This window comes from Coregonus clupeaformis, chromosome 13, assembly GCF_020615455.1.
Source record: "Coregonus clupeaformis isolate EN_2021a chromosome 13, ASM2061545v1, whole genome shotgun sequence".
Lineage (NCBI taxonomy): Eukaryota > Metazoa > Chordata > Actinopteri > Salmoniformes > Salmonidae > Coregonus > Coregonus clupeaformis.
The window spans coordinates 29,781,300-29,853,388 of record NC_059204.1 but is presented as its reverse complement, the minus strand read 5'-3'; the positions used below and the strand labels follow the sequence as shown (position 1 = coordinate 29,853,388).

General features: G+C 44.0%; 1 protein-coding gene across 1 annotated transcript; it reads right to left on the bottom strand.

Moving 5' to 3' along the window:
• Positions 1-16,848: 16,848 nt before the first annotated feature.
• Positions 16,849-65,488, bottom strand: LOC121579224 (PDZ and LIM domain protein 4). Its single transcript, XM_041893625.2, has 7 exons — positions 65,169-65,488; positions 54,681-54,832; positions 44,835-44,922; positions 35,551-35,813; positions 35,008-35,183; positions 19,272-19,425; positions 16,849-18,308 (listed from the first exon to the last, which is right to left on the bottom strand). The coding sequence occupies exons 1-7, from the start codon at positions 65,259-65,261 to the stop codon at positions 18,104-18,106; spliced, it is 1,131 nt and encodes a 376-aa protein (XP_041749559.1). The 5' UTR covers positions 65,262-65,488; the 3' UTR covers positions 16,849-18,103.
• Positions 65,489-72,089: the final 6,601 nt, after the last annotated feature.

Here is a 72,089-nt window from a genome sequence, read left to right as displayed (position 1 = left end):
GTCATTCTTCTGGGCCGTCTGTGTTGTCTTCATTATGGGAGCAGTCTGTCTCCTGATGGAAGACATACAGTGGGGAAAAAAAGTATTTAGTCAGCCACCAATTGTGCAAGTTCTCCCACTTAAAAAGATGAGAGAGGCCTGTAATTTTCATCATAGGTACATGTCAACTATGACAGACAAAATGAGAAAAAAAATCCAGAAAATCACATTGTAGGATTTTTTATGAATTTATTTGCAAATTATGGTGGAAAATAAGTATTTGGTCAATAACAAAAGGTTCTCAATACTTTGTTATATACCCCTTGTTGGCAATGACACAGGTCAAACGTTTTCTGTAAGTCTTCACAAGGTTTTCACACACTGTTGCTGGTATTTTGGCCCATTCCTCCATGCAGATCTCCTCTAGAGCAGTGATGTTTTGGGGCTGTCGCTGGGCAACACAGACTTTCAACTCCCTCCAAAGATTTTCTATGGGGTTGAGATCTGGAGACTGGCTAGGCCACTCCAGGACCTTGAAATGCTTCTTACGAAGCCACTCCTTCGTTGCCCGGGAGGTGTGTTTGGGATCATTGTCATGCTAAAAGACCCAGCCACGTTTCATCTTCAATGCCCTTGCTGATGGAAGGAGGTTTTCACTCAAAATCTCACGATACATGGCCCCATTCATTCTTTCCTTTACACGGATCAGTCGTCCTGGTCCCTTTGCAGAAAAACAGCCCCAAAGCATGATGTTTCCACCCCCATGCTTCACAGTAGGTATGGTGTTCTTTGGATGCAACTCAGCATTCTTTGTCCTCCAAACACGATGAGTTGAGTTTTTACCAAAAAGTTATATTTTGGTTTCATCTGACCATATGACATTCTCCCAATCCTCTTCTGGATCATCCAAATGCACTCTAGCAAACTTCAGACGGGCCTGGACATGTACTGGCTTAAGCAGGGGGACACGTCTGGCAATGCAGGATTTGAGTCCCTGGGCGGAGTAGTGTGTTACTGATGGTAGGCTTTGTTACTTTGGTCCCAGCTCTCTGCAGGTCATTCACTAGGTCCCCCGTGTGGTTCTGGGATTTTTGCTCACCGTTCTTGTGATCATTTTGACCCCACGGGGTGAGATCTTGCGTGGAGCCCCAGATCGAGGGAGATTATCAGTGGTCTTGTATGTCTTCCATTTCCTAATAATTGCTCCCACAGTTGATTTCTTCAAACCAAGCTGCTTACCTATTGCAGATTCAGTCTTCCCAGCCTGGTGCAGGTCTACAATTTTGTTTCTGGTGTCCTTTGACAGCTCTTTGGTCTTGGCCATAGTGGAGTTTGGAGTGTGACTGTTTGAGGTTGTGGACAGGTGTCTTTTATACTGATAACAAGTTCAAACAGGTGCCATTAATACAGGTAACGAGTGGAGGACAGAGGAGCCTCTTAAAGAAGTTACAGGTCTGTGAGAGCCAGAAATCTTGCTTGTTTGTAGGTGACCAAATACTTATTTTCCACCATATTTTGCAAATAAATTCATAAAAAATCCTACAATGTGATTTTCTGGATTTTTTTCCCTCAATTTGTCTGTCATAGTTGACGTGTACCAATGATGAAAATGACAGGCCTCTCTCATCTTTTTAAGTGGGAGAACTTGCACAATTGGTGGCTGACTAAATACTTTTTTTCCCCACTGTATTGACCTCAGTGTCAATATGTCCAATCCTGTCCACTCATCGTTGGTCAACAATGCTTGTGTTCCATTCCAAGGACACGCCAAGAGCTCCTTCCTGTCATATGTCTTCCTTATCACAATCTCCTCCACCAATTTAAACAGGCCTGCTGCCCCTCCCTCGCCCTTCCCACTGGACATATTATTTGTTTGGAGTCTGTCTCCTTAGCTGTAAGTAGATAGTGGGAACAAGGTCCAGAGGTATTGTAATGGACGTGGCCTTGCACATACAGTGCCTTGCAAAAGTATACATCCCCCTTGGCGTTTTTCCTATTTTGTTGCATTACAACCTGTAATTTAAATTGATTTTTATTTGGATTTCATGTAATGGACATACACAAAACACTCCAAATTGGTGAAGTGAAATGAAAAAAATAACTTGTTTCAAAAAATTCTGAAAAATTAATAATGGAAAAGTGGTGCGTGCATATGTATTCTCCCCCTTTGCTATGAAGCCCCTAAATAAGATCTGGTGCAACCAATTACCTTCAGATGTCACATAATTAGTTAAATAAAGTCCACCTGTGTGCAACCTAAGTGTCACATGATCTGTCACATGATCTCAGTATATATACATCTGTCCTGAAAGGCCCCAGAGTCTGCAATACCACTAAGCAAGTGGAACCATGAAGACCAAGGAGCTCTCCAAACAGGTCAGGGACAAAGTTGTGGAGAAGGACAGATCAGGGTTGGGTTGTAAAAAAATATCAGAAACTTTGAACATCCCACAGAGCACCATTAAATCCATTATTACAAAATTTAAAGAATATGGCACCACAACAAACCTGACAAGAGAGGGCCGCTTAAAGAAAAAAATAAGCAAACACGTTTGGTGTTCGCCAAAAAGCATGTGGGAGACTCCCCAAACATATGGAAGAAGGTACTCTGGTCAGATGAGACTAAAATTGAGCTTTTTGGCCATCAAGGAAAATGCTATGTCTGGCGCAAACCCAACACCTCTCATCACCCCGAGAACACCATCCCCACAGTGAAGCATGGTGGTGGCAGCATCATGCTGTGGGGATGTTTTTTATCGGCAGGGACTGGGAAACTGGTCAGAATTGAAGGAATGATGGATGGCGCTAAATACAGGGAAATTCTTGAGGGAAACCTGTTTGTCTTCCATAGATTTGAGACTGGGACGGAGGTTCACCTTCCAGCAGGACAATGACCCTAAGCATACTGCTAAAGCAACACTTGAGTGGTTTAAGGGAAACATTTAAATGTCTTGGAATGGCTTAGTCAAAGCCCAGACCACAATCCAATTGAGAATCTGTGGTATGACTTAAAGATTGCTGTACACCAGCGGAACCCATCCAATTTGAAGGAGCTGGAGTAGTTTTGCCTTGAAGAATGGGCAGAAATCCCAGTGGCTAGATGTGCTAAGCTTATAGAGACATACCCCAAGAGACTTGCAGATGTAATTGCTGCAAAAGGTTGCTCTACAAAGTATTCACTATGCACGCTCAAGTTTTCTGTTTTTTTGTGTTATTCCTTGTTTGTTTCACCCCCAAATTTTTTTTTGCATCTTCATAGTGGTAGGCATGTTGTGTAAATCAAATTATACAAACCCCCCCAAAAATCCATTTTAATTCCAGGTTGTAAGGCAACAAAATAGGAAAAATGCCAAGGGGGGTTAATACTTTCGCAAGCCACTTTATTGAAGTAAGTTGCCAGTGGCCAGACTAACTCACCACTTCTCAGGGCCATTGAGATAACGAGGCCTCTTATCACCAACAAAGGGGAATTGATCACTGAAGTCTTTACAGTTTCACCACCATCCATCCATCCATGGAGAGCAGGAGAGGCTTGGGGAAAAGCATGTGGGAAAAAAGCAAAAAATAAAATAAACAGAATTACAACCTTGAAAATGTTGTTTTAAAATGAGGTCAGAAGGTTGACTTCACCAGACTGCCACATATAGTACAAGCAGCAGAACAACCTTACTTTACCTTTGAGTTAGTCTGCCTCCTAAATGGCACCCTATTCCATTGAAAGTGCACTAATTTTGACCTGAGCCCATAGGGCCTTGGTCAAAAGTTGTGCAATATATAGGGAAAAGTGTTCCATTTGAGATGCAGTATTAGGCTCCTGACATCATGTCATGCTCATTAATTTCACCACGGCCAGCCATGTGTTTCAAGTCACGTTTCCAAACGTGTCCCAGTCAATAACTAATTAACACAGCCGTGTCTGGGAAAACAGAGGAGCCACCCAAATTGACCCCTTCAACGCACAATTAGATCTTAGAAGCAGTGGCATTACGTCACTAAGGCTAAGTCCCAAATGGCACCCTATTCCTTATATATTGCACTACTTTTGACCAGGGCTCATAGGGCTCTGTTCAAAAGTAGTGAACTATGTAGAGAATAGGGTGCCATTTGGGACACAGACTTTGTAGGAAAGGCCTCTGACTGAATCAACATCTAAATGGTCTTGTGTCACCGTGGATACAGAGCTAACAGCCAACTGGCAGAGAGCAGTGGAGCTGCCTCTCTCCTCTGAAACCATGGAGCTGACTAGAAAACAAGTAGTGGCCACATTGGCAGGTTTCTTGTCTCTGGCACAGCCTCTATGGTCTGCTGCTGTGTCAGTGTTCATGGTGAAAACACCACAGTAACTTCAAACCGTTCATTAGAGCACAAAGTTCAGATGACCAAAGACAAGTCAGTTATTAGACATTGATGGATTCCTTTTTGGCCCACGGATGGTTATATGTTGAGGTAGGGAACTTCAATCAACCATGGTTAAAGTGGGTGTGGAAGGGAGGTAGATAGGGTGTGGATGTTGGTTACACACACACGCTTTATGAAACACACACACACACACACACACACAAGGCTGAAATGCTTAGCACAGCTCTATGCCTTGTACTGTCATACAGTATTTCATGGTGTAATAGTGTAATGAATCCCCCAGAATCTCGATCTATAAACCCTGTTCTGCTGTTCATTAACTATGCATTGTATGATTGCAATATTTGCCATGTCCTCCAACCATGATACAGTATGTTCAATTTGTGAAAGCATTCCGTTCACTGCTTAGAGCCTCAGACCAGGCATCCCCTTAAAGCACTTGTGTAGTATATGGGTTTGGCTGCAGCAGCAGCTGCTCTGGACTGTGAGTTCTACCACAGTTTAGATGGCTACAGCTCTCCTCTCCTCTCCTCTCCTCTCCTCTCCTCACTGCAGGAGCAGACCCCAGAGTCAAACCATACTGCTGGGTTGTCTGCCAGACAGGCCCAGGCGAGGCAGGCTCACTGTTGGGAGATTGATGGGAAAGATAGCTTCACCTGGCTTTTTTATATACAAACAAATATATATTTTTAGATGTCCCCACCACATCAAGTCTCTCTCTCTCTCTCTCTCTCTCTTCAAAATAGGATGTGTCCTGTGATCCCTGCTGCTAGAGATGTCTGACTCAGCACAGTGGAAGTGGGGGCTTTTCATAACGTGGTCCATGAAAGAGAAGAGAAATGTATTCTGAATTCAGATGAATTCATCTAAATACTTGTGTATAGAGCTGAGTAGCAGCTGTCTTTAGTGCAGATAGCACTGTGTGATAACTAGTTATTACTTTTTGCATTCTTGAAGATCTACAAGCTAATTTTAGATACCTAGCTAACACAATGCTTGACCATCCAAAGGGGAAACATAGACAGGCCCTGATGTTGTTTTCATTTCATTGCACAGGACAAAATTACAGAGGTGAATGAGGTTTATTGATTTATGAACCATATCTTTATTTGGCTCTTTAAAGGGGCAATCTGCAGTTGCTACACCAATTTTTGGACTTATAAATGAATGATAAACCCATTGATTCTTGAAGAATGTAACTTAGAAATACTGCGTGACTTAGTTTAACTGTAACACTTCATCAGAACCCAAAGCTTGTCTTACTTCAATGTTTGTAAACATTGGCAATGTAAACAAACACTGTATAGCCTCAAAACATGGTTAATATGATAATTTTGATATAATGGATGGTTAGTCTTTCCATCCATAACTATGTCTATGAATTTGAGAGTGGTTACATTTCTCTAGGCCCATCCCTCAGCTTTCCACCTAAACAGAGGCAGGGTGCATACTTTCTTATTGTTTCAATAGAAGCATAGCGGAATATCTTTACCATCGTAAACAGCAAGGCTACACAAACATCACTGGGAGGAGATGAGGTTGGAGGGGGGTGATGGTATCAGTAGCATATCATCATGTCTCTCAGCAATGCCCTTCCTGGACAGGAAGTTGATTTGTAGCAGATATGAACATATGGCACCAGGATCATTGGCGTACCACACAGCCCCGCACCCACGGGCTCTGGGGGCCCCAACCCAAAAAATAAATACTTTTTATTAGCTGTAAATCTGCAACATTTGCAGGAACTTAGCATTTAAAAATTCCAAATTCTCTCAGCCTCATCTCAAAATGTGTCAAATGTGAGGTTAGCAATAAAACAGCCAATTTTTCTCTCTGCCCCATGGCAATATGTGTAGAATTGCAGGAAAATAGCTTTAAAACAGCAACATTTTCACTCATCCTAATGGCAAAATATGTTAAGTTAGCTGTTTTCCCCCAACAAAACATGAAAAAAAAGCCCTTGCTTAGACCTTGCGGGGGCCCCATAAAACTGCAGTACGCCACTGACCAGGATCTGTCGAATTATTAAAGAAGTAAAGGAAAAAACATCTAGGGCTATGAGAACCGCCAGTGTGTGGAACACCTGCAGTAACAGGTGGAGCTGGGCTGGGCGCTCCTCAAGGGTCTGTATTGGGTCCCATGCCAGGAGTGTGGAGCGGTAAGCACCTCATGGACATCAATCAGCAGAGATTGTCTGTGTCTGGATCCCAGCAGCATGTCTTGATCACTGCCTCTATTCTCTGGTTCTGGTTCTATTCATCCAGCCACCTCATAATTAACCCTCAGGGGATCATGGCATCCTCTCAACTGGCGTGCCATGATTTGTGCATCTTCACAGTAACAGCTCATTGTTTTAACACACTCTCCCTCAATGTTCAAACTTTCAGCTTCCTAGGACTGAGAGTCTCATTTTGCCATTGGCTGGTAATGAGTTCATGCTTTCTAACGACATAATATACCGACTTGGTTTAACTCATGCTGTCTTTAGGAAACCCCAGCACATCTGCGGATGGCTCGGCCATTATGTCATATTAACACAGCTATAATTACACCACACATGTAATTTCAGAGAGTAGCACACTGGATGAGACGTATCGAGGGTTTTTGGTGTTCTGGATGTACGTCCAGGAGGTTATTTTCTTTTCATGTACTTCATATTGTGGTCAGAGTTTTAGTGGCTGCCAAAGGGGGAAGAGAAAGAAAAGAACTAATAATGTTGCGTGCAAAATCTTATGGATGCTGTATACATTCCACATAAAAACACTATGCTCATTCTTACCAGTAGTGTGCAGAAGAAAATATGCTTGGAAATCTCATGAAAAGACATTTTTAGCAAGGCTAAAATATATGCCTGATAAGTTGGAATTTGTCCAATTGTTTGATGCTCAGAGGAACAACGTCACCTGGGGCTGAATGACAAAGGCAGACGTTCTCTTTTTTATCTTCCCTATTTCTTCAAGATCGAAAGCTGCAGTCATCCCTGCAGTATTTAGCCCAGACGATTGTACCAAGGCTATCTAATATCTGCCATTTAGCAGACGCTTTTATACAAAGCAACTTACAGTCATGCGTGCAAACATTATTCCGTATGGTTGGCCCCAGCAGGAATCGAACCCACAACCCTTGGAGTTGCAAGCGCCATGCTCTACTGACTGAGCCACACAGGACCATTTTATGAAGCTGAGGCCAAGTTGTTGAGGAAAAGGAAGCCTTGTCTCTTTTCTCACAGTGGCAGAGGAGCCAAGGTGGCACTCCCACGGCTGGCCTGTTTGTCTCAGTGCCTGCTGGTGTGGCACTTTTCATGCAGTTGCTATGGACACTACTAAAACATGTTGCCAGCTGCTCTGAGAGAGAAAGGGAGAGGGAAAGAGAGAGGGGAGGGGTAGGGGCAGAGTGTAACATAAACAGAAAGAGGGGGGAGAAGCAAGCAAGGAGAGAGAGAGAGAGAGAGAGAGAGAGAGAGAGAGAGAGAGAGAGAGAGAGAGAGAGAGAGCAGCTCCTGCAAGCAGCTCCTATTGTTCATGAGTGGGGATCTCCGGCCATACAGCCTGCTCTGGCCTGATGTTTGGGACAGCTGAGCTGGTCTTTCCTGTTTCCTGTCTGCATCAGTCAATTATCCTCAGACACTCTGCAGGAATTTGAGGAAAACATCCTTGAACAATAATGACCAAAAAATACCAATGGAAAGTCTGCCCTGATAGCTGTGTTTTTGTTTTTCAGAGGTTAGTGGAAGTATGTATGCTCTACTTTAATGTGCATGTTAAACCCGGGAATAAGGTTGCAGAGTCACTGATAATGTACAACTTTGATATCAAAATATTACATTACTCTAATTACAGTGAATATATACAGTACCAGTCAAAAGTTTGGACACACCTACTCATTCAAGGGTTTTTCTTTATTTCTACATTGTAGAATAATAGTGAAGACATCAAAACTATGAAATAACACATATGGGATCATGTGGTAACCAAAAAAGTGTTAAACAAATCAAAATATATTGTATATTTGAGTTTCTTCAAATAGCCACCCTTTGCCTTGATGACAGCTTTGCACACTCTTGGCATTCTCTCAACCAGCTTCACCTGGAATGCTTTTCAAACAGTCTTGAAGGAGTTCCCACATATGCATAGCATTTGTTGGCTGCTTTTCCTTTACTCTGTCGTCCGACTCATCCCAAACCATCTCAATTGGGTTGAGTTCGGGTGATTGTGGAGGCCAGGTCATCTGATGCAGCACTCCATCACTCTCCTTCTTGGTCAAATAGCCCTTACACAGCCTGGAGGTGTGTTGGGTCATTGTCCTGTTGAAAAATAAATGATAGTCCCACTAAGCCCAAACCAGATGGGATGGCGTATCGCCGCAGAATGCTGTGGGAGCCATGCTGGTTAAGTGTGCCTTGAGTTCTAAATAAATCACAGACAGTGTCAACAGCAAAGCTCCCCCACACCATAACACCACCTCCTCCATGCTTCACGGTGGGAACTACACATGCGGAGATCATCCGTTCACTCACACCGCGTCTCACAAAGACACGCCGATTGGAACCAAAAATCTCCAATTTGGACTCCAGACCAAGGGACACATATCCACCGGTCTAATGTCCATTGCTTGTGTTTCTTGGCCCAAGCAGGTCTCTTCTTCTTATTGGTGTCCTTTAGTAGTGGTTTCTTTGCAGCAATTCTACCATGAAGGCCTGATTCACACAGTCCCCGTTGAACAGTTGATGTTGAGATGTGTCTGTCACTTGAACTCTGTGAAGCATTTATTTGGGCTGCAATTTCTGAGGCTGGTAACTCTAATGAACTTATCCTCTGCAGCAGAGGTAAGTCTAGGTCTTCCATTCCTGTGGTGGTCCTCATGAGAGCCAGTTTTATCATAGCGCTTAATGTTTTTTGCGACTGCACTTGAAGAAACTTTCAAAGTTCTTGAAATGTTCCGTATTAACTGACCTTCAGGTCTTTTACCAAATAGGGCTATCTTCTGTATACCCCCCCCACCTTGTCACAACACAACTGATTGGCTCAAACGCATTAAGAAGGAAAGAAATTCCACAAATTAACTTTTAAGAAGGCACACCTGTTCTTTGAAATGCAATTCAGGTGACTACCTCATGAAGCTGGTTGAGAGAATGCCAAGAGTGTGCAAAGCTGTCATCAAGGCAAAGGGTGGCTATTTGAACAATCTCAAATATAAAATGTATTTTGATTTGTTTAACACTTTTTTGGTTACTACATGATCCCATATGTGTTATTTCATAGTTTTGATGTCTTCACTATTACTCTACAATGTAGAAAATAGTAAAAAAAATGTGAAAAACCCTTGAATGAGTAGGTATGTCCAAACTTTTGACTGGTACTGTATATATATGGTATGTGTGAATATTTTGGATATACTGTATGTTTGAGGGCTCTTGGCTGATGTTTTACTTAATCTAATAAATCAAATCACAGATAGGAAATGGAGGAGTGGAATGAACTATTAGAATGGGATTTTTTGGTGAAAGGTACTCCACGGGAGAGGTTGTGTCCGGTGTCTTCCCATTTGACTAATTTCCTCATATTTTAGCCAAGTTTGGTGGGGCTGACATGTTTCTCAAACCTAAAGCCATCTGTTTGGTTTTCATATCCAGTTTTATGTACAAAACTCTAAGAAGGTAGAGATTTAGTGAATTGCATGGGTCTATAAACACATATCTCAAAGATGGATCTCAGCCACTATCAGACCTTGGCTGCTCACACTGGACGTAAACAAACTCCTAAGGATAGATTCCCTCTGTGTCATATTAACCACAGGGCAATGGACGCTAAATGTGTCCACAACAATGCCAAAATAACATAAGCATTCGTGCTTTTTCCACTGATGGATAGCCTTTCTTTATATTCTTCTTCACTAGTAATGTAGTTTCCTTTCCCAAGAGTTGGGGGGAGGTCAAGGTCACTCTTTATTCTCAATCCCATTTTGATGAGTCTAAGAGCACAGCTTCTCACAACAAGGACTAGCTAAACATTTGGAGGATCATCAAGGCTTTCTTTCCCAGAATCCTCACAAAGCCTCACAAACAACACTGCTTCCAACTGTCAGGGCACAAATCTCTGTAATACAGGGGATTGAATAAACATGGTAACAAAATGCCCAAGATGGGGCATGATGCTCCTCTAGCCTTGCTATTCTTGTTTTCTCGCATTGCACAATAATGCAATCTAAACTTAAGTCTTCTTTGCAAACGCTGCAAGTTTCAAATAAGCACCTTCTCAAGTGTTGTCGTAGTGACAGGCATATTGGAATGGAATTTGGTTGCATCTCAGAAATGTCCTCTGATACTGAAAATAGAAAGAGAGACAGAGAGAAAGAGAGTTTCTCTATAACCTCTCTTTTTAATTCGAACTATGCTTACACACAATTACATTATGTATTTCCCCAGACGTTTTGGAGATGGAACTATTTCAAAGAAAGATCATACATTAAGATAATTCAAGCTAATTAGAAAGTATTTTTCATCTTTCAAGCTGCATTGTTCCAAAGGTGGATGGGGAATAACTGACACTCCACTTTTTAGTACCCTAGTATGTAGAGTGCCTAACCCCAGGTTTTACAGGCACTCATCCAATAAGACACTACAAATCACAGCTGTCAGAAACAACAGGTTGGTACCGTATGGAAGGGGAGGAGAGGAATGCACTGAAGAAAGGAGAGATGGAGTGAGTGAGTGAACGATTGAGTGAGGCCTGGTTTCAGAAACTAATTGGAACCAAGCCCAAATGACAGTGGGCTCCATAAGCCCAATGGAGTGACAGGCATCCTCCACATCAAGTGAATGAGTTGCATTCCTATTTGATCTTGTTGATGAATTACACCAAGGGAACGTGCATGTGGAGGGAGAGGAACCACACAGCCAATGCTTTCCAGATACAGCAATTTTACCTTCCTCTGAGCTTTAAAAGGAAAGATTAATTTGTTTAGACCTTATAAGTTAGAACTCTCAAGCTGAATGGATCTAAAGCCAATATGCATCACAGAAGCTGGGCGTTTTTGTCATGTTTTGGGGGGTTTGAAGCTCTCCCAACAGACTCCTCACATCATGTTTATTCTGATGGACAGTTAGCTAGCTGATGCCGCAGTAGGGACATTGGCCACATTACACAAGACAGACGGTTACGGAGACATGAAGTGTTTATCTTCAGCACAGCTCAGTGTTTACAGTAGAACCAAAATTAGTTGAAACACTGGAGCTCAAAATTCTTTCCATGGAGTTTCCAAGTGCTCTCTTTGCGTCTCTCTCTCGCTCTGTCACGTCGAGTCACTTCAGTACTACATATAGTGTTTGTGTCTCTGGTATCTACTGTATTATTAAACTAGATTCCATTTTAATGTATAGGGCCCTCCTGAATTATTGGCAACCTAGGTAAATATGAACAAAAAAGGATGTTACACTCAAAATATCATATAAATCTAACCACTAAACATCATCAATACAATTCTTTTTTTTTTCTTTTTTTTTTTACATGCGTGTCAATTATTGGCACCCCTAGAAATTCTTAGGAACAAAATCTAATTGATGTACAGTACCAGTCAAAAGTTTGGACACCTACTCATTCAAGGGTTTTTCTTTATTTTTACTATTTTCTACATTGTAGAATAATAGTGAAGACATCAAAACTATGAAATAACCCATATGGAATCATGTAGTAACCAAAAAAGTGTTAAACAAATCAAAATATATTTTATATTTGAGTTTCTTCAAATAGCCACACTTTGCCTTGATGACAGCACTCTTGGCATTCTCTCAACCAGCTTCACCTGGAATGCTTGAAGTCTTGAAGGAGTTCCCACACATGCTTAGCACTTGTTGGCTGCTTTTGTGGAGGCCAGGTCATCTGATGCAGCACTCCATCACTCTCCTTCTTGGTCAAATAGCCATTACACAGCCTGGAGGTGTGTTGGGTCATTGTCCTGTTGAAAAACAAATGATAGTCCCACTAAGCCCAAACCAGATGGGATGGCGTATCGCTGCTTAATGCTGTGGTAGCCATGCTGGTTAAGTGTGCCTTGAATTCTAAATAAATCACAGTGTCACCAGCAAAGCACCCCCACACCATAACCCTCCTCCTCCATGCTTTACGGTGGGAACTACACATGCAGAGATCATCCGTTCACCCACATCGTGTCTCACCAAGACACGGCGGTTGGAACCAAAACTCTCAAATTTGGACTCCAGACCAAAGGGCAGCTTTCCACCGTTCTAATGTCCATTGCTCGTGTTTCTTGGCCCAAGTAGGTCTCTTCTTATTATTGGTGTCCTTTAGTAGTGGTCACTTTTCAGCAATTCGACCATGAAGGCCTGATTCACACAGATCCCCTCTGAACAGTTGATGTTGAGATGTGTCTGTGACTTGAACTCTGAAGCATTTATTTGGGCTGCAATTTCTGAGGATGGTAACTCTAATGAACTTATCCTCTGCAGTAGAGGTAACTCTGGGTCTTCCATTCCTGTGGCGGTCCTCATGAGAGCCAGTTTCATCATAGCGCTTGATGGTTTTTGTGACTGCACTTGAAGAAACTTTCAAAGTTCTTGAAATGTTCCGGATTGACTGACCTTCATGTCTTGAAGTAATGATGGACTGTCATTTCTCTTTGCTTATTTGAGCTGTTCTTGCCATAATATGGACTTGGTCTTTTACCAAATAGGGCTATCTTCTGTATACCTTGTCACAACACAACTGATTGTCTCAAACGCATTAAGAATGAAAGAAATTCCACAAATTAACTTTTAAGAAGGAACACCTGTTAACTGAAATGCATTCCAGGTGACTACCTCATGAAGCTGGTTGAGAGAATGCCAAGAGTGTGCAAAGCTGTCATCAAAGCAAAGGGTGGCTATTTGAAGAATCTCAAATATAAAATATACACTACCGTTCAAAAGTTTGGGGTCACTTAAATGTCCTTGTTTTCCATGAAAACATACATGAAATTAGTTTGATAAGGAAATATAGCAAAATGCATAGGAAATTTAGTAATTGACAAGGTTAGAAATAATGATTTTTAATTGAAATAATAATTGTGTCCTTCAAACTTTGCTTCCGTCAAAGAATCCTCCATTTGCAGCAATTACAGCCTTGCAGACCTTTGGCATTCTAGTTGCCAATTTGTTGATGTAATCTGAAGAGATTTCACCCCATGCTTCCTGAAGCACCTCCCACAAGTTTTATTGGCTTGATGGGCACTTCTTACGTACCATACGGTCAAGCTGCTCCCACAACAGCTCAATATGGTTGAGATCCGGTGACTGTGCTTGCCACTCCATTATAGACAGAATACCAGCTGACTGCTTTTTCCCTAAAAATAGTTATTGCATAGTTTGGAGCTGTGCTTTGGGTCATTGTCCTGTTGTAGGAGGAAATTGGCTCCAATCAAGCGCCGTCCACAGGGTATGGCATGGCGTTGCAAAATGGAGTGATAGCCTTCCTTCTTCAAGATCCCTTTTACCCTGTACACTTTACCACCACCAAAGCACCCCCAGACCATCACATTGCCTCCACCATGCTTGACAGATGGCATCAAGCACTCCTCCAGCATCTTTTCATTTGGTCTGCGTCTCGCAAATGTTCTTCTTTGTGATTCGAACACCTCAAACTTCGATTAGTCTGTCCATAACATTTTTTTCCAATCTTTCCAGTGTCTGTGTTCTTTTGCCCATCTTTGCCAGTCTGAGATATGGCTTTTTCTTTGCAACTCTGCCTAGAAGGTCAGCATCCCGGAGTCGCCTCTTCACTGTTGACATTGAGACTGGTGTTTTGCGGGTACTATTTAATGAAGCTGCCAGTTGAGGACCTGTGAGGCGCCTGTTTCTCAAACTAGACACTAATGGATTTGTCCTCTTGCTCAGTTGTGCACCGGGGCCTCCCACTCTTTCTATTCTGGTTAGAGCCAGTTTGCGCTGTTCTGTGAAGGCAGTAGTACGCAGCATTGTACGAGATCTTCAGTTTCTTGGCAATTTCTCGCATGGAATAGTTCAAGTGGTAAAACAAAATCTCCAAGGATCACAGTTGGAGAATTGCAGAAGTTGGTTACATCTTGGGTCACCAAGTCTCCAAAACTACAATTAGACACCACCTCCATGCCAACAAGTTATTTGGAAGGGTTGCCAGAAGAAAGCCTCTGCTGTCACCAAACCACAAGCTTAAATCGCCTGGAGTTTTGGAACTTTGATTGGAACCAGGTTCTATGGTCTGATGACTAAAATATAGCTTTTTGGCAACGAACACCAGAGACGGGTTTGGCGTAAAAACCGCCATGGTCATGCAGAAAATAACCTAATCCCCACTGTGAAGTATGGTGGTGGATCTGTGATGTGGGTCTGTTTTACTTCCAAAGGCCCTGGGAACCTTGTCAGGATATGGCATCATGGACTCCATCAAGTACCAGGAGATTTTAGGCCAAAACCTGTCTGCCTCTGATAGGAGGCTAAAACTGGGTCGTCGTTAGATCTTCCAGCAGACAACAATCCATAGCATACCCCCAAATCCACATAAATGGTTCACTGACCATAGAATCAAGCTTTTGCAATGGCCGTCCCAGTCCCCTGACCTAAACCCCATTAAAAACCTGTGGGGTGAGTTGAAGAATTGAGTCCACAAGCGAGGACCAAGGACTCTGAAGGATCTGGAGAGTTTTTGTATGGAGGAATTGTCCTTCCTTCCTATGTGTTCTCCCACCTCATCAAACATTATAGGAGAAGACTCAGAGCTGTTATCTTGGCAAAGGGAGGGTGTGTTCTCCCACCTCATCAAACATTATAGGAGAAGACTCAGAGCTGTTATCTTGGCAAAGGGAGGGTGTGTTCTCCTACTTCATCAAACATTATAGGAGAAGACTCAGAGCTGTTATCTTGGCAAAGGGAGGGTGTGCTCTCCCACATCAAACATTATAGGAAACAACAGAGCTGTTATCTTGGCAAAGGGAGGGTGCACAAAGTACTAAATGCAGGAGTGCCAATAATTGTGACATGCATGTTTTTGAATAAAATAATTTATTGACAATTTTATTTTCTTTGAACAATTTTAACTCAATTAAAAAGGTTAGATTCATACAGTATGATATTTAGTGTAAGATCATGCTGATAAAATGACATTTTTCACAGCATTTTCTTCATATTTACCTGGGGTGCCAATAATTCAGTAGGGCACTGTACATGCAAATATATGAATGAAAATAATAATGCATTCTAACCTAATGGTGAGCTATTTCAGCTGCTGTGAAAGCTCCCTCTTATACAAAGTCTGAAGTCTTTATCGTGTTCTCCATGCATGATGAAAGTATGAGAGACTAGCTTCCTAGACGCCATGTTCCTTGCTGCTGCTGTTTGGGGATTGACGTGTGACTAACAGCTTAACAATATGCCACCAATATGGAAAACATTACACTGTGCCTATTAAGAGGAGTGTTCAAAGCCTTGGAATCAAGTCACTAACTGTTGGCCATGTTGTTAAACCACATCACTGTTCTATTAACGGACTTCTTAATTAAAAACAGACCAATTCTTCCCCCGCTCTCTGCACCCATTGTGGTTGACATATTTAATGGGGTATGAAGGGCTCCCCCATCTTCTGTTACGGATTATAGTAAACCACTGAATCTCAGCCATACATCACACTGTACGGTAAAACTTGACATTCGTTCTTAAACAACCCACAAGCTTCTCATGTTACCCAAAATGTCCTCAAACATTGTGGGAGGAAAATGTGAAGAAAAATCAAAACATTCACCATACAATAAATGATTACTATAAAAGTGTGTAGGTTTTTGATCCCACCGTTAGAACATAATTCAAAAAGGCAGTTGTGTTTTAAAAATCTATCACTAAAGTCTGCTTGTGACAAATTAAAACATGTTCTCACAGCCCATTAACATGTCGTAAGAGGCAATGCTGTGAAAACATGAAACCCATTTTGTGGCACCGGAATTTCAAACAAATAAGGTCTCTAGGAAGTAGATGTCTCTGGGTTTGGATCAGTCAACTTCTGTGCGTCCAAATGGCACCAAAGCAGTGCACTACGTAGGCAATAGTGTGCCATTTGAGACCCAAGCCTTGACTCCAAGCTGGAGGTCTGAGGACATGCTGTTGGTAACGTGTCGTGCTGGCGGTCTGAGGACATGCTGTTGGTAACGTGTCGTGCTGGCGGTCTGAGGACATGCTGTTGGTAACGTGTCGTGCTGGCGGTCTGAGGACATGCTGTTGGTAACGTATCGTGCTTGCGGTCTGAGGACATGCTGTTGGTAACGTGTCGTGCTGGCGGTCTGAGGACATGCTGTTGGTAACGTGTCGTGCTGGCGGTCTGAGGACATGCTGTTGGTAACGTGTCTTGTCATGGACAGGATATAAAACTCCACATATTGGAACCCCTTGCTATTTTTACGCCGGTGTCCACAGGCAAGTTAAACTACTATTTCAAAACATTCCACAATAAATTAATTATGCCTGTAAAAAATAAATAAATGCTGAATCATGAGTATGATTACTTATTTTTCACTTTATTATATCTTAAAAAACAAATCGAAGAAACCAGAGTGAAATGTGTCTGCAAAACAATAAGTTAAACACGAGAGGATTCTGTGACTACACACAGTAAGCACTTAAAACCACACAGACGTGTGAAGGCAGAGTGACTAGTTATGTTTGTTAAACAGACATGAAACAAATATGTACAATTACAACTAAAAACACACAAATAATTTACAAACTACTGTCCTAGTTGGCATTCCAGTAGCTAAACGTTAGGGTTATGGTGGATATCGAATAACAAGCACTATGAGATGGAGAAAAAAAAAAAAAAAAACTTGTTTTTTTTTTTAAAGAATCAAATATTTTACAAATAGCACTTTTCATCCAACTATTGTTCATCCTACAATTTCAGGGGAAGAGACTTTGTTCCCAGCGTGAATATTTTTGTCATTTCCTAAAGCACATAAATGCCATCCCTCCCTGGAAATGTAGAAGTCTGATTAATTCAGTGGACTTGGCTATGACTATACATGTCAAACAAGAAGAAAACAATATACTCTTTCAAATACCGTCCCTCAGCCAACAAGCACTGTCTGTCTGTTTCTACAAAATGTGCCACAGAACCTAAATAGATTGATTATTCCCGCATGTTCCTAGATTCACGGGCTGGATTTCATTGTTTTCCATGTCCTTGCGTCTCTGCTCCCCACAGCTTTTTAAAAGCTGCTACAGTGGGAGAGACAAACGGCTTTCTCGTGTGGCACTGGAATGTACTTCACCAGATGTAATGAAGCTGGAGTTCTTTAACTGTAGAAACCGTGAGAAGCAGTGAAAGTTAAATTCCAGTCACAGTCAGGTGCTTGACCCTAATTCCATTCCACTAACTGCATTTTAGTCAGCAGGGTTAAAAATAGAAAACCACCCCCAGATGTGAGATGTCATTCGGTTGCATATTGCTTATGTTTCAACAAGATCTAAAGGTGCTATTGACACAAAGAAAAGCCCTCACATTGTTTTTTTACTCAGCAGGGGTAAAAATGTAAAGTCTGTCAGAAATAGTAATAGTATGCTGTACAGTATGTGGGAAAGAGCTAAAGAGAGACTAGAAACCTCTGCACACCTCTCTCCAGTATCCCACTCTCAACTGACATCTTTTCCGGCGACAGCTTAGACATGTAGTGTATTGGATTGGAAATAGAAGACCTTGCTACCTGCTGGGAGCTGTGGTTAAGACAGAAGGGTTGTGTTTAAAGTCTGTCCAGCTCAGACCAGTTCAACCTTGGAGTTGGGGTAGACTGCAACCACATCATATCCCTCAGGAGGCTGGACACGGGCCATGGCGTGGGTCTCACAGTACAGGTTCTCCTCAATGAAGAAGTAGCCCTTCTGCTTGAGGTTCAGGCCGCAGTCGTCACACATGAAGCACTCTGTGTGGTACAGTTTGTCTCTGGCCTTCACGATGGTGCCCCTATACAGACCATGTTATTAGTCAATCAAATGCATTTCATAAAGCCCTTTTTACATCAGCAGTTGTCACAAAGTGCCTACGTTAGTGAAATGTTAAAGATAATTTATTTAATTATTGAGAAGCAATTAAGAGCTATTTGAATATCATTAATTTGCATATTTAAGTATGTCACTGTGTATTTAAGTTACAAGTATGCCATTCATGGATGTGAGTATTTGCATAACCAATAAGGATTAAATAGCTTCAAAAACAGCCATAACTCTTTGAATTTGAATGTCCCCTGTATCCAGCCCTTTATCCTACCCACTACTGCTTTAACAGTAGGTACATTCTTTAGTGCCCTGCCTAAAACCCAGTGTAAACACTACACAACAGATCCATTGAGCTAAGCCTCCACAACAGTCATGTTCAAATTACATCACTGTTTATCCATGGTGCTAGAGCAGTGTGGGGATTACCAGCACGTCTGGGTTCCTGAGGAGGATAGGGCGTGGCGCAGAGGTTGAATTATTTAAAGTGATATATGGGACATCGTTTTCCCTCTTATTAGCTTAGACCTGTTGGAGCGGGACTAAACTGCATCCCAAATAGCACCCTATCCCCTATGTAGTCTCTGGTCAAAAGTAGCACACTAGAGGGAAAAGGGTGCTATTTGGGACGCACACCTAGTCTGCAGCATCGTTGTTATCCTCTTGGTTCTATCTTGCATTACTCATCTCATATGTATTTACTGCATTCTATACTATTCTACTGTATCTTAGTCCATGCCGCTCTGTCATTGCTTGTCCATACATGTATATTTTTCTTAAATTCCATTCCTTACTAGTTTTGTGTGTATATGTTGGAAAATGGTTAGATATTACTGCACTGTCGGAGCTAGAAGCACAAGCATTTCGCTAGACCCGCTATAACATCTGCTAAACACGTGTATGTGACAAATAAAATTTGATTTGAATGACTCACACTATGCCGTTGCCACAGCGCGTGCACTGGGGGAGTTTCTGTAGGCCAGGCATCGGGCCCATGGGGCCGGGAATGGGGCTGCCCAATTTAGGGACTGGGGATTGAACTGGGGACCTTAGGCCTCTCACTCCTGACCTGTCAGTGGGGGACACACCTGTGGACAAAGAAAACACCTCAGTTAAGACCAGCAGAGTTCCAGGTACTGTATGAGGCTAAGGGGTGAAGGTAATTAAGGTAATGTCCCAGGTACTGTATGAGGCTAAGGGGTGAAGGTAATTAAGGTAATGTTCCAGGTAATGTATGAGGCTAAGGGGTGAAGGTAATTAAGGTAATGTTCCAGGTACTGTATGAGGCTACGGGGTGAAGTTAATTAAGGTAATGTTCCAGGTACTGTATGAGGCTACGGGGTGAAGGTAATTAAGGTAATGTTCCAGGTACTGTATGAGGCTACGGGGTGAAGTTAATTAAGGTAATGTTCCAGGTAATGTATGAGGCTACGGGGTGAAGGTAATTAAGGTAATGTTCCAGGTACTGCATGAGGCTACGGGGTGAAGGTAATTAAGGTAATGTTCCAGGTACTGTATGAGGCTACGGGGTGAAGGTAATTAAGGTCATGTTCCAGGTACTGTATGAGGCTACGGGGTGAAGGTAATTAAGGTAATGTTCCAGGTAATGTATGAGGCTACGGGGTGAAGGTAATTAAGGTAATGTTCCAGGTAATGTATGAGGCTACGGGGTGAAGGTAATTAAGGTCATGTTCCAGGTACTGTATGAGGCTACGGGGTGAAGGTAATTAAGGTAATGTTCCAGGTAATGTATGAGGCTACGGGGTGAAGGTAATTAAGGTCATGTTCCAGGTAATGTATGAGGCTACGGGGTGAAGGTAATTAAGGTCATGTTCCAGGTACTGTATGAGGCTACGGGGTGAAGGTAATTAAGGTAATGTTCCAGGTACTGTATGAGGCTACGGGGTGAAGTTTCGCCTAGGTACAGATCTAGGATCAGCTTCCCCTCCCCCGATCCTAGACTATTAGTTGGGGAAGATGACACATTTACCCAAGATCAGAGTCTAGGGGCAACTTCACCCTACACCAGTATATGACAGCTCAGAAGGCAGTGGTCAGCCATGAGTTAAAGGATGGCGATGGAAGAATTAAGGGTGTTCACACTTGGTTCAGGGAGGCACCAAGGTCAGCTCCCGTCCACCACAGAGACATCACTCCTCAGCTACCACTTCCCTCCCTTTGTGTTACCCTCGGAGGGTATGGAAGGGATACAGACAGAAGGCCAGAGTGGCACTCACACCGCCAGCCTCTACCTCTTTCTTCCCCATCTCTTCATTCACTCTCCCCCTCTATACCCCTCTCTCCACCCATCTCTACCTCTCACACACCCCCCACCCCCTCATCGCTCACCCTCCGTTCACATATCAGGGATGCCAGGGCCGATGCCAGGACCTGACACACAGCAGGAACACATCAATTAGGAGATGAAAGCGGCAGCTGCCTGGCAGAGCAAACATTCCATATTAAGGAGCAGACCATCACACCAGAGTGCTACAATCACACTCTCTCTGAACCACGGAGTGATGAGGTGCCAACAGGCCCCATTAACCCAGCATGCCACTGCCCCTGGCTCTGGCATGGCCTACCCACCATACTGGTGAAGTACCTGGTACTTGACAAAGAAGTTTCCATCACTTCACTAATGCTCTGTGACTTTAAGAGGTTTGACTAACAACAGGGTCTGTTTTTGCCATAATAATTGGTCTATTACGCCTTTAGTCATCATTGCACTCGTCATGGGATGCTCACAAGTGGGAGGGAGGTTTAATCATAAGACTTGTACAGTGTACAGAGCCACTAAGCAGTGCTAGCGTCATTTGACAGATACGCTTCATGTCTCAGACAACCGTCTTATCAAGCAGACATGGAGAGCTGCCCCCTGTGAAACTCACATCCATAAGCTTCATAGGAGAGGGGAAGTAACATACAGATGTAGGATCTTCATTTGATCACTATTTTGTTACTGAGAATGTTCCTGCACCGCAGGAAATGAAGATGAGCGTTGTGATTTACATAAATTCACTGAAAACCCACACTAACACACGGTTATAGTAACAGCATTGCACTTTACATAGCCTACTTTTGGCCAGCTAATAGCCTAACCACCGATCAAGCAACATTATGTTGCTGCAGGATTATTTTGCTATGACAATATAGGTCATATTAGGATCCTATATCTGTAGGAATGATGTCTACTAAGAAGTCTTAATGAATAGAGTTCATAGCCTGTGATCTCCCCAAGTTGTAGATCCGGTGCCCTGTCCACTAAAAAAAGTGACTTTCCAACTATTCATCTTAGTTATTAGAGCAGCTTTTAATAATCCAGATAGTGGCTACCTGCAGTGGCTAATGGGAGTCACATTTCTGGATAAACAGAAACAAAATCAACATGATGTAACCCGGTCTATATTTCTTATTTTTAACAACTTCAAAAAGGTTACACTCCTACACAGGGGGTTGGCGGAGACTTCAGAGTTGACTTGTTTATTTTTGAACTACAGGCGGTACAACGTGTGTCACATCTGCATCCTCAAAAGTAAAGTAAAGTAAAGTAAATATATGATGGCTTCCCTCCTATGTCTGTCTGACTATTATACAGTATGTCACTATAAGTGCCGGATTCCTCAGTGATTGTGTTTATTATTAGAGTGAACTCCCTGGCTATACCAATCTGTCACGCCATCGTCTCCTCTCCACCCGGTCTGACACCACAGATGGTGACATCAGAGACTGTGGGGCTCAAACATACCAACTCGTTTGGTCTCCCTGGAAATCCCAGGGATGCCAAAATTTTCAAAACAGGAACGTATTATTTTTTTTAAAGGATGAAAATATCACACACAGTCAAAATGCTCCTCTCTGTCTAAACGTCAACTCTGAGCTGGAAAAACATCGTAGAAACTCCTTCAGCAGAACATAAAGCAATGATTTCCAGACCGAGAGCAACAAGCACAGACAGAGATTCAGTGAAGAGTCTAGAGTAAACCCCAAGGTGTGTCAGCAGCTTAACCCAGTGTCAATGACGCCTTTTGTGGTCGTGAAAAAAATAACTGTGCAGCAGGTGAATCGTCCTGGTGCCATTTAATCTAATTATGTTGAAACCATTATTGAGTTCTCTCTTCCTTAATCCCCTGTAACACCTGCAAGTGATTAGCGCCAAATTCAAAGAAAAACATGGCCTGGAGTTAATCCAAAACCTTCTCAGGGCGCTCTGACAGACAGCATGTCTGGTTCCTATGGATTATCTAGTCTGTTTGGGTTCTCCGTGAGGAGCTAGGGCCTGGCCATGAGGTAAGAGGCTGATCCTAAAATATCACATGACTCCTAAGGACTTCAGAGAGCCTAGGCCTACTTTTTGGAATGTGAAAACAGTTCAAAATACACACCAGGAAGTAATTTCTCAGGTTGTTTTGCCACACACACACACTCCTGTGTCTGGAATTAATCACACGCTCCACTTCCAGAGGAAACTATTTAGCTCAAATATACAAACATATCTAGCGTACATAAACAAACATGAGTACATACAGTACCAGTCAAAAGTATGAACATACCTACTCATTCAAGGGTTTTTATTTTTACTATTTTCTACATTGTAGAATAATAGTGAAGACATAAAAACTATGAAATAACACATATGGAATCATGTAGTAACCAAAAAAAGTGTTAAACAAATCAAAATAATTTATATTTGAGATTCTTCAAATAGCCACTCTTTGCCTTGATGACAGCTTTGCACACTCTTGGCATTCTCTCAACCAGCTTCATGAGGTAGTCACCTGGAATGCGTTTCAATTAACAGGTGTGCCTTGTTAAAAGTTAATTAGTGGAATTTCTTTCCTTCTTAATGCGTTTGAGCCAATCAGTTGTGTCGTGACAAGGTGGTGGTGGGTGGTGGGTGGGGGGTACACAGAAGATAGCCCTATTATGGCAAGAACAGCTCAATTAAGCAAAGAGAAATGACAGTCCATAATTACTTTAAGACATTTTTTATTTAACCAGGTAAGCCAGTTGAGAACAAGTTCTCATTTACAACTGCGACCTGGCCAAGATAAAGCAAAGCAGTGCGCTAAAAACAACAGAGTTACATATGGGGTAAAACAAAACATAAAGTCAAAAATACAACAGAAAATATATATATATATACAGTGTGTGCAAATATAGCAAGTTATGGAGGTAAGGCAATAAATAGGCCATAGTGCAAAATAATTACAATTAGTATTAACCCTGGCATGTTGGATGTGCAAGAGATGATGTGCAAAAAGAGATACTGGGGTGCAAATGAGCAAAATAAATAACATGGGGATGAGGTAGTTGGGTGGGCTAATTTCAGATGGGCTGTGTACAGGTGCAGTGATCGGTAAGCTGCTCTGACAACTGATGCTTAAAGTTAGTGAGGGAGATAAGAGTCTCCAGCTTCAGAGATTTTTGCAGTTCGTTCCAGTCATTGGCAGCAGAGAACTGGAAGGAATGGCGGCCAAAGGAGGTGTTGGCTTTGGGGATGACCAGTGAGATATACCTGCTGGAGCGCATACTACGGGTGGGTGTTGCTATGGTGACCAATGAGCTAAGATAAGGAGGGGATTTGCCTAGCAGTGATTTATAGATGGCCTGGAGCCAGTGGGTTTGGCGACGAATATGTAGTGAGGACCAGCCAACAAGAGTGTACAGGTTACAGTGGTGGGTAGTATATGGGGCTTTGGTGACAAAACGGATGGCACTGTGATAGACTACATCCAATTTGCTGAGTAGAGTGTTGGAGGCTATTTTGTAAATGACATCGCCAAAGTCAAGGATCGGTAGGATAGTCAGTTTTACGAGGGCATGTTTGGTAGCATGAGTGAAGGAGGCTTTGTTGCGAAATAGGAAGCTGATTCTAGATTTAACTTTGGATTGGAGATGCTTAATGTGAGTCTGGAAGGGGAGTTTACAGTCTAACCAGACACCTAGGTATTTGTAGTTGTCCACATACTCTAGGTCAGACCTGTCGAGAGTAGTTATTCTAGTCGGGTGGGCGGGTGCCAGCAGCGTTCGATTGAAGAGCATGCATTTAGTTTTACTTGTGTTTAAGAGCAGTTGGAGGCCACGGAAGGAGTGTTGTATGGCATTGAAGCTCATTTGGAGGTTTGTTAACACACTGTCCAATGATGGGCCAGATGTATACAAAATGGTGTTGTCTGCGTAGAGGTGGATCTGAGAATCACCAGCAGCAAGAGGGACATCATTGATATACACAGAGAAAAGAGTCGGCCCAAGAATTGAACCCTGTGGCACCCCCATAGAGACTGCCATAGGTCCAGACAACAGGCCCTCCGATTTGACACATTGAACTCTGAGAAGTAGTTGGTGAACCAGGCGAGGCAGTCATCATCCAAAGTGTAATTTAAAGGAGGTTGTCGGGTGAGGTCGTCGGGTAAGCTTGGCTTTATACATAGTTTGGGCTTTGTCAAGTAAGGCTTAAACTATGTATTTAGATTGTAGTTAGGTATTGTAGGTAGTTATCGTGGGTTGTTGTATGTAATTATTGTAGGTTAGTATTGTATTCGGCTGAGCCCGGTGAAGCACGAAGCTAGCTGGCTAACCCACTACCTAGCGGGTAGCTACTGGCAACTATTAGCAACGGTATAGTTGTTTCACGCCTGAGAGTGCCTGTAATTACGCCAGCTGGCTGCCTACAATAATTACATACCATTCAGCTGTTTTCTAACCTCATTGTCTGAACTGTTAACGTTAGGTAGTAAGTGGCTACTGTGCTTGAAATTTAGCTAGCTTGTTGCTACCTGGATAGCAACTAGTAAACAATAGCTGGAACGACCTAGCGAACAGACGCGAACTGGCTGAGTCAATTCAGTGGCTAGCTTTGCACTTGGCTAGCTAACAGTAGCTGCTAAGGGTAAGTCATAACCTACATTTGTGTTATTTTTACATATTGGTAGCCACAGTCGTTCAAGGAATTCGGGACATGGGTGACTAGTTAACGTTAGTTTGGCTCTCTCTGTATGTTCGTGCCGTGAAAGGAGGGGTTTCTTCTTTGTCTGAAAGCAATGGCTAGCTAGTATGCTAACTATTCTAGCTAACTAACTGGCTGAATAAGTTGACGACGGACTCGCTCAAGCTGTCGGGACTAACCCACAACGTTAGACACGGACACGAACGATCTGCTTGGCGTGTTGACACACTGGTGGTTTGTTGTGGCCGAGTATTGGTGCTAAACCGTGTTGTTGGAGTCCGGCATGCTAGCTGGCTGTGGCGTCTTATGACTAGGTGCCCTGGACGATTTTCACGGAAGAATACTGTACCTAGTTAGCTAGCTGAATAAACTAAGTTAGTCTATTCCTAGAAAACATTGAACCGCTGTAGTTTACAACAATTATAGTTTCTGAGGTGGAAGTTGGGAGAGTTCTATTTGGGTGTTGTGGTGAGGGAGGCCCCGCTCTCTCCTTTCCCAGATGTTTAGTTCACTTCATTCCGATCTCCTTTGCATTATTGTAGCCATTTTCTGCAGCCTGTCAACTATGCCTCTGCCTATCCCTGTTCTCTCCTCTCCGCACAGGCTATACAAACGCCTCACACCGCGTGGCTGCTGCCTCTCTAACCTGGTGGTCCCTGCACGCACCACCCACGTGGAGTTCCAGGTCTCAGGCAGCCTCTGGAACTGCCGTTCTGCTGCCAACAAGGCAGTGTTCATCTCAGCCTATGCTACCCTCCAGTCCCTCAACTTTTTGGCGCTGACGGAAACATGGATTACCACTGAAAACACTGCTACTCCTACTGCTCTCTCCTCGTCTGACCATGTGTTCTCGCATACCCCGAGAGCATCTGGTCAGCGGGGTGGTGGCACAGGAATCCTCATCTCTCCCAAGTGGACATTCTCTATTTTTCCCCATGACCCATCTGTCTATCTCCTCATTTGAATTCCATGCTGTCACAGTCACTAGCCCATTTAAGCTTAATATCCTTGTCATCTATCGCCCTCCAGGTTCCCTTGGAGAGTTTATCAATGAGCTTGACGCCTTGATAAGTTCCTTTCCTGAGGATGGCTCACCCCTCACAGTTCTGGGGGACTTCAACCTCCCTACGTCTACCTTTGACTCATTTCTCTCTGCCTCCTTCTTTCCACTCCTCCCCTGACCTCACCCTCTCACCGTCCCCCCATACTCACAAGGCAGGCAATACGCTTGACCTCATCTTTACTAGATGCTGTTCTTCTACTAATCTCACTGCAACTCCCCTCCATGTCTCCGACCACTACTTTGTATCCTTTTCTCTTTCGCTCTCCTCCAACACTACTCACTCTGCCCCTACTCAGATGGTAATGCGCCGTCGCAACCTTCGCTCTCTCTCTCCCGCTACCCTCTCCTCTTCCATCCCATCATCTCTTCCCTCTGCTCAATCCTTCTCCCTCCAATCTCCTGATTCTGCCTCCTCAACCCTCCTCTCCTCCCTTTCTGCATCCTTTGACTCTCTATGTCCCCTATCCTCACGGCTGGCTCGGTCCTCCCCTCCAGCTCCGTGGCTTGATGACTCATTGCGAGCTCACAGAACAGGGCTCCGGGAAGCCGAGCGGAAATGGAGGAAAACTAGACTCCCTGCGGACCTGGCATCTTTTCACTCCCTCCTCTCTACATTTTCTTCATCTGTTTCTGCTGCTAAGGCCACTTTCTACCACTCTAAATTCCAAGCATCTGCCTCTAACCCTAGGAAGCTCTTTGCCACCTTCTCCTCCCTGCTGAATCCTCCTCCCCCTCCCCCCCTCCTCCCTCTCTGTGGATGACTTCATCAACCATTTTGAAAAGAAGGCTGACGACATCCGATCCTCGTTTGTTACGTCAAATGACACTGCTGGTCCTGCTCACACTGCCCTACCCTATGCTTTGACTTCTTTCTCCCCTCTCTCTCCAGATAAAATCTTGCGACTTGTGACGGCCGGCCGCCCAACAACCTGCCCTCTTGACCCTATCCCCTCCTCTCTTCTCCAGACCATCTCCGGTGACCTTCTCCCTTACCTCACCCCGCTGATCAACTCATCCTTGACCGCTGGCTATGTCCCTTCCGTCTTCAAGAGAGCGAGAGTTGCACCCCTTCTCACAAAACCTACACTCGATCCCTCCGATGTCAACAACTACAGACCAGTATCCCTTCTTTCTTTTCTCTCAAAAACTATTGAGCGTGCCGTCTTTAGCCAACTCTCTTGCTATCTCTCTCAGAATGACCTTCTTGATCCAAACCAGTCAGGTTTCAAGACTGGTCATTCAACTGAGACTGCTCTTCTCTGTGTCACGGAGGCTCTCCGCACTGCTAAAGCTAACTCTCTCTTCTCTGCTCTTGTCCTTCTAGACCTGTCTGCTGCCTTTGATACTGTGAACCATCAGATCCTCCTCTCCACCCTCTCTGAGCTGGGCATCTCCGGCGCGGCTCACCCTTGGATTGCGTCCTACCTGACCGGTCGCTCCTACCAAGTAGTGTGGCGAGAAGCCGTCTCCGCACAAGTAGTGTGGCGAGAAGCCGTCTCCGCACCACGTGCTCTCACCACTGGTGTCCCCCAGGGCTCAGTTCTAGGCCCTCTCCTATTCTCGCTATACACCAAGTCACTTGGCTCTGTCATATCCTCACATGGCCTCTCCAATCATTGCTACGCAGACGACACACAACTAATCTTCTCCTTTCCCCCTTCTGATAACCAGGTGGCGAATCGCATCTCTGCATGTCTGGCAGACATATCAGTATGGATGACGGATCACCACCTCAAGCTGAACCTTGGCAAGACGGAGCTGCTCTTCCTCCCGGGGAAGGACTGCCCGTTCCATGATCTCGCCATCACGGTTGACAACTCCGTTGTGTCCTCCTCCCAGAGTGCGAAGAGCCTTGGCGTGACCCTGGACAACACCCTGTCGTTCTCCGCTAACATCAAGGCGGTGACCCGATCCTGTAGGTTCATGCTCTACAACATTCGGAGAGTACGACCCTGCCTTACACAGGAAGCGGCACAGGTCCTAATCCAGGCACTTGTCATCTCCCGTCTGGATTACTGCAACTCGCTGTTGGCTGGGCTCCCTGCCTGTGCCATTAAACCCCTACAACTCATCCAGAATGCCGCAGCCCGTCTGGTGTTCAACCTTCCCAAGTTCTTACGTCACCCCGCTCCTCCGCACACTACACTGGCTTCCAGTTGAAGCTCGCATCTGCTACAAGACCATGGTGCTTGCCTACGGAGCTGTGAGGGGAACGGCACCTCCGTACCTTCAGGCTCTGATCAGTCCCTACACCCTAACGAGGGCATTGCGTTCATCCACCTCTGGCCTGCTGGCTCCCCTACCTCTGCTGAAGCACAGTTCCCGCTCAGCACAGTCAAAACTGTTCGCTGCTCTGGCACCCCAATGGTGGAACAAGCTCCCTCACGACGCCAGGACAGCGGAGTCACTCACCACCTTCTGGAGACATTTGAAACCCCACCTCTTTAAGGAACACCTGGGATAGGATAAGTAATCCTTCTACCCCCCCCAAAAAAAAACGTAAATGTATTTTGAGAAACCAAGGCTATTTAGTCTGCCAATAAGAATGCGGTGGTTGACAGAGTCGAAAGCCTTGGCCAGGTCGATGAAGACGGCTGCACAGTACTGTCTATTATCGATCTCGGTTATAATATCGTTTAGGACCTTGAGCGTGGCTGAGGTGCACCCATGACCAGCTCGGAAACCGGATTGCATAGCGGAGAAGGTACGGTGTGAATCGAAATGGTCGGTGATCTGTTTGTTAACTTGGCTTTCAAATACTTTCGAAAGGCAGGGCAGGATGGATATAGGTCTGTAACAGTTTGGATCTAGAGTGTCACCCCCTTTGAAGAGGGGGATGACCCCAGCAGCTTTCCAATCTCTGGGGATCTCAGACGATACGAAAGAGAGGTTGAACAGGCTAGTAATAGGGGTTGCGACAATTTCGGCGGCTAATTTTAGAAAGAAAGGGTCCAGATTGTCTAGCCCAGATGATTTGTAGTGGTCCAGATTTTGCAGCTCTTTCAGAACATCAGCTGTCTGAATTTGTGTGAAGGAGAAGCGGAGGGGGGGGGCATGGGCAAGTTGCAGCGGAGTGTGCAGAGCTGGTGACCGGGGTAGTGGTAGCCAGGTGGAAAGCATTGCCAGCCATAGCAAAATGCTTGTTGAAATTCTCGATTATTGTAGATTTATCGGTGGTGATAGTGTTTCCTAGCCTCAGTGCAGTGGGCAGCTGGGAGGAGGTGCTCTTATTCTCCATGGACTTTACAGTGTCCCAAAACTTTTTGGAGTTAGTGCTACAGGATGCAAATTTCTGTTTGAAAAGGCTAGCCTTTGCTTTCCTAACTGCTTGTGTATATTGGTTCCTCACTTCCCTGAAAAGTTGCATATTCGACACTAATGCAGTATGCCACAGGATGTTTTTGTGCTGGTCAAGGGCAGTCAAGTCTGAGGAGAACCAGGGGCTATATCTGTTATTAGTTCTGAATTTTTTGAATGGGGCATGCTTATTTAAGATTGAGAGGAAAGTACTTTTAAAGAACAACCAGGCATCCTCTACTGTCGGAATGAGATCGATATCCATCCAGGATACCTGTGCCAGGTCAGTTAGGAAGGCCTGCTTGCTGAAGTGTTTTAGGGAGCGTTTGACAGTGATGAGGGGTGGTCGTTTGACCGCGGACCCAGGCAATAAGGCAGTGATCACTGAGATCCTGGTTGAAGACAGTGGAGGTGTATTTAGAGGGTAAGTTAGTCAGGATGATATCTATAAGGGTGCCCATGTTTACGGATTTAGGGTTGTACCTGGTAGGTTCCTTGATAATTTGTGTGAGATTGAGGGCATCTAGTTTGGATTGTAGGATGGCCGGGGTGTTAAGCATATCCCAGTTTAGGTCACCAAGCAGTACGAACTCTGAGGATAGATGGGGGGCAATCAATTCACATATGGTGTCCAGGGCACAGCTGGGGGCTGAGGGGGGTCTGTAGCAAGCGGCAACAGTGAGAGACTTATTTCTGGAAAGGTGGATTTTTAGAAGTAGGAGCTCAAACTGTTTGGGCACAGACCTGGATAGTATGATAGAGCGCTGCAGGCTCTCTACAGTAGATTGCAACTCCACCCCCTTTGGCAGTTCTATCTAGACGGAAAATGTTGTAGTTGGGGATGGACATTTCAGAATTTTTGGTGGCCTTCCTAAGCCAGGATTCAGACACTGCTAGAACATCAGGGTTGGCGGAGTGTGCTAACACAGTGAATAACTCAAACTTAGGGAGGAGGCTTCTGATGTTAACATGCAAAAAACCAATGCTTTTATGGTTACAGAAGTCAACAAATGAAAGCTCCTGGGGAGTAGGAGTGATACTGGGGGCTGCAGGGCCTGGGTTAACCTCTACATCACCAGAGGAACAGAGGAGGACTAGAATAAGGATACGGCTAAAGGCTTTAAGAACTGGTCTTCTAGTGCGTTGGGTACAGAGAGTAAAGGGGGCAGATTTCCGGGCGTTGTAGAATAGATTCAGGGCATTATGTACAGACAAGGATATGGAAGGATATGAGTACAGTGGAGGTAAACCTAAGCGTTGGGTAACAATGAAAGAGATAGCATCACTGGAGGCACCGATTGAGCCGGTCTCCGTGTGTATGGGGGGTGGAACAAAGGAGCTATTTGAGGCAGTTTGAGAGGGACTTGGGGCTTTACAGTGAAATTGTATAATAAGAACTAACTGGAACAGCAATAGGCAAGGCATATTGACATGGGAGAGAGGCATAAAGCAATCACAGGTGTTATTCGAGAAAGTTAAGGCAACAACTGGTAATGGCAATGAAAGTTTGGGCTGAGGCTAAACAGATCAACAGGACAGGGTACCGTGTAAAGGAATAGTCCAGCAGGCATCAGCTGTGCAGCTGAGTGATCATAAGGTCCAGTGAACAGCAAAATGTGAGTCCGAGAGCAGTTCGAATTGGTGCTACAGCACAGGCTAGCAGGAAGCACGGCTGTTCTTTGCGTGTGCTAGCGGGCCGGGGCTAGCAGATGGATCTTCGTGGTCGTCGCAACGGGAAGCCTGTTGAAACCACAGACGATTACATCGGCAGACCAGTCGTGATGGATCGGCGGGGCTCCGTGTCAACTCTAGGAGGTCCCGTCCGGTTGACAGAGGTAGATAGCCGGGAGATGGGCCTGACTCGAGGCTAGCTCAAGGCTGATTAGCCAACAACATCCATTTGGTTGCAGCTAGCTAGTTGCGATGATCCGGAGTTAAAAGGTCCAGTGATTCAGTGATTCCGGCAGAAAAACCGATATGTTCTGGGTCGATAACGCGATGTGCAGACAGTGCAGACTGGCCGATAATAGTCCAGGCTAGAGCTGGCTGGTAGGTAGTGCAGGCCACAGACAATGGTGAAAAACCGCTAACGGTGGCTAATAGCAAGTAGCTAGTTAGCTGGCTACTCCCGTCCGGTAGACAGAGGGGTAGATAGCCGGGATATGGGCCTGGCTCGAGGCTAGCTCAAGGCTAACTGGTGCTTGCGTTGGGGGCAGTGGTGATTAGCCAACAGCAACATCCATTCGTTTGCAGCTAGCTAGTTGCAATGATCCGGAGTTAAAAGGTCCAGTGATTCAGTTATTCCGGCAGAAAATCCGATGTTCTGGGTGAAAACCGCTAACGGTGGCTAATAGCAAGTAGCTAGTTAGCTGGCTAGCTAGTTTCAACTGGAGATTCTAGATAAAAGGTAAGTCAATAATAGAATCCGTTCCACATCGAGTGAGGCGGGTTGCAGGAAAGTACACTGCTCAAAAAAATAAAGGGAACACTAAAATAACACATCCTAGATCTGAATGAATGAAATAATCTTATTAAATACTTTTTTCTTTACATAGTTGAATGTGCTGACAACAAAATCACACAAATGATCAATGGAAATCAAATGTATCAACCCATGGAGGTCTGGATTTGGAGTCACCCTCAAAATTAAAGTGTAAAACCACACTACAGGCTGATCCAACTTTGATGTAATGTCCTTAAAACAAGTCAAAATGAGGCTCAGTAGTGTGTGTGTGGCCGCCACGTGCCTGTATGACCTCCCTACAACGCCTGGGCATGCTCCTGATGAGGTGGCGGATGGTCTCCTGAGGGATCTCCTCCCAGACCTGGACTAAAGCATGGATGGAGCGAGACATGATGTCCCAGATGTGCTCAATTGGATTCAGGTCTGGGGAACGGGCGGGCCAGTCCATAGCATCAATGCCTTCCTCTTGCAGGAACTGCTGACACACTCCAGCCACATGAGGTCTAGCATTGTCTTGCATTAGGAGGAACCCAGGGCCAACCGCACCAGCATATGGTCTCACAAGGGGTCTGAGGATCTCATCTCGGTACCTAATGGCAGTCAGGCTACCTCTGGCGAGCACATGGAGGGCTGTGCGGCCCCCCAAAGAAATGCCACCCCGCACCATGACTGACCCACCGCCAAACCGGTCATGCTGGAGGATGTTGCAGGCAGCAGAACGTTCTCCACGGCGTCTCCAGACTCTGTCACGTCTGTCACATGTGCTCAGTGTGAACCTGCTTTCATCTGTGCACAGGGCGCCAGTGGCGAATTTGCCAATCTTGGTGTTCTCTGGCAAATGCCAAACGTCCTGCACGGTGTTGGGCTGTAAGCACAACCCCCACCTGTGGACGTCGGACCCTCATACCACCCTCATGGAGTCTGTTTCTGACCTTTTGAGCAGACACATGCACATTTGTGGCCTGCTGGAGGTCATTTTGCAGGGCTCTGGCAGTGCTCCTCCTGCTCCTCCTTGCACAAAGGCGGAGAAGCAGTCCTGCTGCTGGGTTGTTGCCCTCCTACGGCCTCCTCCACGTCTCCTGATGTACTGGCCTGTCTCCTGGTAGCGCCTCCATGCTCTGGACACTACGCTGACAGACACAGCAAACCTTCTTGCCACAGCTCGCATTGATGTGCCATCCTGGATGAGCTGCACTACCTGAGCCACTTGTGTGGGTTGTAGACTCCGTCTCATGCTACCACTAGAGTGAAAGCACCGCCAGCATTCAAAAGTGACCAAAACATCAGCCAGGAAGCATAGGAACTGAGAAGTGGTCTGTGGTCACCACCTGCAAAACCAGTCCTTTATTGGAGGTGTCTTGCTAATTGCCTATAATTTCCACCTGTTGTCTATTCCATTTGCACAACATCATGTGACATTTATTGTCAAATCAGTGTTGCTTCCTAAGTGGACAGTGATTTCACAGAAGTGTGATTGACTTGGAGTTCCATTGTGTTGTTTAAGTGTTCCCTTTATTTTTTGAGCAGTGTCTATTTAGTAGAAGGATGAAAAGTTTGATAGGGAAATATGTACGAAAAAAACATTTAAAAAACAAACAAAAAACAGGCTATTTACAGACACGCAGAGTACACGACCGCACTGCTACACCATCTTGGATATTACGGAAGGTCAATACGGAAAATTTCAAGAACTTTTAACGTTTCTTCAAGTGCAGTCGCAAAAACCATCAAGCGGTATGATAAAACTGGCTCTCATGAGGACCGCCACAGGAATGGAAGACCCAGACTTACCTCTGCTGCAGAGGATAAGTTCATTAGAGTTACCAGCCTCAGAAATTGCAGCCCAAATAATTGCTTCATAGAGTTCAAGTCACAGACACATCTCAACATCAACTGTTCAGAGGGGACTGTGTGAATCAGGCCTTCATGGTCAAATTGCTGTAAAGAAACCACTACTAAAGGACACCGATAAGAAGAAGAGACTTGCTTGGGCCAAGAAACACGAGCAATGGACATTAGACTGGTGGAAATCTGTCCTTTGGTCTGGAGTCGAAATGTGAGATTTTTGGTTCCAACCGCCGTGTCTTTGTGTGACGCAGTATGGGTGAACGGATGATCTCTGCATGTGTATTTCCCACCGTGAAGCATGGAGGTGGTGTTATGGTGTGGGGGTGCTTTGCTGGTGACACCGTCTGTGATTTATTTAGAAGTCAAGGCACACTTAACCAGCATGGCTACCACAGCATTCTGCAGCAATACGCCATCCCATCTGGTTTGGGCTTAGTGGGACTATCATTTGTTTTTCAACAGGACAATGACCCAACACACCTCCAGGCTGTGTAAGGGCTATTTTACCAAGAAGGAAAGTGATGGCGTGCTGCATCAGATGACCTGGCCTCCACAATCCCCCGACCTCAACCAAATTGAGATGGTTTGGGATGAGTCGGACCGCAGAGTGAAGGAAAAGCAGCCAACAAGTGCTCAGCATATGTGGGAACTCCTTAAAGACTGTTGGAAAAGCATTCCACATGAAGCTGGTTGAGAGAATGCCAAGAGTGTGCAAAGCTGTCATCAAGGCAAATGGTGGCTATTTGAAGAATCTCAAATATATTTTAATTTCTTTAACACTTGTTTGGTTACTACATATGTGTTATTTCATAGTTTTGATGTCTTCACTATCATTCTACAATGTAGAAAATAGCTTTTTTTAAATAAGGAGAGAGAGAGAGAGAGAGAGAGAGAGAGAGAGAGAGAGAGAGAGAGAGAGAGAGAGAGAGAGAGAGAGAGAGAGAGAGAGAGAGAATTTTATATATAAATACATACATACAACTAGAGTGAATGGCATATACAAACAGCTAAATAAACGGACAGTCATATAGAGCCACAAATGAGGGTACCTCCATCCTCTGCCTCCAGTATGCCCTGTAGGTATTTGAAGGAGCCGGACTGTTTGGGTGCAGAGACTGGCTCCTCCGGGTCCTGCAGCATCTTGTACACGTCTGACTCTGTGGTGACTTCAAAACTATGAGCGTTCCCATTACGGCCCAGAGGAGAATGCATCGGAGGCTCAGGGCTGAAAGAGATAAATTAAGTTGTTTTTAGTTTGAATTCAGTGTGACTAACAGCTTCTGTGACTGAAATGTCTCCACTAAATGTTGTATTGTTTATAGATTTAATTCGTAAATGCTGTGACAAGATTTATTTTTATGGTAAAAAGAAAATTCAGTTTAACAAAGTACAAATCCCAGAAGATACTGTAAGATGAACAAATTATACAACACTTCATATGTGGTCCTCACATTGACGTGGTGAATATACCAGGACATCTTGAAACTACTGCAGAGGTTATACTCTGGGAGAACACATACATTTATCAAACATCTGAGAGGCCACACGATAACAAAATGGCTTTTCCACTCCGCATGGCCGCCATGCCTCACCTGTGTGGGGAGCTCAGGCTCAGGCCGCCCATTTGTTTTGGTAAGACCCTGTCTCTGTCTCCGTTGTTGCCATTGTTGTGCGCGTACAGGCCGGCTGGGTTGTTGTACTGCACGTTGTTGGGCTGCTTGGAGGTGCCGTTGTTGAGGTGCGGCGGCTCGGAAACGTAGGAGGGTTTTCGGTTGTAACCACTGCTGTTGTACCCGCTGCTGTAGCCACTGGTGTATCCACCGGTGATTGGTCCGGAGCTGATGGGTCGGAAATTCTGGAGATAGAGAACAGAGGAGCCATTAAGAAAAGTATGGTTGTTTCTTCTAGCTCATTCTATAATCTGTCATAGTCTGCTTGTTTGTTACCTAACATTATTTATGGAAACATGAATTACATCATCTCCAAGGCATGAAGGTGACTGTTTGCACAGAGGTCCATTTTTTTTAGCAAGGACCTGCACAAACTATACAACGACGTAACCAAATATTTCAATGTTTACTTCTGCAGATACAGACTTCCACAAACTACACTGATAATCTAGTGTAGTGAGTGCTACATGCGTGTTCATCTCTCCAAGCTACAGATAAAGATGGATTGCAATCTTTTGTTGATGTTATCACTTTTCTAACAGCTGGTTTTAGTGGTATGACTGTCTGTCAAACAAAAGATAGTGACTTAATGGCGATTGTGGGCTGCACACAATCAAAAATCCTCTGTAAATCCTCTGTAAATATGTCAAGTGACTTGTTTAAATGGTTGTGCAAGACATAGTTGTCATCCCACACAGCCAGCCAGACCATTGATTAACGCATGTGTGTGTTGAGTGGTGGGTAACTTCGCTGGTTGGCCCCAGGAAGCAGAGGTTCAGACTCTCCAGGCTGGCAGCAGGACCCCAGTCTCATCTCAGCAGATGTGGCCTGGTCCTTGTTCCCTGGCTGGTCCGGACCACCCACGCCATCTCTAAAATCACCACTCTGCCGAGCCCTGGACGCCATACCCCACCCCAAGCTGCGTCGCCAACCCTGGGCTTGGGCCATATATCCAAGCCCGCTCCCCTCTCTCCAGCCCAGACAAGCAGCTCCTAGAGGGGGTGACAAGGAGAGGACTACCAGAGAAGAGTGTAGCTGTAGCTGAGCCACCAGTCCTCCAATCCCTCCCCCTCTGCAGTCCTCCAACCCCTCCCCTCCCTCTTATTCCAATGATAACCATCAGTAATTGTACCCGCAAGACTTTCATTTTCAGGTCTGGGCAACAAGAGTACAAGAGAGGGAGAGAAAAATAATAAGAGTGCATTGTATTACCAAGTGTTCCTGCAATGGCATGACAGTAAAAACTTGGCCTTTTACGACTTCTTTAATGTGTAAACATGACGTGTGGATGGATTCCAGCGCCTCCCTCAGACAGTTACAATAGAAGCCACAGAGCCCTGAGCGAGCTCACCAAGAGGAAATGTGACAGGGCTGCTTGGCAAACACTTTGGCTACACCAAACCCTCATGAGAGTGAGTGCAGATAACTTCCGTGATTATTTACTGTATTCAAGCACGGTAAATGAACAAACATGTTTGGATGTTGCCCGTATAGAGTGGCAATTTTGACATTAACTGAGAGAGAGAGAGAGAGTAAAGTCTGCTTCAAATCCCTGGCACACACGTTTATGTCTCAGTTGAATGCCGAGACTACTCTATTTGGAAGACTTTTCCATAATATGCAGTTCTATGGCCTCGTGTCTGCAGCAAATAGATATTTGATTTGAGTGGATGGCAGATTTATAAAAAAAAGGCAGCACATCTGGTGCATAGCTTTTTAAAAGTGCCAGTTTGGTAACACTCAGGACCTGTAAGTGTTTTTAAGTTGCTCTTTAGGTATGGAAGCTACCATTACTTTCATTAAATAAATCATAGTAAGCAGACTGTCCCATTAAACTGATTTATCGTACATATGCCGGTCTGTAGTGGTGATTTTAAAATGGCACATAAAATAGTTAAATGGAGACCGTGCCAACTGGTGACACTCCTTCCACAGAGTGTGTGCTTTGTTAAATCATATCTAAAATCACCAGATAAATCACCTAGTAACCTTATCTTGTTTTTTAAACCAACGCAATCAAAAACAAATGTTGCTACAGTACTACCAGGCACTCAGTTTTTCCCATGTAGGAACTGTATGTGAGAGACTGATATACTCACTTTCTTCAATCCTTGACTCCAGCTCAGAGAGAAAGACTGGAGAGAGAAAGCAGCAAGTATTTATGAGAAGCAGTTCTGTCTGCTCGGAAATGCAGACCGTCATCAGATTTCACTGACCTGTTTTACAATAGTGACCAAGCATGGCCCTTGGTTCTGGGTGACTGGCTACTGAGCCTGTGCGACTAGCCGGGGAGGGGGGGGTTGTTATGCCTTTCAGACTGGGGCCCATTTAGACAGAACCACAGGACTCCTGGGGAAAATAATAATAATCTGCCTGACTTATAGCTACATGTATTATAGTAATAAGGGCTGAGGGAAGGAGGGGACGAGAGATTTACTGCTTTTACCCAAGTCGACACACTGCAGAGTTTGGTCAGGGAAAGGTAAAGAGCAGGAGGATGGGGAGGAGACTAATTAAAATCATATGCCTGCCTAACAATCTCCCCCTCATACTACACCTCCCCATGGTAACCCCCAGACCTGGAAAAGTAAGCTTTCACATAGCGCTCTGCGTCGCTAACCAAACACACCATCTCTTTATCATCCCTGTTCCTATCCCAGAGAGAGGCACGGGGACAGTGTGTCCAGGGCTGGCTGGAGGCAGGCAGCCTGTCAGACAGACAAACAGCGGGCTAGCTAGTGCTCCGTTCTCTGCTCTCCATGACCCCACCCGCTCCCCAGCCCGCTGACAGGGGGAGAGGGAGAGAGACCTCTGGGCCAACCCAAAATACAGATTTGGACATTCTGGGGATTACCGGCTGATTAGTTATTACTTCACCCAGGACTGGAAACAAACAACTAAATATGTGGGGTCACAAGTTCACGATCTGAAGTCCTGGATGAATGTGGTGCAGTGAATATGAACTCTCAATGGCACTGTGTTGATTGGATATTTTGGCAGATGAAAAAGTTTATAGTTTAACTACTGAACATATTTGACAGAGGCATGTATGGAACAGCACATAAAAGCCCTATAGAAAGATCCTATAGGTACGTCACAATTAAGACTGTATTGTCAGTTCTGTACTGTAATTTAAAAAGGCATATCTGAGAGGTATACCGGAAGACCAGTGGACTTGTTCCATTCATAAGAGATTCTGTATCACTCTGAAGTAAAATGAATTCCAAGCAATAAAAAAAATTACAGTCTTAAGTAATGCATGGACCCTCGCTGTCAGATCTCAAACGCTAGCAGGGAGAATTCTCTCCCTCTTGCCAGCTTGGCAGTGCGGCTTGAGAATGGAACATTTGTGATGTGAGTTCCAGCGCTTCCGCAGTCTTAAGGTCCATACTGCTGCAGAGCAATACAGTGTCTTGTGGTGGCCACCTGTAGACCTACTTTATCACACTGTAGACCACAGGCCTAATTCCCCTATTTATTCTAGCAATAGTGTGAAAATGAGTCATACTTTCTGGTAATCTTACAAAATTCTTGCCTGTTGATGAGTAAGATAAGTTCATGGAAACACTCAATGTTCCTCCCGTTGCCCAACAAATAGCTTTAGTTTCATAGCTGTTCAGGCTCAGATCCAAAAATGCAGTCATTCAGCTTTATGAGAATCTCCCATGTTCCCCTTGTTCACCACCACTTGTGTCACTTCCTGCTAGCTAGAATTGGAATTTCCAATGACTTCAGCTGCTGGTAGGGAGTTCACGTGTGGTGTCTTATGTCCCAACATTGACCGTACGTACATTTCCCAACCAGAAGCCATGGATTACAGGCAACATCCGCACTGAGCTAAAGGCTAGAGCTGCCGCTTTCAAGGAGCGGGACAATAATCCGGACGCTTATAAGAAATCCTGCTATGTCCTCAGGCTAACCATCAAACAGGCAAAGCATCAATACAGGACTAAGATTTAATCCTACTACACAGGTTCTGACTCTCGTCGGATGTGACAGGGCTTGAAAACTATTACAGACTACAAAGGGAAGCACAGCCGCGAGCTGCCCAGTGACGCAAGCCTACCAGATGAGCTAAATGCCTTTTATGCTTGCTTCGAGGCAAGCAACACTGAAGCATGCATGAGAGCACCAGCTGTTCCGGATGACTATGTGATCACGCTCTCCGTAGCCGATGTGAGTAAGACTTTTAAGCAGGTCAACATTCACAAGGCCGCAGGGCCAGACGGATTACCAGGACGTGTACTCTGAGCATGTGCTGACCAACTGGCAAGTGTCTTCACTGACATTTTCAACATGTCCCTGACTGAGTCTGTAATACCAACATGTTTCAAGCAGACCACCATAGTCCCCGTGCCCAAGGACACTAAGATAACCTGCCTAAATGACTACCGACCCGTAGCAGTGACGTCTGTAGCCATGAAGTGCTTTGAAAGGCTGGTCATGGCTCACATCAACAACCCTATACCCACTCCAATTTGCATACCGCCCCAACAGATCCACAGATGATGCAATCTCTATTGCACTCCACACTGCCCTTTCCCACCTGGACAAGAGGAACACCTACGTGAGAATGCTATTCATTGACTACAGCTCAGCATTCAACACCATAGTGCCCTCAAAGCTCATCACTTAGCTAAGGATCCTGGGACTAAACACCTCCCTCTGCAACTGGATCCTGGACTTCCTGACGGGCCGCCCCCAGGTGGTAAGGGTAGGTAACAACACATCTGCCACACTGATCCTCAACACGGGAGCCCCTCAGGGGTGCGTGCTCAGTCCCCTCCTGTACTCCCTGTTCACCCATGACTGCATGGCCAGGCATGACTCCAACACCATCATTAAGTTTGCTGACGACACAACAGTGGTAGGCCTGATCACCGACAACGATGAGACAGCCTATAGGGAGGAGGTCAGAGACCTGGCCGTGTGGTGCCAGGATAACAACCTCTCCCTCAACGTGACCAAGACAAAGGAGATGATTGTGGACTACAGGGGAAAAAAAGAGGACCGAGTACGCCCCCATTCTCATCGACGGGGCTGTAGTGGAACAGGTTGAGAGCTTCAAGTTCCTTGGTGTCCACATCACCAATGAACTATCATGGTCCAAACACACCAAGACAGTTGTGAAGAGGGCACGACAAAGCCTATTCCCCCTCAGGAGACTGAAAAGATTTGGCATGGGTCCTCAGATCCTCAAAGAAAATCTACAGCTGCACCATCGAGAGCATCCTGACTGGTTGCATCACTGCCTGGTATGGCAACTGCTTGGCCTCCGACCGCAAGGCACTACAGAGGGTAGTGCGTACGGCCCAGTACATCACTGGGGCCAAGCTTCCTGCCATCCAGGACCTCTATACCAGGTGGTGTCAGAGGAAGGCCCTCAATTGTCAAAGACTCCAGCCACCCTAGTCATAGACTGTTCTCTCTGCTACCGCACGGCAAGCGGTACCGGAGTGCCAAGTCTAGGTCCAAAAAACTTCTCAACAGCTTCTACCCCCAAGCCATAAGACTCCTGAACAGCTAATCATGGCTACCCGGACTATTTGCACTGCTCCCCCACCCCATCTTTTTACGCTGCTGCTACTCTGTTAATTATTTATGCATAGTCACTTTAACTCTACCCACATGTACATATTACTTCAACTACCTCAACTAGCAGGTGCCCCCGCACCGGTACCCCACTGTACAGTGGGGGAAAAAAGTATTTAGTCAGCCACCAATTGTGCAAGTTCTCCCACTTAAAAAGATGAGAGAGGCCTGTAATTTTCATCATAGGTACACGTCAACTATGACAGACAAAATGAGGAAAAAAAATCCAGAAAATCACATTGTAGGATTTTTTATGAATTTATTTGCAAATTATGGTGGAAAATAAGTATTTGGTCAATAACAAAAGTTTCTCAATACTTTGTTATATACCCTTTGTTGGCAATGACACAGGTCAAAAGTCTTCACAAGGTTTTCACACAGTGTTGCTGGTTTTTTGGCCCATTCCTCCATGCAGATCTCCTCTAGAGCAGTGATGTTTTGGGGCTGTCGCTGGGCAACACGGACTTTCAACTCCCTCCAAAGATGTTCTATGGGGTTGAGATCTGGAGACTGGCTACGCCACTCCAGGACCTTGAAATGATTCTTACGAAGCCACTCCTTCGTTGCCCGGGCGGTGTGTTTGGGATCATTGTCATGCTGAAAGACCCAGCCACATTTCATCTTCAATGCCCTTGCTGATGGAAGGAGGTTTTCACTCAAAATCTCTTGATACATGGCTCCATTCATTATTTCCTTTACACGGATCAGTCGCCCTGGTCCCTTTGCAGAAAAACAGCCCCAAAGCATGATGTTTCCACCCCCATGCTTCACAGTAGGTATGGTGTTCTTTGGATGCAACTCAGCATTCTTTGTCCTCCAAACACGACGAGTTGAGTTTTTACCAAAAAGTTATATTTTGGTTTCATCTGACCACATATGACATTCTCCCAATCCTCTTCTGGATCATTCAAATGCACTCTAGCAAACTTCAGACGGGCCTGGACATGTACTGGCTTACAGGGGACACATCTCGCACTGCAGGATTTGAGTCCCTGGCGTAGTGTGTTCTGATGGTAGGCTTTGTTACTTTGGTCCCAGCTCTCTGCAGGTCATTCACTAGGTCCCCCGTGTGGTTCTTGGATTTTTGCTCACCGTTCTTGTGATCATTTTGACCCCACGGGGTGAGATCTTGCGTGGAGCCCCAGATCGAGGGAGATTATCAGTGGTCTTGTATGTCTTCCATTTCCTAATAATTGCTCCCACAGTTGATTTCTTCAAACCAAGCTGCTTACCTATTGCAGATTCAGTCTTCCCAGCCTGGTGCAGGTCTACAATTTTGTTTCTGGTGTCCTTTGACAGCTCTTTGGTCTTGGCCATAGTGGAGTTTGGAGGGTGACTGTTTGAGGTTGTGGACAGGTGTCTTTATACTGATAACAAGTTCAAACAGGTACCATTAATACAGGTAACGAGTGGAGGACAGAGGAGCCTCTTAAAGAAGTTACAGGTCTGTGAGAGCCAGAAATCTTGCTTGTTTGTAGGTGACCAAATACTTATTTTCCATCATAATTTGCAAATAAATTCATAAAAAATCCTACAATGTGATTTTCTGGATTTTTTTTCCTCATTTTGTCCGTCATAGTTGACGTGTACCTATGATGAAAATGACAGGCCTCTCTCATCTTTTTAAGTGGGAGAACTTGCACAATTGGTGGCTGACTAAATACTTTTTTCCCCCACTGTATATATAGCCTCCCTACTATTATTTAAATTTTACTTCTGCTCTTTTTTTCCTCAACACTTTGTTGTTTTATTCTACTTTTTTATTAAAAATAAATGCACTGTTGGTTAAGGGCTGTAAGTAAGCATTTCACTGTAATGTCTGCACCTGTTGTATCCGGCGCATCTGGCCAATAAAATTTGATTTGATTTGTTACCGGAGCAACAAGTCTAGGACCAAAAGGCTCCTTAACAGCTTCTACCCCCAAGCCATAAGCCTGCTGAACAATTAATCAAAATGGCCACCCGGACTATTTACATTGACCCGCCCCTTTGTATTTATACTGCTTATTCTCACTGTTTATCTACACAGTCACTTTAGAAATGACCTCGACTAACCTGAACCCCCGCACATTGACTCGGTACCGGTACCCCCTGTATATAGCCTCGTTATTGTTATGCAATTTTCTTGTGTTTATTTAAAATATTTTCTTAACTCCATCTCTTGAACTGCATTGTTGGTTAAGGGCTTCTAAGTAAGCATTTCACGGTAAGGTCTACACCTGTTGTATTCGGCGCATGTGACAAATAAAATTTGATTTGATGTGTCTGGAGAACAATCAGCATTGTTCGATGCTGGTAACCGCTTTTAAGGTATATTACATTATACTAGCCTGTAGCAGGAAATGACCAGGGTCATTCATTTAGCCTAACGCAAGTGACAAACCAACCATTTCCCTCCACCTGAAGCAAATGCAGCCAAATGGTACTCACTTTGCCGTTTCCAACTCAACCTTAACTCTATTAAAAGGAGACGGCAGTCTTTCAGTAGAGAGTGGATACAAGGTTTCCAAACCTCTAACTTTTCCAGGAGATAGAGAGAGCAGCCTTCTCTGATTACAAACACACAGAGGTACTGCTAGCATGCATGACTCTGTTTATATACAGAGTTTTTTGATCGTTCCCCCTAGTTCAGGTCTGGTATTTCCTCGCATTAATCAAGACAAGACTTCAGCTCGTGTTGAGATGGTGAAATACAAAAAAGGTCCTAATCCCCAGGACCCCTTCTCAGGAAATCTGCCCGTCTCCTTGGATTGCCTGAAGGCTGGAATAGGGAGGTCTTTCACCTCCTTTATCACTAGGCAGATGTATATGTTATTACTACCATGCTTACAAAAATAGTATATCAACCATGTACCCCAAGACCATTTTAAATATTTAGAGTTAGGATCAGTGGCTTTGACTTAGTAATGGATGACACATGTATTAAATCAATAAAATGTCAGAATTTCTGAAGACAAACCCCCCAGAAAAAAAGACTAATGTAAACTCAGGCTCAGCTACATAGACAAAAACATCCCTGTCCCATTCACCTCCAGTGATAGCTACAATACAGAGCAAGTAAATTATTTCATTTCATACATCTCTTTCATTCAAAATGTCCACCAGCCTGCCTACTGAAGTGGACCTCAATATATGTATCGGTCTGCTGTGTATAGTGTCAACCTTCAATTGATGAGATGACCGACGCATTTCATTTCAGGCCTTTGTGTGACCATTTAGCCCAGTTGACAGCGATCGCCCCACTGAAACAACTGGGACATGGGAAAACGCCCAACATGACAACCAACGGCCACAATAAAAGAGGAATGGTCATTTCTCAGATGTCCCAGCCACAATACACGCATTGTCTGCTCGTTCTGCTTACACTTTGCGTCACACACTCTCTGGTCAGTATCGGAAAACTCTGCAAAGTTCAACGGCAAGGGCTTGGCTTGCATGAGTACGCATGTCAGAATTAGTTTCAGAACAATTGAGGCCCTATTTCAATACTTTCCAACTGACAGAGGAACACTTGCTCTCTTTTTAATCATGTGAGAAACAGCAGTTTATCAGTAGATAATCTATATAATCTTATCCATGACTCATATTTGCATGTAAACAAGTGCAGCTCATACCTGTGTGGACTCAGACTCCAATGTAGCCATGAATGGACTTGTCTTGCCATCTTCAATAACAGTTGGAGACAAGACTTTGTCTTCAGACCTGAAAGACAATACCCAGGGAAGAGAGCGCTACATTAGTCATTGTTTATCTATCTATAAAACGCTCAGGGGCTTTTAAAAGAGGTTATATCTGCTCCTATCAATGTGTTCACAGGTTATTTGCTCACAGCAGTCACTAAGAAGATGCTCTTAAAAATGACATTATTGCTTGATATGATTGTTAGTGTGGAATTAAAAAGGGACGAAATTCAAGTCACATACACCAGAACACAGTTAAGTTAGCAAAAAAAACATTACTTGAACTTTCATATTAAATACCACTAACCACTGCAGAATATTAGCGGCGTACTCCATGTGATGAAATTGTTCACTGCGCGCCAAAATAAGCTTAACTTCTTCATTTTACACAGTAGCAATGTCATGCGTTTTTGTTTGGCAGGCATAACACTGGCAGCTGAAGATGACCACATTCCAGTACACTTTAATGATAGTCATCACTACTGCAGATCAGCAGAACTATGGCATGAACTCCCAACCCTTAACAAAACACACAACGATTCCTGTTTTATTAACTTCAGTACCACTCAATATAGTAGTAATAATAAATCATTTTAAGATCCTGTAAGTCGCTCTGGATAACAGCATCTGCTAAATGACAAAAAAGTGTTTTTTAAATAGTTGGTGATTACCTACAGTACTATCGGACTGAACCAGGCCTAGAGAGACACTTAATATCTGTGCACACCAATCTTCACCTTGCCTTCATAGACAGTGATGGCTGTATGCAGTCTTTTTTTCTAACACGATTTTATTTTATTTCACCTTTATTTAACCAGGTAAGCCAGTTGAGAACAAGTTCTCATTTACAACTGCGACCTGGCCAAGCCTCAGGCACAGGTAGCCTAATCTCACAGTACATCTTGTTATTAGATTAGCTCAACATGTTAAGACAGCCATCCAGGTGAACAGAAACAATAGGATGGCAAGGGGTCAAATAAGGATTGTCTGCTCGCTGTGTCCGACGACAATAAACCACATTGTCCTTCATTCATCAAAGAGATTTTTTCCTATCATGGCTAGGCCCATTTATGTACTAAATATAGAATCTGTTGCTGTTCTTATACGGTATTGTACTTTTGTCCTATGTTAAAACAATAGGCTAGTCTACATGCCCTGTGCTACACGTCCCAGACAGAGAATTGCTTCAGCAAGATTTAGAACTTCCCATAAAACCATATGGTAATAAAAATGTGTAATCCAATTGGCATGGTATTATATAGCGTTTAATGGCACACTGTTGAGGGGGTAGTAAAAGACTTGAGGGAGGAGTGAGTAATACTTTTTGGAATTCCTGAACCGTTTTCCAAACATGTCAGGGGTCCCGTTGTTTGACTATTTGCTGTTATGTGGGCAGCCACCAAAAGGCCAATGCCATGTCATCACACCGGCCCCAGCGAGGGAGCAGAGGGCAGTGTGTGTATGTAGAGGAACAAAGACGATTTTCCCTCCACTCAGTCCCTTCCCCTGGTCAGTCAGTAAGTCAGTCATTCATTCACACCTACGTACGTAGACGCAGGCAGGACTCTGGGGCAGGAGAAAACAATGATGCCTCTGAGTTCTCCACTGGTGTAAACTTCACGACTGGAGGATGAGGTCACTCTGGATTCAGCTGGAATTGCTGCGGCCGGATGAGGCAATGCCTCAAAAATGAGCAGAGGTGTTCGTATCAAGACTGCTTTATGGGCAAGTGTTTGATGGATGAGCTGCAGACTGCGTGGGATGATCCGACCCTCCCACTACTTATATCAAGACTTTATATATCACAGGATGTTTGTTTCCTTGGATACATATGAATGCTCTATTGAGCAAGTCAATTAGTGGCAAATTAAATTCCATTCGCTTAAATACAAAGAACCATAGAACATGGTCAGAAAGCAGCGAGGAGGACATAAGACGTACGAGTGGAAACAGAGAGGCAGAGAAGGAGGCCGATGGAGTAGGCAGCAGACATTGCGATACACACCAATAGGACAATGGAGCATATCGTTTTCGGTGATCCAGTTTAGCTCCGATATTGAATCAGTGTGTGAGGGATTAGTGGAGATTAGTGCACAGCTCCGACAACCGACAGCCATCTACGCTCTCCTCACTGGCTTCCAGTGCCAATGATCCAACAGGGAGACAACTGGTGACATGTACTGTATAGGGAAGATCTTCAGAGCCTGATTCCATTTCAGATTCGCAACCAACTGTATAGGGTCTGAGCCCGATTTGATTCCAGGTCAAATGCAAAATCCTTCCCCATATCCCCTTGCTCATAAATGTGTATACAAAGGCGATAGAAGTCTCTGAAATGAAATGGCCCAGTCTCAGGTTATCATTCTGACTTTCAAACTTTCCCTTTGGTCAGATTTCCCTCTGACCTGCTCTGCCGGTTTACATTTCCTGATATGGTTTTGAGGCGGTGTATGTGGATGGTTTATTTTGGTAGTGAGGAGATTCCATGCCGCATTGACTAGAGGGGAGAAGCTACCCTCAGAACAATATGCTGATCAATAGCATTACCTCCAGTTCAGATCGAGGCCTTCCTGTTGTTATCAAATGCATCTGGACTCCTCTTGATCCCAATGAAACCACTCTTTTGATATTACCCCGTTCTAAATCAAAACCATCACGCTGCTACTTCGTAATCAGTGTAACATGTAACGAGATCAAATGTAGCCTCTGATCTTGGAGACAGTGGTTAAAACCACACATATGGAGTCTTCTCACCAGACCTGGGGGACACTTAGTAGATTCCTGGACTGGGAGATGACACAAATAAAAATGGCAGCAGCAGGGCTGTAGTCTCCCCTCCTGACTCCACCGGCTCACTTGATGTGGCATTTACGACTGCAACAGAAGTGCCCTGGGATGACCGGGGAGGGCTTTTCCCCTCTCTTTGGCTGTTCTCTGTACCTCTTCCCCCCAGCAGGAGTACTGCGCTTCAAATCCCTGTACCATTCATAATTCCACAGCTCTGACTCATTGTCCAGGCAGTCAGACAGCGGCGGCATAACTTCCTCTCCCGCTTACTTTTTGTTTCGCTCTCACCCTCTCTCCATCTCCGTACCCCTCTCGGTCTCCCGCTCCCCTCCCAGTCTCTCTCCCCCCTCAGGTCTATTACTTCGGGGGTTGGGAGGTGAGATTTGCCACAGCTGGTCCGTGTCTTCATGGAGGCTCAATAGGCTGAAGATATACAGTCCAGCTAAGGGAGACATGACATGTTTCAATACCGCCCTGACCTGCCAGGTTTCTGTCCGCCCGATGCTGACACCACAATGAACTTGGAGCAGGGCCTGTTTAGTAACGGCTAGTCTCGCTGCGAGAGACACCTTTTGATCAGGCTGCCAGAAATGCCGAACTAGCAGAGCCATTTTACCTCACAGCACAGTATTGAGAGAGCATATCAGGGGCTGGAAATGGAGCAGCGAGGTTCGATGGGTTGAAGTGGTGACTCTGTCAAGCGCTACTAAAGCTGGGCTCGGTTTCAGGATGGAACTTAGGGTGTTTTAACAACTCATCTTTCCTACAAAACGGCCGAAGATGTAACATGCGTTTCCCAAAACACTACGCAGAAAGAATGGTCGCTAAGTGCGTTGTTGGAGCATGTGTCGATACTGATAGGATCGAAAGAAAGGGAGTGCAGCTTTGTCCATTCAAGTCTTTCCTTCACATTAGAACTTTCACAATACTGACGGATCAGCTCCTAGAGAGAGATATTACCACCTACGGCTGCAAATATTGAGGTGGCTTATTCTAATGCTTACCCATTAAATGTATTTCAATAATGATTGAAATAGGCCTATAGCTTACCGTTCACGTTGCTTTTTTGTATCAATTGCAAAGATATTGGCAACTTTGTAGTCAACTTTGTTCTGGAGTCATCGACGTCATAGACAGATACACCATGCGATTCTGTTTAACTGAGATTTAAATAATAAAAAACAGCCAACGACGCACTTCGCTGTTCTACGAGTGGTCTGAGGCAGGCACTAGATTACGAGCGTTTAAATGCAACGTTAATAACGGTGGTTTTTGGAAACAGCTCAGAGATTTAACGACGCTCCTATGAAGGTTCCAACGATGAATTTATCCTTAAGATGCTTTTGGGAAACCGGACCCTGGCCTGTTGCTTCGTTTCGCTTTCCTTCCAACTGCTGAGTGACAAATATATTAATAACACCATTTCTTGATTCAGAGGCAGTGTCTTTCTAATAAGAAAATTAAAAGGTCATGAAAGTAATGAATTCAGAGGCATAACTAAGACATTCTTGTACTTAAGTGCCTCAAGCTCCGCTGCAACCAATGTCATTTTGGTTCACAAGCAGAAGTGTACGCTCATATTTTTATCCAACAGCAGCACCAGAAAATTACAGGCTTCTCCAGCCTGACAGTTGAGTCCTTTATAGCAGTCTTTTAATGAGGGCTTGGTCTGTTGTTCTCAAAAATATTATTTTCTGGGTAAGCCAACTTGGCCTCCGCCTCTTCTGGTCATTCCAAACAAAAATACATCTTACATTTTGGTTGCACAAGTTCAATACTTCCGTCTCCCCAGGAAACATAACTTAAGTCATAGACTGTTCTCTCTACTACCACATGGTAAGCAGTACCAGAGCACCAAGTATGGGACCAAAAAGGCTCCTTAAACTTCTACCCCCAAGCCATAAGACTGCTGAACAGTTAATCAAATGGCTACCCAAACAATTTGCATTGAGGCCTTTTTTTGTAAATGGTATGTAGTTATTTCTTTTGTTTAAAAATCTTTCCATTGACTATGCACACTCACTGGACTCTACCCACACCACACACACAATCTTCACATACGCTGCTGCTACTCTGTTTATTATCCATTGTGATTGACTAGTCACTTTCACCCCAACATGCCTTCAGAAAGGGTATACACACCCTTTGACTTTCTCCACATTGTGTTGTGTTACAGCCTGTGTTTGGTTTTTTCTTCCCCCCCCCCCCCCGGCCCGGCCCGGCCAGCCCGCCCACCCCCACACACAATGTTAGTGGAATTATGTTTTCCTACAATTTTTACAAATTAATACAAAATTAAATGCTGAAAAGTCTGGAGTCAATAAGTATTTAACCCCTTTGTTATGGCAAGCCTAAATAAGTTCAGGAGTAAAACTATGTTTAAGTCACATAAGTTGCATGGACTCACTGTGCAATAATATTATTTAACATGATTTTTGAATGACTACCTCATCTCTGTACCCCACACATACAGATAATTGTATGGTACTGCAGTCGAGCAGTGAATTTCAAACAGATTCAACTATAAAGACCAGGGAGGTTTCCCCAATGCCTTGCAAAGGGCACCTATTGGTACATGGGTAACAGTTTTTAAAATAAATTGAATATCCAAGTTATTAATTACACTTTTGATGGTGTATCAATACACCCAGTCACTACAAAGATACAGGCACCATTCCTAACTCAGTTGCCGGAGAGGAAGGAAACCACTCAGGGATTTCACCATGAGGCCAATGGTGATTTTAAGAACTTGTATATAGTCTCATTATTGCCATTTTACATTGTTACCATTTCCTTTTTATTTAGCACATTTTTTTAAACTCTGCATTGTTGGGAAAGGGCTCATACAGTAAGTAAGCATTTCACAGTAATGCCTACAGCTGTTGTATTCGGCGCATATGACAAATACATTTGATTTTGTCATACAACACAGAATTCCTGTTGTTAAGAAATCAATAAAGTGAGCATTATCCCATAATAAGCCCTCCAAAATATCCCCTCCCTTGTGCTTACTGTAAGTGTGAAAGGAATGTACCTTTAAATGCAGGTAAAATATGTAAAACGCATGACATAAAGTGAGGGACTTGAAGTGCCCTATATCCTCTGCGTATAAGAGAGAAATCTAAATGCTAAACTACACTATGCATGCAGTCTATGTAATTGAATTTCCAGTCATACACACAACAATCTGTGCAGTAAAATAACAATTCTTATGCCCACGTGGATTGTCCCCGCCTCCACAATTCCACCAGTTCCGTACCGCTCACTGAAACGCACTGCACATGTATGCTAGCAGCTCATTTCACCTGGGGCAAAGGGTGCATAGTTATCGGTACAACACACCATCCATGGAGTCAGCAGCCCAGGCCAACATAAATTACTCAATGGTGTAGTGAAAAAGGTCACATACCAGTAGATACCGGGGCGTTGTGCTGCTGTGTTCACCATACGGTCATGTGACCTGCCTTTTGAATGTTCTCATTAAGCCGTGGAGAATAGAAAAGATGGATGAATGTGAAACAGCATTCACTTATTTTGTCCTGCAGGAGTGGTTGGTTAGCATTTCATCTCTAACATCCAGTTATGGTTTCCCCAAATAATTTGCTCATGCTCCTGACTAATTGAAAAGAGCATGCATTTTATGGAGTAGAGGCTAATAAAATAAATATATATGTTTGATTGATATTGCTTTTGATTAAATATCCCCAAAAAAGGTACTTTCACGCTTTTAATGTGTACTCGACATAGAAAGCTACAAGGTGAGCTTTCCTACAGCTGTGGGCCTTTCAGTTCCCACTTGAGATCGCAATGAACTCAACCTTGATTATCCTTAAATACAGATAAAGTCGGAAGTTTACATACACCTTAGCCAAATACATTTAAACACAGTTTTTCACAATTCCTGACATTTAATCCTAGTAGAAATTCCGTGTCTTAGGTCAGTTAGGATCACCACTTTATTTTAATGTGAAATGTCAGAATAATAGTAGAGAGAATGATTTATTTCAGCTTTTATTTCTTTCATCACCTTCCCAGTGGGTCAGAAGTTTACATACCCTCAATTAGTATTTAGTAGCATTGCCTTTAAATTGTTTAACTTGGGTCAAACGTGTCAGGTAGCCTTCCACAAGCTTCCCACATAAGTTGGGTGAATTTTGGCCCATATCCCTGCCTGTGCTATTAAACCCCTACAACTCATCCAGAACGCTGCAGCCTGTCTGGTGTTCAACCTTCCCAAGTTCTCTCACGTCACCCCGCTCCTCCGCACACTCCACTGGCTTCCAGTTGAAGCTCGCATCTGCTACAAGACCATGGTGCTTGCCTACGGAGCTGTGAGGGGAACGGCACCTCCTTACCTTCAGGCTCTGATCATTCCATACACCCAAACGAGGGCATTGCGTTCTTCCACCTCTGGCCTGCTGGTCCCCCTACCTCTGCAGAAGCACAGTTCCCGCTCAGCCCAGTCAAAACTGTTCGCTGCTCTGGCACCCCAATGGTGGAACAAGCTCCCTCACGACACCAGGACAGCGGAGTCACTGACCACCTTCCGGTGACACTTGAAACCCTACCTCTTCAAGGAATACCTGGGATAGTATAAAAGTAATCCTTCTCCCCCCCTCAGAAAAATATGTATATAAAATTTTAAAAAATGACGATTAAAAATACTCAATTTTTTTTATTGAAAAATAATAATTGTAAAGTGGTTGTCCCACTGGCTATCATAAGGTGAATTCACCAATTTGTAAGTCGCTCGCACACGCTTTTTCAGTTCTGCCCACAAATGTTCTATAGGATTGAGGTCAGGGCTTTGTGATGGCCAGTCTAATACCTTGACTTTGCTGTCCTTAAGCCATTTTATCACAACATTGGAAGTACGCTTGGGGTCATTGCCCATTTGGAAGACCCATTTGCGACCAAGCTTTAACTTCCTGACTGATGTCTTGAGATGTTGCTTCAATATATCCACAATTTTCCTTCCTCATGATGCCATCTATTTTGTGAAATGCACCAGTCCCTCCTGCAGCAAAGCACCCCACAGCATGATGCTGCCACCACCGTTCTTCACGGTTGGGATGGTGTTCTTCGGCTTGCAAGCTACCCCCTTTTTCCTCCAAACATAACGATGGTCATTATGGCCAAACAGTTATATTTTTGTTTCATCAGACCAGAGGACATTTCTCCAAAAAGTATGATCCTTGACCCCATGTACAGTTGCAAACCATAGTCTGGCTTTTGTATGGCAGTTATGGAGCAGTGGCTTCTTCCTTGCTGAGCGGCCATTCAGGTTATGTCGATATAGGACTCGTTTTACTGTAGATATAGATACTTTTGTACCCGTTTCCTCCAGCATCTTCACAAGGTCCTTTGCTGTTGTTCTGGGATTGATTTGCACTTTTCACACCAAAGTACGTTAATCTCTAGGAGACAGAACGCGTCTCCTTCCTGAGCGGTATGATGGCTGTGTGGTCCCATGGTGTTTATACTTGCATACTATTGTTTGTACAGATGAACGTGGTACCTTCAGGCGTTTGGAAATTGCGCCCAAGGATGAACCAGACTTGTGGAGGTCTACAATTTTTTTTCCTGAGGTCTTGGCTGATTTCTTTTGATTTTCCCAAGGTGTCAAGCAGAGGCACTGAGTTTGAAGGTAGGCCTTGAAATACATCCACAGGTACACCTCCAATTGACTCAAATGATGTCAATTAGCCTATCAGAAGCTTCTAAAGCCATGACATAATTTTCTGGAATTTTCCAATCTGTTTAAAGGCACAGTCAACTTAGTGTATGTAAACTTCTGACCCACTGGGATTGTGATACAGTGAATTATAAGTGAAATAATCTGTCTGTAAACAATTATTGGAGAAATGACTTGTGTCATTGCCAAAACTATAGTTTGTTAAAAATAAATTTGTGGAGTGGTTGAAAAACAAGTTTTAATGACTCCAACCTAAGCGTATGTAAACTTCCGACTTCAACTGTACATTTACTACTCCTATGTGGATATAGCGCTTAACGCTCAGTATGATAAATGGACCGGTTCTCAGAGGCCGGAGCGTTTCGGGGAAAGCACATTCTACACACGAAAGTGGAAAGTTTCTTCTGACAGGATAAAACATTGAGCTCAAACAACTCCATGACTTCTGCTCATTTGATGGATCAGGTTACCCATGGATGTGGAATTTAGGCTGATTCTCCTTTCCATTGCATTCTCCAGGCTGAAGCGTAGTACAATTCTGGGCCTACGCTTCACTTTACTACTCAGGAGGAGGACATTTTCATCCTGGATCTGTTGTCATCCCAAACCGCAGTAGCCAGCTACTCTTCACATCTGAGAATTTCAAACCCGCCATTGGGTTATATAATCTTCCACTCTGCTTTATCTCCATTACTGAGTTTTCCGTTCCAAATGGCTGTTTAGCCTGACGATTTTCTTTGGATTAGAGATTAGATAACTATATTGCATTACAACATGTTGCTCCTGTCCTTCCCAACACCAAATGACTCATCCCAAATGGTCCTGAACTAAGAAGTATACATCGGTGTAAGCAGTGGAAAGACACGTTTCACCCATCATGATAGGATGAATATACAATATCAATCCAATGGTCCATTTCAGAGGCCATGCTGTGCCACAATGTGTACGCCTTAATGAATGTGATGCAAGAGTGCTCTGTGGGGGGTAGAGAATTGATCACTTTGACTGGCTTCCATGTGACTGAAAAGAGCAATATATGGCTGCATCGGACAATTAAATCTAATGTACTGTATCATTCATTTATTCATTCATTCCAATTAAGACCTTGTCAATGCTGTCTGGTTAACCCTCTAAAAAACAACTTTAGGAGACGATCGTTTTGAGGTCAGTATAGTGTCTGAAGGCTGCGTTACCAAATAGCACCCTATTCCCTATATAATGCACCACTTTTGACCAGAGCTATGTAGGTGGTAGGGTAGGGTGCCATTTGGGACTCAGACAGTGCCATGTAGACGTACCTGCTGATGGCCAGTGTGAGCTCCCCCATGCAGGCCTTGATCCTGTTCTGGGCCTCCATGTGTGTCATGGTCTCTGTGCTGTCCCCATTGATGGCCAGGATAGTGTCTCCAGGACACAGGTCCCCCTGTGCTGCCTTACTGCCCGGTGTTACCTAACCACCAAACAAAGATAGACAAAGAGAACATATTAGGGTGGACGTGCCACACCCAACCAAAATACAATAATATTGTCAGTCTATTCACACTGTAATGCTAGGACTATAGGTTTACATATCCTAATGCTAGCAGCAGTGAGTGACACAGCAAAATGAGCAAGCAGCCACTTAAAGTGTGTGAAATTAGTGTCAAAGCATTGATAGCCACCATGATATGACAAGCAGGTTCTAAAACAATGAAATTCAACAGTGGAAGACAAAATGTGCCTCACTATTTTTAAGCCCTACATAAAATAAAATTGTCATCATACCACCCAAATCTACAGGACGTCAACAGGTGTCCACCCAATTCCCTGCTACTAGGACCCATAGGGCTCTGGTCAAAAGTGGTGCACTGTATAGGGAATAGGGTGTAATTTGAGACGCACCCAGCCCATGAGTGCTGTCCATCAGAAAACACACGGCCCTCAAATAAGACCTGTCTAACACAGATTTATTTATTTAACCAGGGAAAAACACAGAGACCTAGATCTCATTTGTAAATGTGCCATGGGAACAATACAGAAAATAAGATGTATACACAATTTAAAACACAAAATTAAATAAAATAGCAAATATTATATACACAAACAAATCAAACAAAATAAAACACATTTATCAATGTAAAAATCCCTTTCTCCTAAACTGACCCTGAGACTACACACCCAAATGAAACATTCCTTGGAGATTATTCCACATGATAGGGGCCTGGTAGGAAAAGGCAGATTTACCCAACTCTGTGGATACACGTGGGGTCTCCAGCATTAACCAACCCTGTGATCAGTGCAGATACAGTGCATGTTCCTCTATGATCCCTCACTCTAGATAAACAGTGCCTTGCAAAAGTATTCATCCCCCTTCGCGTTTTTCCTATAATTTAAATGGATTTTTATTTGGATTTCATGTAATGGAAATGTAAGTGAAATGAAAAATATTACTTGTTTAAAAAAGAAAAGTTGTTCAATCAGTTAAACAAAGCTTATTAATTATAATTGTACATGATATACTCAGTATAAAAGAGGGGTGGCCATCAACATGCTTTCTCTATAACACGCATGGATGAATGCAATATTTTACCTCCCGTGTGACATGTAAACTTTGTTGGACCGAACCATAACCAATCAGAGTGAAGATGTTTAGTGGGTCGTCATAGAACTAATGGTGCTCCAGACGTGTCACTTTCCTGTAATCAATTTCTTTAAGTGTTGTGCTTTCACAGCTCTCACTTCATAACAGAGCAAATCGCAACTTGATCTCATAATATGGCCCATTACTCTGAATGCTGTCTGCAAGTTACATTAGGATAGATTATCATTTGGGCCAATGGTTGGAACACAATTGTCTTAAAATAACATTTGGACACAGCCCATTATAAATAAATGGCAGCCGACAGTTTAATAATTTGAGAACATGGACTGAAAACAATGTTAATGTCTTAAATTACGCAAATTAAATCGCTTACCCTGGAAATAGTAACATTTTGTTGTGCATCAATATTGAAACACTGGCAGCTCAAATGAACATTTAAAATGACCTGCAGATGATCTAAAGCAGGATTCCCCAAACTCAGTCCTGGGGCCCCACCTTGGTGCACGTTTTGGTTTTTGCCCTAGCACTACACAGCTGATTTGAATCAGCTGTGTAGTGCTAGGGCAAAAACTGAAATGTGTTGGGGGGTGACACAGGACCGAGTTTGATTTATAGCACTTCACAATATCTATGGAGAACAAGCGCTTCCGCAGCAGGAGAGCAGGCCGGCACACTGAGCAGTGCTTTGCTTTAAGAGGAAAAGCACATAAATTCATGGTCCATGAAAAACTAATAGCCGAGACGAGTGTTTCAGTGTGGAATGCCTAATTTACAGCCTCTGACTCCCCTTCCGGTCACAGGCAGTCCCGGTAAACGTAGGGGTCACTGCCGTGGGGTCTGACTGCTCCTGAGAAAACAGAGGTGTATTGTGGATGATGTGGATGATGTCACGGTGCAGGAGGGACAAAGACTAGGGTCCAGGCATAAATGGCCATCCATACGAGACTCCCTCATGCTCCCTTACAACAGGCCTTTAATTATCCAGAACACACGCTCAGATGCATTCACACAAACACTATACTGAAGCTATTAGTACAACAACCAGTCCCTGTTTAAATGTATGGAGGGTGTTTGGTGAAAGGTTCAGAGTCCAGATCCCTTCTTAGGCAAATTTTATGAAATCAATTGAATGCATATTCAGTGCATTGCTTGAGCAATCTAAAACAATGAGTCACTCCAGAACATGGTCCCTTCACACAATGACACAGTTAATCAGTAACACATTCAGTCAGTGGTTAGCATATTACATTTTAATGTCACACAGAAAGGCCATGGGGCCTGCCAAAGACTGAGCGAGTCCCCCAACGTACAGTATGTTGCTTGGAAACAGCAGGATCAACAGTGCTTGGTGAGGTGTGAAATAGGGCAGGGTCAAAGTATTGTGTAGTGTCATCGTGTGCCACAGTACAGCAGCATTCATCTGAACAGTTTTGCCCTGTGGGCCCGATCTACATAAAAAGGCTCACATGGTGAAATAGACGAATAAGGCTGGCAACCGGACAAACAACTACTTTTGTTTGCTTGCTTGTTGGATGATGGAGACCATGGTGACACTTAGGGAAAACCATTACTTGCTAGGTTACAAAATTCCCAATGCCGTTTGATTGTCGCACACTTACAAAGGAGTTTAAATGTGCCAGTGCCATAAACAATGGAGCAGCTGTTGAGTAAATACATTGGCTCTCTCTAATGAGAAGGCAAAGCCAGGGAGAGCGCGCTTGAACTTCAATACAGCAGAGGGATGCAGTCGCATACTACGCTTCGTATACCACCATTGGCGTTAGTCATTGAGTAACGCTCTGAATCCAATTGGTGTAGCTAAATGTCTGTCCTTTGCAAATAAGTCCACTCCTTGCGGTCCATTGACCAATATCCATGTATTTTATTTATGACGCTTTACTGAGTAGTACCGCATGTGCTAGAATTGTATAAATGAATTTGTAATTTGCATGACGGTAATTGAAACCATGTTGAATGCCTCAAGTGCTGGAAATGGCTGCAGGAAAATATTGGCCGACAAAATGTAAGTAAATCTCATTTGGCTGTAAACCACATGGCTCTTAGGTATGCGGCACAGAGACAAAGATTAGGGGCACAGAGACAATGTGTTCAGCACTATGGTGTTAGGGAAACCGATCATAAAACAGCAAGCTAACAAGAAAGGCCTGTAAATTAAACTTGGGAAGAACCAGGAGAAGGAAGAAAAAATTAAAATAAAAAAAATAGAAAAAAAGATTATACTGCCTGGTAGATACATCCTTATCTCTTAAAAGACCTTCAGAGGAAAGGAAAATATAACAGAGTCCAAATGTCAGTGAAGTAAACCTCTCCTTGCATTTGAAAGGAGGAAACAGACATTGGGAGTCAAGTACTGAAGACTACAGCTTTATCTACTCTGCGATAATACATCTCTGATAAGGAGTAAACGTCAGTGACCTCAGTCACATTCAGTAGAGAAAATACACAAGACAATGGTTTGTAAAGGCTCGATAAGTATAGACCTTATGAACAGGATCTGACCTTGGCATCAGTGTGTAGGCCCACTACAACTGTATCGTCTACCTAGCCAACAAATATTTCCCAGAACGTTGTGGGAAAGTTGTCAAATAACCCAAATATAACCTTTAGGGAACGTTACGGGAAAGTTCTGTATTAGCTGGGAATCATCCATTCTCAGGACCAAACAAGTCATACAGTTTGGAGCGACCAAAGGAAACTTGTGAATAATCCTTAACACACATTTTTGTATTCATTTAATATAATAATAATAATAATAATAATAAGCCATTTAGCAGACGCTTTTATCCAAAGCGACTTAGTCATGTGTGCATACATTTTTACGTATTGGTGGTCCCGGGGATCGAACCCACTACCCTGGCGTTACAAGCGCCATGCTCTACCAATTGAGCTACAGAGGACCACATTTACATGACATGGAGCAGTGAACTACTGTCCAAGAGGACAAATGCTTGAAGTGGCACCATTAGCTGAACACTTGTGTCACCTCTTGCATGAGAGCTGAATTTACATTGATTTAACAAGGTTTTATCCCACTACTGCTATTTTCTGCACATCCCTTTAAAATGCTTTGGCAAATCCATCAGTGACCTGGCTGGCAATTTAGATGCACAACTCCTATGGACTTCACATTCATCAACTCCAGCCTAATTGCCCAACCTCAGGAAATTAGCACCTTTAGCTACAAACCAGCTGCTGCTATCAGGACTGTGTACTGGGACCCATAACGTTCACTGTCTCAGAGTGCAGGTGTTCTAGATCATGAACTCAGATATGCACAGGGGAATCTGCCCTCTGTAAAATAGAGTGCCGCTCAGCACTTGGATGGAAAAACGCTGAAGTATCTCGCCGGTTAGGCATGTCCACTCCACTCTTTCCTATTTGGCTACATTTTACATTTTAGTCATTTAGCAGACACTCTTATCCAGAGCGACTTACAGTTAGTGAGTGCATACATATTTTTTTTCATACACTGAGCTTGAACCATGTGGGGGTTTGGTTTAATCCACATAGGGACATTTGGACCTCATTGTAACCTTGCTACATCAGTACTACATATGGTGTAGTACGTACACTCATGGTGCGGTATAGCAGGAATGCAGTGAATGTGATTAATAGCAAGCCGGGAATACTAGAGCAGCAGCAGCAATTGAATAACAATAGATATATCGTAGCATAAACAGTGAGGGAAAACAGTATTTGATCCCCTGCTGATTTTGTACGTTTGCCCACTGAAAGAAATTATCAGTCTATAATTTTAATGGTATGTTTATTTGAACAGTGAGAGACAGAATAACAACAACAAAAATCCAGAAAAACATGTCAAAAATGTTATAAATTGATTTGCATTTTAATGAGGGAACTAAGTATTTGACCCCCTCTCAATCAGAAAGATTTCTGGCTCCCAGGTGTCTTTTATACAGGTAACGAGCTGAGATTAGGAGCACACTCTTAAATGGAGTGCTCCTAATCTCAGCTTGTTACCTGTATAAAAGACACCTGTCCACAGAAGCAATCAATCAATCAGATTCCAAACTCTCCACCATGGCCAAGACCAAAGAGCTCTCCAAGGATGTCAGGGACAAGATTGTTACCCTACACAAGGCTGGAATGGGCTACAAGACCGTCGCCAAGCAGCTTGGTGAGAAGGTGACAACAGTTGGTGCGATTATTTGCAAATGGAAGAAACACAAAAGAACTGTCAATCTCCCTTGGCCTGGGGCTCCATGCAAGATCTCACCTCGTGGAGTTGCAGTGATCATGAGAACGGTGAGGAATCAGCCCAGAACTACACAGGAGGATCTTGTCAATGATCTCAAGGCAGCTGGGACCATAGTCACCAAGAAAACAATTGGTAACACACTACGCCGTGAAGGACTGAAATCCTGCAGCGCCCGCAAGGTCCCCCTGCTCAAGAAAGCACATATACAGGGCCGTCTGAAGTTTGCCAATGAACATCTGAATGATTCAGAGGAGAACTGGGTGAAAGTGTTGTGGTCAAATGAGACCAAAATGGAGCTCTTTGGCATCAACTCAACTCGCCGTGTTTGGAGGAGAAGGAATGCTGCCTATGACCCCAACAACACCATCCCCACCGTCAAACATGGAGGTGGAAACATTACGCTTTGGGGGTGTTTTTCTGCTAAGGGGACAGGACAACTTCACCGCATCAAAGGGACGATGGACGGGGCCATGTACCATCAAATCTTGGGTGAGAACCTCCTTCCCTCAGCCACGGCATTGAAAATGGGTCGTGGATTGGTATTCCAGCATGACAATGACCCAAAACACACGGCCAAGGCAACAAAGGAGTGGCTCAAGAAGAAGCACATGAAGGTCCTGGAGTGGCCTAGCCAGTCTCCAGACCTTAATCCCATAGAAAATCTTTGGAGGGAGCTGAAGGTTCGAGTTGCCAAAAGTCAGCCTCGAAACCTTAATGACTTGGAGAAGATCTGCAATGAGGAGTGAGACAAAATCCCTCCTGAGATGTGTGCAAACCTGGTGGCCAACTACAAGAAACGTCTGACCTCTGTGATTGCCAACAAGGGTTTTGCCACCAAGTACTAAGTCATGTTTTGCAGAGGGGTCAAATACTTATTTCCCTCATTAAAATGCAAATCAATTTATAACATTTTTGACATGCGTTTTTCTGGATTTTTGTTTTGTTATTATGTCTCTCACTATTCAAATAAACCTACCATTAAAATTATAGACTGATAATTTCTTTGTCAGTGGGTAAACGTACAAAATCAGCAGGGGATCAAATACTTTTTTCCCCCTCACTGTAACTAGCCCCCTGGATCAGTGATTCTCAAGACTGGTCCTGGGGACCCAAAGGGGTCAATTTTTTTGACCTTTAGCACTAACACCTGATTAAAATCATCAAAGCCTGATGAATTGGTGTGAATAAGGTGTGTAGTACTAGGGCAAAAACAAAAATGTGCACCCCTTTGGGTCCCCAGGACCAGGCTTCAGAACCGTTGCCCTGGATGATCCCAGCTGGATTCCTTTCCCACCATTATGACTTTTTTAAAAGTTGGAATTGACTACATACGACACTGACTTGGTGTTATGGAGTGGGTCTGATCTTTTAAGCACCATTGGATCTACTGTACCCTGTGATTAACATCCCAAATGGCACCCTATTTCCCCATTTAGTGCACTAGTTTCCACCATTTGGGACACAAACAACTAGTGACATCTGGCAAAATCTGACAAAGCTTCAATCATAGTCTTTTTATAGTGCCAACAATGCAGTTTGGGTATTACATTTTAGTCATTTAGCAGACGCTCTTATCCAGAGCGACTTAGTGAGTGCATACATTTTTCATACTGGCCCCCCGTGGGAATCGAACCCACAACCCTGGCGTTGCAAGCGCCATGCTCTACCAACTGAGCTACAGGAGGCCCTGTATGGTATTGATCTAACCGGCCTAAGGAAGATTTGAGAAAGTCTAATAATGTCTTGGTACAATGAAAACCACAGTCATGATATCAGATGATCAGCCCTTACATTGCACAAAGTCAAGGTACTGTAAACTCTGAAAGCTCGTTAGCCCTTTAAAAAACAACTAGGCCAAGCAATTATGTCAATGGCCTGGAACATGAGAGGGTATTTAGCTGACCTTGAGTCAGTCTTCTCTCGTGAATCAAAAAATTACACCCTTAGTTGCAATGGTAGTTAAAGGGTCTGGAAGCTTACAGCTGAGACAACACCTGGAATCCCTCAGCAGCACCACAATCTCTGATGAAAAACAAATGTCAACGCCTGGCCCACTCCAGGAGCCCATCACAGTTTACCCTGACTGAGACCAACCATTGGCTAATGCCAAATCCACTGCTGGAATCGACCCTTTACCCATATTTTGAGGTAAAACAAGATTGTTTGAGCTTTTGGTCACTTACGAACATTTATATATTATATAGATATTATACATGATTATAGCCTATTATATTGATATGTGACACCCCATAGTAAGCTACTGTCTTGTTAATAGTATATCATAATGTGGGTGTTGCAAAAAGTACAGCCAATATAGACAGTCTGTCCTGCATCATGTGGCAACACTGTAGCAAGTTTGTTTGGGTAATCTTAGCAGACAGAATGACAGAGGCCTCTTCATTGTATCAGTCTCATTATGGTGTCTGAGCGCACAGGCAGTGCCATTGAGGACATCTCAATTTTGAAGTAGTCCATTTTCTTCTACTACTTCTATTAGTTCGTAAACAAACTGAAAGGGTGCATACTGCCACCTGGAGTGTGTTGTTTGAACAGGTATAAGCCAAGTTTGGCGATTTACTGCCACCTGCAGTTATGGAATGTTTACTCACAAGTACAATTCATTTGCTGATCCCTCCTGATGACCTAGACAGTAATAATAATAATTCCTTAACTCATAGGAATTCCCACCAAGTTGACTACTTCAAAATGGTGAAAGTCCTCAACAGGGGAGAACGACAGCCCCCTCATTGATGCCACGGAAGTTTGAGGCCGACCGCAGTACTGCAGGCATTGTTTTCAGAAAACAGGATTCCCATTCTAGTGAATGGTAAAATGGTCAATCTTCGTGTAAATAAACGAAAATAAAAAAATACCAAGACAATCATGGTACCAATACCTGCTTCTAATAAACCAGATGGCCTTGAACCGGTTATTTAAACGTCGCACACAGAAGTGAAGGATAATTTAGTTGCTAATGTCAACCTGCAGTACCCCGGTCGGCCTTCAACTTGAGTTACTCAATGAGGGGGCAGCACTGAGCTAGCCTGCAACGTCACATCCAGGTGTATCTCGAACTTTGCATTTTATGGGTCCATGAAATGCCATCTTAACCCACTTCATTTGGCTTCAATGTGCAATTGTCTTCACATAGGAATGAAGTCACGTGATCGATGGCCTTGTCCATTCATATACAGTCATTGGGCACTGCCTATGCTAAAACAAGCTTTTGGGCCCTAGAGTCCTCTATCGTTGGGTGTGTTCAAGCAGTAAGCCTAACGATGCCGACAGTAGACTAAAGTCTGCGAGTTAAATCGGGGGAACTGCATCTGTGACTGCCGAAAGTTGGACCCTGTAGTGGTTTTCTAACAGCAAGGCGGCTCAGATCAACATAGCCAGCCTGCTCTCAGACGTAACATAGTAAATGTAAATCCGGAACACTCAAATTAGTATGATATGTTATGTTAGGTATGGTTAAATAAGGCAGGTTACTTAAGGCAATGCGAACATCTAGCAACCCAAAGATTGCGTGTTTGAATCTCATCATGGACAACTTTAGCATTTAAACAACTTCGCAACTACTTACTACTTTCGCTACTTTGCATGTTAGCTAACCCTTCCCCTAACATTGCTAACGTTAGCCACCTAGCTAACTTTAGCAACAACAAATTGGAATTCATAACATGTGTCGCAAATTCGTAACATTGCACAATTGCAACTCGCAACATATCATACAAATAGTCATTCGTATCATATACGTAATGGATGATGGACATCCATAAATTAATACATACCATACGAAATATATACTAATTGGAGTGTCCACGATTTACCTTTGCTATGTTACGTCTACGCCTGAGTCCAGGTTGACATAGCTGCTTTTGGTTATAAAAGTGTGTCTGTATAAATGTCGAAATAAACTTTTCTATACCCCCATATTACACACTCAAACTGGAAACATAACGTGTGTACAATTCATTGGTTAGAGAGAGGTCTATCGCTTTTCATTTGTATCTGCTGTAGTTTTAGAATCTCAGAGTTGGTTACTGTTTCTGTCACGTATTTGGCCACGTTCGTGTGGCTCAAACAAAAACACCCTAATGATTGGTTGACAAATAGTGCCTCCCACAATGCATGTGATGGCTGCATGATGTGGTTGGTGAGAAACAACTGAAGCGACTTGAAGGCGCCTTAATGAAATTGCATGTCCTTTGATCACCTGATTTTTGTTAAATTCATGCAGTCGCAAGTCGCGCACACAACCATAATGCGACACTTAGAAAGGCTATGACCAACAATGGTCACCGACTAAACAAAAGTGATCCACTCGAACGCGCCCATTCTCTATGAAGGCAGAGCAGAATTAACAGCAACCGTCGCGTTTCACAATGAAGCATGGTAGCACGCTACACTTAATTCAACACTAGGCTACCTTCCCATGCGAGAAGACCCCACCACTTATTTGTATGATAAATGGAAAGTGAACACAACACCTAATAGATGCACAATTTGTGGGTGTTTGGGATAATAAACCGCATCCCTACAACGGCACAATGTGGTGAATCTGGCACACTTGAATAAACTTCGACGCACGAGCCGGTGGATAACGTTACTTCACCGTCTGTCTTGAGCTAGAGTAGGCGGGACACTGCGAAAATATCATCTAGAGCCTCGGAGAATATGCTGACAACACAATCACGTTGACACTTGGATGTGAATAGTCAAATTAAATCAGTGGTTTTAGAAGGATTGAGACGGGCAGTCGATCGGTGAAATGCGTCAGCCTCGTTGCCAGAAAAGCTATCTTTGTATATCAATTTTGGTATTATTCTTTGTCGAAATACAACCTCAATTCACAATAAGGGGTGGTGACAAATTACATTAAAATCATTAGACCCAACGCATTAATGGCTACAGCAATCGTATTTTGACATAATAAATAAATGGGAACACATTTAGGTTACATACCCGCGAAATAGTTAACGGTGTACTAAAGTCCCTTCCACCGACCAGTCGAAAACCCCAAGGTGAGGGTCCCTTCAGTGTCACAGTCTGGGGCATAATTGATTTAGAACAATTATATCCGTAGGAACTGTGTGATAAACTGTGCAAAACAACTAGTTTCACCGCCTATGAGCTGCTAGGCAACGTTGTCTCTGTCGCAAAAACTTTCTTCTCCACTTGATTCAACTTTAAATAATGAAACCGCCTCTGACGTGTGATGGGGAGTTGTTGTATGAAGCCGCCTGACTGCCTAGCTCGAGTTTAATCTGAATGGGAGGGTGCAACGAAACGCGGTTCCATGGAAACGATCCACTCTTTATTGTTTTAGGATGACAGACCACCTAGATTAGAAGTACCTATTGTAGTTTTTTAACTAAAGAAAATAAATTACAGGATTGGGATAGATAGAACATTGGACTTCAGTTCCCAGGCATGTGTAAAGTAGGACAGCATTTTTTTAAAACACCTGCATATACACAGGCAGCCAATTCTGATCTTGTTCCACTAATTGGTCTTTTGACCAATCACATCAGATCTTTTCACATCAGCTCTTTTTCAGATCTGATCTGATTGGTTAAAAAAACAGTTACTGAAGAAAAATAAATCAGAATTGGGCTGCCTGTGTAAATCCAGTTTGAGCCTGATTGGTGTCACGCTTTTGCCCAAACTAACTCACCTGACTCCAATAATCAACTAATCATGATCTTCATTTTAGAATGCAATTAGTTGAATCAGTTGTGTTTGCTATGGATGGAGCAAAAGTGTGACACCACTCCGGTCAGGGAGGCCCTAAGCGAGATTTGGTTGGGGGGGCACCCACCTCGAGGCAAAACATTTTATTGGCCTCTCTCTTGACAGCGAAGAAAACATTTACATTTTAAAGTTAATTTCCTGCAATTCTACACATTTTACCATGGGTCAGAGAGAGAAAAATAGCAATTGTAGAGCAAACTTCCTACAATTCTACACATTTTGCCATGACTTATGCCATGTTAATATGATATCTGAGTGAGAATGACTAACAAAATCAATGGTGGGACCATGCCTGGAGGTCAGGGCCCCTGGGCACAGGCCCTGCGTGCCCGGTCGGTATTTGGCCATGATTTACAAGTTTAGATAGCTGGCTAGACTAAATACCAATCTAAATATTAACATGGCTAATTGTCAGGTAATTGAGTGACTGACATAGCAAGAGAAAAACTGCTGATGCACAACGAAATTTCACCTGGTTTATTTTACTATTCTTACTCTCAATAGCAAGTTGAGAGCCCTACTGAGTTCCTAAAAAAAAGCATACACTCAGTTAGAGGCCCCCTAGCAGCCGGGAGCCCTAAGCAACCGCTTATGTCGCTTATCCCTGGAGCCGGCCCTGACTCCGGCCCCAAGGACTGGAGTTGCCCATCCCTGACTTAGACCTGGGTGCATGTTTTGGGTTTTCCCCTAGCACTACACAGCTGATTCAAATAATCAAAGCTTGATGATGAGTTGGTTATTTGAATCATCTGTGTAGTGCTAGGGGAAAAAAACTAAACGTGCACCCGAGGAGGAGGGGGGGGACCGAGTTTGGGAAACCCTGACTTAGACTATGGAGACCAAATCTATTGTGGACTTTAACCTATGCCAGATAAAGCAACTGAACAATAGATACAACTGAAAAGTTATCATGTCAACAGCTGATATTGATTGAAAAAAGTACAATGTGGATGCATTAAAAAACAGCCCATTAATAATGCATTGGATCCTCCGGTCTCGTCACCGATTTACCCAGTCAATTATACAGTGACTCACTGAGTATGATTTCTGTCTGTGAGTCTATGACCTCATAGACATTCCAGCATGGCTAGGCTAGCCCTGTCTCTGTACAAAACAGACATGGGAATTGAAGAAGTGTCTGAGTGTATGCTGGTGAACACTATTGAGTCAGAGTGAGTCAGGGGGTACATCTCTACCTGTCAGAGTAGCCTGACAGATGTAACTGATATCTAATGATAACATATCTAATGGTATTGAACAACAGTGATATTCTAAGTGCCCTACATACTAAGGAGCCATAGTACACATATAGGAGACACTGAGGTTAATCAGCTGTCTTGCAAGCATGAGCTGTTCAGCTCTGTCACAATGCCAGTGTATGGAGAATGACTTAATCTGTGTCAATGAAAGTGTTGCATGAACTATTGATCATCAACCCTTCTGTTTGTAAACAATATATGTTTTTAATGCCTATTCTCCCTTTAAAACACAGTGGAAATGTCTCTGATCAACACCACCATTTTAAGGCCTTGTGTATGGCCTGCAGATGTAAAATTGGTAATATTTTCAGTAAAATAAAAACGTTTATTTGTGGCTCACAGCTTGTTTCAGAGATTTATGTTGCCAGTGTTGCAGATGCCTCGTCATACAGTATGAGACAGTGTGACACAGTGGAAACAATGGTGGCACTGCAACTCCACTGTCTAAAGGCCCCAGAGGGAAATTAAGTTTAATTCATGTGGTTAGGAAAATGCTGAGTGGAACAACACCTTTTCCCCCTCAGGAGACTGAAAAGATTTGGCATGGGTCCCCAGATCCTCAAAAAGTTATACAGCTGCACCATCAAGAGCATCCTGACCGGTTGCATCACCGCCTTGTATGGCAACTGCTCTGCATTCGACCGTAAGGCGCTACAGAGGGTAGTGCGTAAGGCCCAGTACATCACTGGGGCCAAGCTTCCTACCATCCAGGACCTCTATACCAGGCGGTGTCAGAGGAAGGGCCTAAAAATTGTCATAGACTCCAGCCATCCTAGTCATAGACTGTTCTCTCTGCTACCGCACGGCAAGCGGTACCGGAGCGCCAAGTCTAGGTACAAAAGGCTCCTTAACAGCTTCTACCCCCAAGCCATAAGCCTGCTGAACAAATAATGAAATGGCCACCCGGACTATTTACATTGACCCCCCCCCCCCCTTGTTTTTACACTGCTGCTACTCGCTGTTTATTATCTATGCATAGTCACTTTACCCCTACCTACATGTACAAATTACCTCAACTAACCTGTACCCCGCACATTGACTCGGTACCGGTACCCCCTGTATATAGCCTTGTTATTGTTATTTTATTGTGTTACTTTTTATTTTATTTTGTAATTTATTTTATTTAGAAAATATTTTCTTAACTCTATTTCTTGAACTGCATTGTTGGTTAAGGGCTTGTCTGTAAGCATTTCACGGTAAGGTCTACACCTGTTGTATTCGGCGCATGTGACAAATAACATTTGATTTGATTTGATTAGAAGCAGACAAGCACAGGGCCGAAGTTAGACAAGCACAGGGCCGAAGTATCTCTAATTAACCTAAGTTTATAGTGTATACAACATGCTCATCAGCCAGGACTCACCAGTACAGTGAGTTGTGGTGATGGTCATGATGAATAGGAACTATTTGCAGCTCTTCCCTGCTCACTGAGGGTAGAGTCGATTTACCTTGCTATCCATCACTGTATATGTATTCAAACAGCTCTGTTTTTCAGTCACCCATACAGACACCAGGTGTTCCAGTTTAATGTTTAATGTAGTGCTTGGTTAAGGTTGCTGGAACAATAAAGAGGTGTGAATGTATTTGAACATTTGCTCATTAATTTGTAATTTCATCAAATGAGAATAAGAGCAATGTCATGCACTCTCAAAAGAAAAGGTTCCTGGAGGATCCTTTAGGGGTTCTTCAAATTGATACTGTGGGGGAACCCCTATAAATTATTTGAATAACCCTTTAAAAGGGTTATTCAAAGAACCCCTTTAATGGATCCTCGAATAACCTTTTGAAGAACCTTTTGGGGTTAATTTTTGAATTACCCCCCCTCCCCTATTATTATTAATAATAATACGCTTAACAATAACAAAAACACAATATTTTAGTTCTCAGTGTTTATTATGATTTTAGTGACAAAGCAGAATAAAAAAATCCCAATATGAGGTAAACTCCCAGCAGAGCCCCAAGTCCAATTGGTATATCCTCTGGCGTGTTGATGTTAATGTGTTGATGTTCTCCGTATCCATAGCCAAAATGATTTTGCAGTGCATGGTGATCAAACAGGTTTTCCTGTTATATTCATCAGAGGTGTAGGGAGGGTGAAGTCTGTGAATCAAAAAAATAGTAATTATACAGATGATTAACAAAACATGCACACGACAGTATTCATACCTTGGTTTTTGTGGTGAATGTGAATGAAAAAAACTGTTTTGATAATTGTATACATACACATATCTTGTCTATAATGTAGAGGCCCATGGGATTTTATTGAAGGGGTAAGGGAGGAGGATGGTGTAAGGGATCGGGGGTTGGCGGGGTCTAGACAGAGTCTGACACTTCCCCGATCTACAGAGAGGGGGAGTCATCAGACTCGATCTGGTTCACCTGAGTTCTGAGCACACCTGTCAGTAATTAGTGTAGGATTTAAGGTGTGCTCAGAAGTTCAGTCGGTGAGAGGCATTGTTCCTTTGTGACTGGCTAAGCGCTTTGTTCCGAGAGAGAGAGAGAGAGAGAGAGAGAGAGAGAGAGAGAGAGAGAGAGAGAGAGAGAGAGAGAGAGAGAGAGAGAGAGAGAGAGAGAGAGAGAGAGAGAGAGAGAGAGAGAGAGAGAGAGAGAGAGAGAGAGAGAGAGAGAGAGAGAGAGAGAGAGAGAGAGAGAGAGAGAGAGAGAGAGAGAGAGAGAGAGAGAGAGAGAGAGAGAGAGAGAGAGAGAGAGTTTGTTGTTTTTGATTACCTGTGTATCCGACCTGTGCCTTGTTGTTTGACTCCCCGTATTGCTTAATCCTCTGCTTGTCTACCCCAGTGATTACCGTTCTCTGATCCTGTGCCTGTGCCCTCGACTACGACTAAGCCCGCTCCCTTGGTACCTCTGCCTGTCTATGCCTGGCCCGGTTTTGACCACAGCCCGCCCGACCACGATTAAGCTATTCCCTTGTCTGTCCTCTAATAAAGCATCGCTATTCTGCGATTGGATCTTACCACTCTGTCCGAGTATTCATTACAGAATACCTCGCCATTACCATGGATCCAGCGGAATTACAGAGGCGATGGGAGATACAGGAGAAACGGATGGATGAACTCCTGCAGCTACTCAACCCCTCCGATTTCTCTACCGACAAGGTACGACGGGGAACCTGGCAAATGTCAGGGGTTTCTACTCCAGACGTCCCTGTATATGTCGTATAATCGTACGATGTTTCCCGATGACTGTAGCAGGGTGGATTTCATGATTTCTCTGCTAACGGGAAGAGCACTGGATTGGGCTACTGCGCTTTGGGCAGCTGAGGTCCCCGAGTTGAATGCGGAAGTTCAGTTCAAGAGACTGTTCCAAGAGGTGTTCGACCACCCAGTATCTGGGCGTAGTGTGGGAGACCAACTATGCGAACTTCAGCAGGGCCGTCGCACAGTAGCCGACTACGCTTTGGAGTTCCGTACGATAGCAGCCGGTAGCGGATGGAGCGAGACTGCTTTGCTCACCGTTTTTCCGAAGAGGGCTGCGCAAAGACGTACAGACTGAGTTGGCTTGTCGAGGAGATATCACTGCGCTACATGATTTTATCAAAATAGCCATCTCTATTGATAATCTGATAGTGCAACACAAGGTATCCACAGTCCGGGAGCCCTCGATCACTGGTCCTAAGGAATCTGAGGAGGAACCTATGCAACTGGGACGGTCACCTCTACAAGGTTCGGTGAGACAACAACGTCGGCAAGACGGACTATGCCTGTATTGTGGTCAGTCGGGTTATTTCGTTCGTCTATGTCCGGTACGACCAAACCGTACCCCAGGATATCGCCTCCGAACTGCCAAACCGGTGAGTGAGACTCAAGTTTTGAACATTACATCAAAACAAATGTATGTGCCAGTTACCTTATCTGTCGGAGAGAAAGTGCGCAGGTTGGAAGGACTTATTGATTCCGGAGCGGCTGCCAGCTTTCTGGATATGGGTCTTGCTGAGGAGTTGGGAGTTCAACTTATCCCAATTAAACCTCCCCTGCGAGTCAACGCGCTAGACGGTGAGCCCATGGGCACTGGGTTCATTACGCACCGTACAGAGGTAATCAAATTACAAGTGGGCTCCATACACCATGAGAACATCATTTTTTTCGTCATCTCCGCTCCACGGGAGCCGCTAGTTCTCGGCCACCCCTGGCTCGTCACCCATGATCCGGTCATCTCCTGGAAATCTGGCGATATCACGGCTTGGAGTGAGGTATGTAGGGCAGAGTGCCTCAATTTACCGTGCAAAATGTCTACTGTGGAGGATGCGCAGGGTGCGGTGTCTACTGTCGTTCCAACAGAATACCAGGATTACGCGCAGGTGTTCTCCAAGGAGAGGGCTACCGTGTTACCACCTCATCGGGCCTGGGACTGCGGGATTGATCTGCTATCCGGGGCTACACCTCCTCGTGGAAGAATCTACCCGTTGTCACAGCCGGAACGAGAATCTATGAGCCAGTATATTGATGAGGCGCTACAGCAAGGGGCCATTCGCCCATCTACGTCTCCCGCCGCATCCAGTTTTTTCTTCGTGAAGAAAAAGGATGGCGGACTGCGTCCTTGTATAGACTATCGAGGGTTGAACGAGATTACCATCAAAAATCGTTACCCCCTTCCTTTGATTCCAGCAGCCCTCGAACAGGTGGGACAGGCCTCCATGTACAGTAAACTGGACCTCAGGAGTGCGTACAATCTGGTGCGTATTAGAGAAGGGGGATGAATGGAAGACCGCCTTCATCACATATCGAGGACACTACGAATATTGTGTCATGCCCTATGGACTTACCAACGCGCCCTCAGTATTCCAGGCGTTCATGAATGACATTTTCAGGGACATGATTGATCGCTTTGTTATCGTGTACATTGATGACATCCTAAT

Excerpts from the sequence above, each read along its gene's own strand:
- LOC121579224 (XM_041893625.2), bottom strand. The coding sequence starts at position 65,261 with ATGCCCCAGACTGTGACACTGAAGGGACCCTCACCTTGGGGTTTTCGA. Across the intron at positions 54,833-65,168 it reads CACCGTTAACTATTTCGCGG|GTAACACCGGGCAGTAAGGC; the intron begins GTATGTAACCTA and ends TTTGGTGGTTAG. Across the intron at positions 18,309-19,271 it reads CGCTGTGGCAACGGCATAGT|GGGCACCATCGTGAAGGCCA; the intron begins GTGAGTCATTCA and ends TGGTCTGTATAG.